At 40.0% G+C, this 66,619-nt stretch overlaps 3 protein-coding genes, 1 long non-coding RNA gene and 1 pseudogene across 4 annotated transcripts; 1 reads left to right on the top strand and 4 right to left on the bottom strand.

The window, feature by feature from the left end:
• Positions 1 to 7,771: 7,771 nt before the first annotated feature.
• Positions 7,772 to 11,183, bottom strand: LOC115675556 (serine carboxypeptidase-like). The gene is made up of 9 exons (XM_030598283.2): positions 10,858 to 11,183; positions 10,355 to 10,523; positions 9,734 to 9,853; positions 9,087 to 9,230; positions 8,849 to 8,999; positions 8,647 to 8,735; positions 8,293 to 8,551; positions 8,063 to 8,196; positions 7,772 to 7,891 (listed from the first exon to the last, which is right to left on the bottom strand). Exons 1-9 carry the CDS (start codon positions 11,181 to 11,183, stop codon positions 7,772 to 7,774), a joined length of 1,512 nt encoding a protein of 503 aa, XP_030454143.1.
• A 4,166-nt stretch (positions 11,184 to 15,349) lies between these two features.
• On the bottom strand, positions 15,350 to 16,349 carry LOC130138623 (uncharacterized). Its single transcript, XR_008816969.1, has 2 exons — positions 16,083 to 16,349; positions 15,350 to 16,007 (listed from the first exon to the last, which is right to left on the bottom strand). It is a non-coding gene; the product is annotated as an uncharacterized LOC130138623 (long non-coding RNA).
• A 13,688-nt stretch (positions 16,350 to 30,037) lies between these two features.
• Positions 30,038 to 50,891, top strand: LOC130138622 (S-adenosylmethionine synthase 1-like; annotated as a pseudogene).
• LOC115675541 (serine carboxypeptidase-like) lies at positions 31,113 to 34,278 on the bottom strand. The gene is made up of 9 exons (XM_030598259.2): positions 33,844 to 34,278; positions 33,339 to 33,507; positions 32,859 to 32,978; positions 32,574 to 32,717; positions 32,336 to 32,486; positions 32,131 to 32,219; positions 31,779 to 32,037; positions 31,545 to 31,678; positions 31,113 to 31,402 (listed from the first exon to the last, which is right to left on the bottom strand). The coding sequence occupies exons 1-9, from the start codon at positions 34,179 to 34,181 to the stop codon at positions 31,280 to 31,282; spliced, it is 1,527 nt and encodes a 508-aa protein (XP_030454119.1). The 5' UTR covers positions 34,182 to 34,278; the 3' UTR covers positions 31,113 to 31,279.
• LOC115675532 (serine carboxypeptidase-like) lies at positions 50,635 to 53,992 on the bottom strand. Its single transcript, XM_030598247.2, has 9 exons — positions 53,569 to 53,992; positions 53,065 to 53,233; positions 52,584 to 52,703; positions 52,299 to 52,442; positions 52,059 to 52,209; positions 51,854 to 51,942; positions 51,515 to 51,773; positions 51,282 to 51,415; positions 50,635 to 51,133 (listed from the first exon to the last, which is right to left on the bottom strand). Exons 1-9 carry the CDS (start codon positions 53,907 to 53,909, stop codon positions 51,011 to 51,013), a joined length of 1,530 nt encoding a protein of 509 aa, XP_030454107.1. The 5' UTR covers positions 53,910 to 53,992; the 3' UTR covers positions 50,635 to 51,010.
• Between the last annotated feature and the right edge of the window lie 12,627 nt (positions 53,993 to 66,619).

Below are 66,619 nucleotides of genomic sequence, written 5' to 3'. Positions count from 1 at the left end.
AGGAGCAGCTCTAAGCCTTTTCTGAACTCAGAATCCAAGAGGAATCCTTCTATAAACAGAAATCCAGGATTAAGTGGCTGCTGGAAGGTGATCGCAATACAAAGTACTTCCATCACTTTGTTAACAAGAGACATCTCAATAATCGTATCCTTTCGGTTTCCGACAACGTCGGTGATATTCTCACCGAACCATGCTTAGTCCAGCATCACATTGTATCCTACTTTGAGAATCTTCTGGCTGCTGACTCTCCTAATACCTAGCCTTCTGGGGCAGATATTCGGGAGGTAGTTGATCAAGTTCTGGATGCCAATTAGACCCTTACTCTGACCAGGGATGTCACTGATATCGAAATACGGAACACTATGTTCTCTCTTGCAAAAGGTAAGGCTCTGGGCCCTGATGGTTTTAATGTTGATTTTTTCAAAGCCTCATGGGAAATAGTAGGTCCTTCTGTTACGATAGCAATTAAAGATTTCTTCAAAACTGGATCGTTGCTTAAGGAGCTCAACACTACCATCCTCACGCTTGTACCGAAGATGCCAAATGCTTCTGCAATGAGTGACTTCCGGCCCATTGCATGCTGCAACACTATTTATAAATGCATCACCAAGATCTTGGCAAATAGGATTGCTTCGGTGTTGCCGACTATTATTAGTCCATCCCAGAATGCTTTTGTTAAGGGGCGCATAATTGGTGACAATATCCTACTCGCCCAGGAACTCTTTGCTGGATTTCATCATGAGCCCTATTTGCCGAAATGTGCCATCAAGATAGATTTTCAGAAGGCCTATGATATGGTTGACTGGGGATTCCTTCATATAGTTTTGCAAACATTTGGATTCCCTCCGATGTTCATTAAACTTATCATGGAATGCGTATCTTCCCCAAAATTCTCGGTTGCCATTAATGGAGAACTTCATGGATTCTTTGCTAGTGGTAGAGGAATTCGTCAAGGTGATCCTTTGTCCCCCTACCTCTTCACCCTAGTTATGGAAATCTTTACCGGCATCCTCAATTCTCGGACATGGCGTCGGGATTTTAAATTCTATTGGCAGTGTAAGGCCACTACCCTAACTCACCTTTTCTTTGCCGATAATGTCCTCCTTTTCTCGGAAGCAAATTTGATATCCACTGATCTTTTGAAGGATGGCCTCCATCTATTCTCCTGTTGGTCTGGCCTTAAATCAAATGTAAACAAAAGTGAGATTTTCTTCTCGGGAGGATCGCCGGAATTAAGAGAGTAGATTTTACAATCCTTTGGCTTCATTGAAGGTACACTCCCTTTTCGGTATCTTGGTGTACCTGTTATTGCCGCTAGACTTAGTAAAGCGGATTGTACCTCGCTAGTGAACGCCATCACGGCAAGAGCACGTTCTTGGTCCCAACGCTTTTTATCATTTGCTGGCCGCTTGCAACTCATTAAGTCCGTCCTTCATGCTATACATGTTTTTTGGGCTAGTGTGTTCAGCCTTCCTATGTCGGTACTATCGAGGATTGAGATGATTCTCAGGCAATTCCTTTGGAAAGGACCGGACTTAGGCGTTGGAGGTGCAAAAGTCCCTTGGAATATGGTATGCCTCCCAAAAGAGGAAGGTGGTCTGGGTATTAGGCGTCTCGGTGACTGCAATCGGGCGGCAATGCTCAAACATATTTGGGCCCTATTCACAGATAAAGAGTCACTCTGGTGTAAGTGGATCCATTCCACATTTCCGAAGAACAAAAACTTATGGGCTGCTTCTAAGCCAACTTGTTGTTCATGGGCATGGAAGAAAATTCTTGATATCCGCCAGGAATTTCAACTGCAATTTTTATGGCGGATTGGTAATGGAGATTCCACTTCCTTTTGGTTTGATTTTTGGCACCCTAGAGGCCCTCTCTATAAGTTTTTCAATGACAGAGATATATACCACTCGGGCATTCCTAGAAGGGCTTCTGTGAGGGAATTTTATTCTTCCAATTGGCAACCGTCCTACGTGCTCCAGACTATAACCTCCTGGATGGATGGTATCCCTACCCTAGTACAGGAGAGATGTGATAGCCTTTTATGGCAGGGACACTATACGGGTGTTTTTTCCATTGCATCGGCATGGGGACTGATCAGAAAAAGGGGACAGATTGTGCACTAGAACTCCTTCATTTGGGACCGCAATATAGAACTGAGACATGGTTTTTTGTTATGGCTTATGTCTCTCAATAGGTTACCAATACAGGTGCTGTTGTTATCGTACCACAGAATTTCTGAAGGAGTTTGTGCATATTGCCGTTGTAGACCGGATTCTATTGGCCATCTTTTTTTTGGTTGTACTGTCACGTCCTCCCTAGCTTCCTTCTGGGAAATGAAATGTAACCTTCACTGGCGGAATGGCTCTTGGCAAGACAATCTCCGTTGGGCCATGCGGTACATTGCTAGAGGAAAATTTCATCAAAGTATTGCACGCTTCTCGTTTGCTACATTGTGTTATATTATCTGGACAGAGCAGAACCATATCATTTTCAGGAATCGACCTCTCTTTCTGCCGGCCATACGCAATCACCTTTTAAAGGTCGTAAGAGACAAAGGCCTATCATTTAAGCCTGTTCAAGACACTCCCTGTAATAGAAGAATCCAAGCTAACTGGGATTTATCGCCTTCCATCTTTGAGTGACCTCTTCAGGTTGTCTTGTATGTAATTTTCGTTCTTCTGCTGGCCATTGTATATGGCCTTCTTCTGATGTGCTCTTAGCACTTTTTTATCGTTACACATTTGCACCTGTTGGGACATCGTCTTGTTTGTTCCCCTAGGTACAAGGTTTTTGTGTTACGACTCCCATCCTTGTAAGTTGCGCTTCGAAAAGTCAATATACTTCTTACCTTACCAAAAAAACAAACCTTAAAATTATCACAGTGCAGTGGAACATTCTTTCCTGCCTAGGTGGTGAATTCATCCAAAAATTATTTTCTCGCAAAGACAACAAATGCTTTCTTTCCATCAAAGGCATTCAACATTCTCACCCCCTCACCAAGCCTTAAATTAGGAAATATGCTTAAATTAGGAAACAACCTTTCATGACTCAGCTGAATGAGCCATTTTTAAGGGTAAGAAAAGGAGGCAAAACCCAAGTGTTACACCATTACTCTCACAATAAAATTTAGTCCAATCTAATCTCCTATCAACAAAGGAAGTAAATCTCTTGGTGGCCTATCTATTGCTACAGTATCATTTACATCACAAGATTGAATTGCCCAATTTGCTAACCAATCTACACTGGATTAAGAGAGGGATTTGATTTCTGAAGAAGGGAAATTGCCGCTTACGAGTCCACCTCCGCAATAAATTTGCGAATGCCCAATGAGATGGCTATTTTGAGACCCAAATAAATGCTACTTTGAGCGAAGAGTACACTCCCACATTTTGCGCGAACCCAATATTCTAAATGCTCGATTTATTATGAAGTAGCCCACTTACTGAAAGCTAGACTTAGGTTGCCTTCAGGGATCCCATCGAAATTGAGTTGACCCTACTAATAGGGGGGACGGTCCAACCCACAAACTAAGGCAAAAGGACACTACAAGTGCCATAACTTGTGTACGGCGATCACTTTGGTGCCATAACTTTTTTTCGGATCACTTTGGTGCCAAATCAGAGGAAAAAAGATCACTTTAGTGCCAATTTGGCCGGAAATCTGACGTGGCATTTTTTATTAATTTTTTGACGCCGACGTGGCTCGCCGGAGGCTGAGTCAGCGTGTACAGTCAGCATTTTTAATTTTAAATATTTTTTTCATTTTTTTTCTTCTTTCCTTTTTCTTTTCTTTTCTTTTTTTTCTTTTATCCCCTCGCCGGCAGGTTGCCGGTGGCCGGCCGGCCACCGGCGAAGCCCGGGAAGGGCAGGGCGAGAGCGACCTTGCCCATGGCAAGCGAGGGGCGGCCGACCCTCGCCGGAGACAGGCGAGGCCGGCCCTCGCCGGCCCAAGAGAGGGCTGCTCTCGCCCGACGCTGGCGAGGGTCGCCCACGCCCGACTCAAGCAAGGGTGACCCTCGCCGGCCCAGGCGAGGGCTTCCCTCGCCCGACGCCGGCGAGGGCGACCCTCGCCGGCGTCCGGCGAGGGTCGCCCACGCCTGACTTAGGCGAGAGCGACCCTCGCCGGCGTCGAGCGAGGGTGGCCCAAGCCCGACTCAAGCGAGGGCGACCCTCGCCGGCCCGGCGAGGGCTTCCTCACCCGACGCCGGCGAGGGCGACCCTCGCCCGCCCGGGCGAGGGCTTCCTTGCCGATCTGGCGAGGGCGACCCTCGCCGGCGTCAGCGACCCTCGCCGGCGTCGGGCGACCTCGCCGGCGTCGGGCGAGGGTCGCCCACGCCCAACTCAGGCGAGGGCGACCCTCGCCGGCGAGGGTCGCCCTCGCCGGATCTGGCGAGGGCGACCCTTGCCGGCGTCGAGCGAGGGCCGGCCTCGCCTGTCGCCAGCGAGGGTCAGCCGCCCCTCATCGGCCATGGGCAAGGCTGCCCTCACCCAGCCCTTCCCGGGCTTCGCCGGTGGCCGGCCATCCACCGGCAACCGGCCGGCAAGGGGAGAAAAGAAAAGAAAAAGGAAATAAGAAAAAAAAAAGAAAAAAAATATTTAAAATTAAAAATGCTGACTGTACACGCTGAAAAAAATTATTTAAAATAAAAAATGCTGACCGTACACGCTGACTCAGCCTCCGGCGAGCCACGTCGGCGTCAAAAAATTAATAAAAAATGCCACGTGGGATTTCCGGCCAAATTGGCACTAAAGTGATCTCTTTTCCTCCGACTTGGCATCAAAGTGATCCGAAAAAAAGTTATGGCACCAAAGTGATCGCCGTACACAAGTTATGGCACTTGTAGTGTCCTTTTGCCCACAAACTGATATCATTTCTCTCTCTACGAAGAAAATATATTTTTAGTCATACAATCCGAAAAAATGTCCTTAACATAACCCAAATAATGCCCATAAGTGCGCTCGGAAAAGAAAAGTTTGTCTAATATAATCACTTGTTCCTTCGATCTCAAAATGCCAACAAGTTGCACCAAAAACTAGTGGCCAGTTACTTTCTTTTACCAAAGTTGTTGAAGCAGATAGGTTTACCAACAACTACTCGTGCAAATCATGGGAAAAGAATTCACCTTTTAAGCTTGCTAGCAAAATCTTTTGTCAAATAATTTGTTCATGCTTACAATCCTTAAGCACGTGCAATATTATTTCGGAGGATTGCAGAAAAGAAACGCAAAAGGAATTTGTACATTTTCGTTGGAACCTTTAGTAATTAGTAATTAGGCGCTTGTGAGAAACTGGTCATAAGAAGCTTGGGATAAGAATGGCACGAGTGTCAACTTTTGTACGGCACTCACTCGAGCGCTATAACTTTTTCTTCGTTCACTTAAGTGCCACATTGGAGTAAAATCAATCATTTATGTCACTTCCAACAAATCGTCCTACGTGGATTTAGGATGGTATCACAACAATTGTCTAGAGGAGGTTAAGCAAGAATCTTACTAATCCCTTTACAAAGGCTTGACCAAGAGACATGGTAAAGATGACCTCAAAAGAAATGTGACCTCAAGAGACATGGTAAGAGACGTGGTTTTTAATACTAACATTAGTACCGGACTTGAGAGGTCGGTATTGTCTCTTACGTTTTGTAGGCTGAATTATATTTTTAATGAAGTATAATACAAATGAGTAATGTGTTTATTAGTAACGGAAACACATGTAGATACTTTACCTATATGAGCTTAGAAGTAGTACGTTTCTTACAATTAGGGTTGCTTACTAGAAAGCTCATGAAATAGGTACCAGCATAAGCCCATAATAGTGTTAAGTAAATTATGAACTTCTCGTTGAAACAAGAGGTTAGTATATGTGTGGTATATCTGATTCTATTATTAAAGTGGCAAGTTTAAAGCATAGATACTTAAAACTTTTATCGAATTTTGAGATACTTGCAATAAATAAAGGTTTAACTCAAAAAAGATCTTTATGTATGTATATTAATCTCATATAAATTTTGGCTGTATTATTTTTAAATTTTTTATATTTTTGTTTAACAAACAAAGTCGTGGATTGTTGGTAGATTGTTTGTAAAACAAACTAAGACATGCCCTGTTCCACATCGGAAAGATGTGAGTGCGCACATGGACTAGATTTGGCACTAATCAACAATTATTTTTGTTTTTTAATTTAAATTCGGATTTATAATTAAAAAAGAACCACAATATCTTATTGAAAGAGTGCAACTGTTCACAAAGGAGTTACATTTATTTATATTTATTTAATCTCGAATTTTATTTCTTCGGCTACCGTTATTTCAGAGATCGAACCTGTTCAGACATAACTTCTTAACCTTTGGAACTGTATCTGTTCAGATATATTTTATTGTCTTTTGCTATTAATTATTTAACGTGTCTGTTCTATAATCATGTTTTTCTTCCATTTTCCCTTTGAAAGTTTTTGAAAAAATACCGGAATTGCTATTTGATACTCTCATTCGAAACTTTATTGTATCATGTAAGATTTTTGTCGGTAACCATTAACAATATTATGGGGCAAATAATTTAGAGTGTTATCACAACTCAAAATATGAATCCACTGTTGTTCCCAATAGATCATATTTTCCCCAGCAGATTCCACCGCAGAATCTTCACGACAAGACGATTTTCCACCTCGACCCGTCAGGGCGTTTGGTGATCGGTGGGCCCCATGGTGATGGAGGGCCTCGCCGGGAGGAAGATAATAATCGACTTTTATGTTGGTTGGTGCCCACGGTGGTGGTGCTTTTTCGGGCAAGGACCCAGCCTAGGTTGACCGGAGTGGCGCCTACATTGTTAGGCAAGCTGCAAAGAGTGTGGTAGCTTCTGCGCTTGCTCGACGCTGCATTTGTGCAGGTTACTTATGCCATCCGTGTTCCCGAACCGTTATCTGTGTTCGTAGACATTTATAAAACTGGGAAGATTCCAGACAAGGACATTCTGGCATTGATCAAGGAGAAATTCGATTTCAGGCCGGGAATGATCCCTATCAATCTTGATCTGAAGAGAGGAGGTAAATTCAAGTTTCAGAAAACAGCGGCATATGGGCATTTTGGACGTGACGACCCGGATTTCACCTGGGAGACAGTGAAGCTTCTCAAACCTCGCAAAGCATAGAGCTTTGCCTTCACCTGGTCACACTGTTATTCCTGAATGATTTCTGCTTTCACTTGGATTTTGTGCTTGTGTTCCATTCTTGGTACTAATGGAAGATAAAAGAGAGGGAATCTTGAATTGAAGTCAGTAGAGGAGTGGAGATTATCCATAAAAACAAGCGTCAGATGACATCATTATTTCATTTGTTTATATCACTGTGTTCTTTTTTATCCCTTGATATATAATAGACTGCAGATCACTTTGGAATTGTATACCAGGTCGAATTTCACATATTAATTTTTGCTTATCTATTTGAGTATGATGTGTGCCCATTTTAGTCTCTCAACTCTTCTTCTGCAGCTAGATAACGCCTGTTATGCACCAGACTCAGGAATCATGCTCCCAAGTTATGCAGGGCTAACTGGTAAGTGTGTTACGCTCCAGGAGAAGTTTGTATCTCGATATAATGAATTTTGAAATGTAACACACAAGTGTATTGTTTATAAATCTGTAATGTTGGATGAACGTAAACAAATGACTTTTATTCTTTGCCTTTCGTTTCCATTTTCCACGGACTCATCCTGTATCTTATATATTTTGGATATGAACAAGATTTAAATGTTCGGTACTGTTGGCACTCTCTTTTCATTAAGTAACAATCTCGCTATTTGCACCAGCCATGGCGACTCTGCCTGCCATCCAGCTCTTTAGCATTTGTAGAGCAGCTTTCGGCTGATCCATTGGAACCAAGTGCCCAGCATTATGAACCTGCATTTCATCACACAGCCAGAATTGAACTTATAATTTCCCTCTCTCATCTTTAAAGTATGTTGTGCGCGCATGCTTGCACATTGCAATCTGTGTGTGCGCTTCTCTGTGTGTGTGTGTGTGTGTGTGAGAGAGAGAGAGAGAGAGAGAGAGAGAGAGAGAGAGAGAGACCTTCAAGAAAGTAAGTGGTCCATGGCTTTTCACCAATCCTGCCTTGGCACCATCAACGACAAATGGAACAGTAGGAGATGTCCCAAACTGCTTTTGACCAGACCACTCCATGGAATGAACCCAGTTGGAGTTTCCTACTCAAATTTACATCAGCAAAGACATGTCATTCACCAGGTAATGTTACGTTTGATTCTGTCTAGTGTCTACCAACTTGAAAGATCGGGGTTTACCAAGCCAATTACAGATGAGATCATATTCACCGGCATAAATGAGCACCTTCAGCCCGTCCTCAAGAAGGGCAGGTATACCCGCTTCGAGATTCTTCATCCAATCCTGGAGCATTGCATTATACACGGTGCTGCTGCACGACACAAACCCTGTATCCCCAACCCCTAAGGCATCTCGCACTGTCTTTTGGTTCAGGAATGTCTCCATGTTTGAGAAATCGTAGCACAGGGAACCCTTGCAGCTCTTTCGTATATCATAGTACTGTAGGCCAATCATCAACATTTCAAATTCACAGTAATCAAACGTTAATTTCGGAAAGCTTCTTTCAAGGGAAAATTAGACTCTTGCTATCGTACATTGGTGTTCCCGATAAACTCCTTGATCATAGTGAAAATAATGTGGCAATCGGTAAATGCAATCTCACACTCGTCTCCGCCCTTGGTTGCTGCACATAATTTGCATAGATTAGTAGTAAAGTTTCTGCTTTCAGAATGAAAAAAGACAGCTTCCCGAATGTTTTCATGAAGCATAAACAGAGATTTAGGCCGAAAAAGATACCACACTGTTGAATCGCCTGTTTGCATTTTGGGAAAAGTGTGTCAATGCTGTCGTGATCGGACTGCGTGATTAACTTCATGTCTAGAGCATAATCTGTGTAAGCTCCATACTGGATCTCAGGATTGGTTAGGCCATTGCCAATTGCAAACCCCTGTTCGAGATTCAGAAGTTAACTATGTCAAAAGAAGGAACAAGTTAATATATCATAGAAAAAAATTACCATACAAACATGAAGTACCTTCAGGTTTATGTGAATTCCTTCCTTTGCCTTGTTCCCTTGCTGAACACGAGCAGCAAAAGCGGGAATGTAGTGCCCAGCATATGATTCTCCGGTTATGTAAAAATCATTCTTAACAAGTTGAGGATGTGCTGCAAAGAAGGCCTGATTATCGCAACGAGAGATTAGTCTATCATATGCTTGAATTTTTAACTTGAAAAGTACCCAATCAAAAATTGGGTTGTCCATAAAGGATTAATACCACCAAAAACTCCAAACCAGTACAATTATGACAAATTTACCCAAACTAATATTTTGACCATCAAAAACCCCACAATAGTTTACTTGTGACAAACAAATTTACCCTCCTTTAACTTGGACTAATATCAAGAAAAATCACAAACTGGTCAAACAGAGGAATAAAATCCTAAACTAATATACCCTTGCCACATGTCATTCAACTCAGCAATTTGACAGTAAAAATTAACAGAAACTAACGGAAGGTAAATTTATCATGAGTGTATTAATTTGGGATTTTTTTGTGGTAAAAAAATTAATTTGGGATAAATTTATTATAAATGTACTAATTTAGAATTTTTTGTAGTATTAAGCCATAATAAAAGTAGTTAATCGGGTGCCCAGATTATGATCAATGAGCTCATGTATACCTGCGAGAAGTCGTACAAGTCATTGCTGACACCCTGCTCATCATGCCGGATGTCGCTCTCATCAGAGGAGTAGCTGAAACCGGTTCCAGTAGGCTGGTCGACGAAGATGATATTCGACACCTGTGGGAAAAAAAAACATTAACAAAAGCATGTAATGTCATATACTTCAAACTGTAAATAGTTTATACATCAATAACATATGTTTTTAAATTGTCTGATTTTCCGTTTTAATTTAATAAGATACGCATTGTTTATTCGTTCAATAATTAATTTTATTGACCATGATCGCGATTATCACGCACAACTATCAGTTTGCCAAAACAATGTTGAAGTTTTGTTTCATGGCAAGCTATCGAAAGCGAAAGCAACAGAAGAAGTTGGCAATTGCTTTTCAAGAAAGAATACTGAAAACGAACTAACCCAACATCATGTGCAATAATGTCACGGAAAAACACAACAGAAAAGAGTAGTAGGACGATGCCGTCAAACAACGCTAACGCTGGATAATTCAAAACAAATATTTAGAACAAAGAGAAAAATCCAAAGAATGATGCAACGTTCTTGGGAGTATTAATTATGATTAATAATGCTATGATTTGTACAAAATTGTCACTCACTCACCTTGTCCCAACCGTAATCATTCCACACAAGAGACAAGTTGTTGGCAATATGGAAAGGGCCATTCTCATAGAACAATGCCAATTCACTGCTACAACCAGGCCCTCCGGTTAACCATATCACCACCGGGTCATTTGCGCTGTTCCGTGATTCGAAGAAGAAGTAGAACAACCTGAAAAATCGGACCAAAAACAGGACAAAGAGTTGTGACCAGAACTTGATGAACTAGAACATGCCGAATCTCGTTTGGCTTGCGCAAATCGAAGAAACATGTATAAGAAAGAAAATTTCTTGGCGGGTTTTACTGACCGACCTCTGTTAACTTCTCATTTATCATGTTTCATCGATAACCCATTAATTTTCCTATCATCTAGGCCTAACAAAATAAGTATAACAGGTGATTCAAAAAATTTCTAGAACATATTGATTGAGTACTAGATATATGAAATCATATTCTACATCAAAAAAAAAAAATCTGGCTATCAAAGTTAATTCCAAGGCCTCACTCTGCAGCATGGGAGTGTGGAAGCCGGTAATACCCAGCATGGTGACCGAGGTCCTGAATGGACGACCCGGAATCGCCGAGAACTGGGAGCTCCAAGCGCCTCTCGGCGATCTTCCCATCAGAAGCCAATGAAGAGAAATCTTTATCTCCAGTTCTAATATTAACAGCTTCTTTGGGGTGCAAGTTGAGCCCTTTAATGAGCTTCTCTGCTTGTGTGATTGGCGATAAGTCCGCGGTTAAAGATGATGTCTTTGATGAGGATGCAGTTGAGAAGAGGAGGAGAAGAGAGAAGAGAAAGCTGTATGGTGAGAGAAAATTTGATGCCATTGTTTAGACTTTTGAGAGAGACTGTGAGGTTTGAGGATGATGATGACAAATCGTGGGGTTTTTGTAGTGTTTGATGTAAGGGATGTTCTTGATGAGGCTCCCCGAAAATGTGGCTTTACATATATATAGAGATAGAGATTTGTCTGCTTCTTGTTACCATGTGGTACGTCTTTTTTGGTGTTTCATTCCCTTTTTGGAATAAAAAAATGATGTCCAATATATGTGAATTTATTGTGTGAGATACTTTCCCAAATTTGTTGCATGTCCTTTTATTGTGTGAATTAGACCTCAATGGCAGATTGGCGTCAAAGAGGCACCGTTATTCACAACACTCTTTAGATTTCCTTCTATATGTTGTTTATTGAATGAATCGGGACAGATTGGTGATTATGGCTTTCACAGATGAATATTATTTGTACGAAAAAAATTGTGTAAAGATTAATTCTAATAGACCATGAAGGCGAGGGTTCGGTTTTCGCAGCTTATAAAGTTGTTGATGTGGGAGCATCAAATTTTATGGAAGATAATCAACTCATAAGTAATACTCGAACCTCATCAATTAACCAAGCCTATGTTTATACAAGCAAAGGGAGATTTCGGTGATGTGATACAATGGATCCAATGAGAAGCAAGAGAGATAGAGTTCCTAGAAATTGAATAAAGGCTCATTCAATTGAGTCAAAGTTGGAGGATTGTTTCCTAATTTGAGCATGTTTTCTAATTTGACCAGATTCCCTAATATAATGTGTCCTAATTGAACATCTACTAGTTTAATATTTTCTAATTTAATATTTCCTAGTTAATATTTTCACAATTAAATGTTTCCTAGTTTAACGTCTTAGTCTATCTATAAATAGGAAGAGCATTCTCAGTCCTAAGAATGCAGATTTTGAGTTGTAATATATAAGAATTTCTCACAACTGAGTCAATCCTTCATTTCTTAATACAATTTGTTGCTGATCAACCTTAAAATTCTTCATCATAGTCTAGAGGAACATTCTTTCATGCGTAAGTGGCGAATTCATTCAAAAATTATTTTCTCACAAACACGACAAATACTTTCTTACCATCAAATGCATTCGGCATTCCGGCCCACTCACCAAGCATTAAATTAGCAAACATTAAACTAAGAAACATTTAACTAGGAAACATTATATTAGGAAATCCAATCAAATTAGGAAACATGCTTAAATTAGAAAACAACCTCCCATGACTCATTTGAATGAGCTTTTTTTGTAAGAAAAGGAGGCAAAGCCCAAGTATTACACCATTACTCTCCTGATAAAATTTGATTCAGTCTTATCTCCTATCAACAAAGGAAAGAAACCAATCGGTGGCCTATCTATTGCTAGAATGTCATTTACGTCATAGGAATGAAATACCCAATTTGCTAACCAAACCAATATACACATGATTTTACTCTTACGGTTTCCAATTTGAGAAAGGAGAATGTCACTAAAATTAAGAGAGGGATTTGATTTCTAAAGAAGGGAAATGGCCACTTGCGAGTCCACCTCCATGATAAGTATGCGAATACCCAACGAGATGCCATTGTGAGATGAAAAAAAATGTTGCTTTGAGCAAAGAGTGCACTCCCACAATTTGCGCTTACCCAACAAGCCAATTGCCTGATTTATTACGAAGTAGCCCACCTACTGAAGGTGGACTCGGGTTGCCTTTAGAGATCCCATCAGAATTGAGTTTGACCCAACTAGAAAGAGGGACTATCCAACCGACAAACCTTATCTTGTTTCTCCCTCTGAGAAGACAATCTATTTTCTGTCATACGAGCTAAAAGAAAGTATTTAACATATCCCAAAATCAGATCCATGAGTGCGCTAGGAAAAGAAAAGTCCATATAAAATAATCTCTTGTTCCTCCAATTCCAAAAATGCCAACAAGCTACACCAAAAACTAGTGGCCAACTTTCTTTTACAAGAGTTGTTGAAGCAAAGAGGTTTGCCAACATTTACTCGTGCAGATCATGGGTAAAGAATTCACCCCTTAAGCTTGCTAGCAAAATCTTTTGTCAAACAATCTTTGTATACTTACAATCCCAAAGCATGCGCAATATTGTTCCAGAGGGTTTCGGACAAGAAGCACAAAAGGAATTCACAATGAGTTTTTGTTGGAACCTTTCCTAATTAGTAATTAGGCACTGGTGAGAAACCAACCACAAGAAGCTTCTAATCCTTTGCGGCCCATCACATTTCCACACTAAACTCTAGAGTATATCAATAGGCAATTGATGTCTTGATGAAATCAATTTGCAAGCTTCTTTGACAGTGAAAGAACCACTTCTATTGTTCCCCTAGACCAGCGAATCATCACCGCCACACCGTGAAGTTAGGAGCATGGACTGAATTTGCATCAAAATTGAATAAGGCTAAACACTAGTTAGACTTATTTGACTCCATTAGTTGTTGCAAACCAAATCAGGAACAAGGCAGTAGAGATCTGAAATTGTAGCACATCGCAAAATTCAATTGACCAAGGGACCAACTTCATCAAGCTAGTTGTCAGTCCATAATTTGACTATTCACTCATTAGCCACTACCCATCTCGTACAGTCTAAGACGTTAGACCATACTATTGAGAAAACATCCTTATGATATTTTGATGATTTCAAAACTATATTTGATACTACTATTTATAATGAGATATGCAGATGGTACAAGTTTGTGAGTATTATCAACGATCCTCTTAGATCAGCAAGGATAAGAAGCCAAGCTGTGACGTTTCGGTAAACAAGTACCAATTGAGTAGTATCTCATGGTAACTTGGAAAGATCAGTCGAGCTAGTATTCTTGGAGGTTCTTGATACTGATGGAGATAGGAAGATCATTGATCCTATCATCACATGTCAAATGGTGATGTCGTCACTGAAGATCGTAAGAAGAGTCACTCATAATCTGCACCAATGATAGTGTGCATTGGATTATGGTAGTGTTTCAGTAACTCTGATGATGGTGAGATATGCCCTTGAAAATGACTGATGATCGTAAAAAAATAGACGTTGCAAGATTGGACTCCGTCATTGGAAAACTGGGAAAGAAAGCAGAAAAGCAGCCGACAGTTTTCTACTTAAAGATAGTGAAATAGACTCAATTTGGGAAACCTGCAATAGTCAGATGAAGCGACTACAAGAGCAAACTTGATTCTATTTGAGGTCTCCAACGACTCTCTAATGGCTAGCTAGCATCCTTAAAGGTCTCCAATGGATAGATTGAAGACTTTAGTCTATAAGAAGCAACAAAGTCAGGGGAAAGAACAGTAGAAATGCCAAAAGTTGTGTACGGCGCTCACTTTAGTGCCAAAAGTTTTTTTCGGATAACTTAAGTGTCACTTAAAAAAAAAAACGATCACTTAAATGTCAACTCCGGTTTGGATCGTCGAAAATCCAACATGGCTATATTTTATTAATTTCTCAGTCCTACGTGGCTTGCCGGCGTACCCAGTAAACATATAATCCCTAAACGACGTCATCTAAAAGTTGTAAATAGTTATCGTTTCAGTGCCAATTTTTTTTAAAAAGACCACTTCAGTGCCGGTCGTTGAAAAAAAGTGATCATTTTAGTGCCGCGCATGCACCAGCACAACACAATTGCTTGTGCAGTTTTGTGCTTGCATCAGCTGCACAAATACGTGTTGGTGCAAGCACAAACCAACAGCATCAACCAGCTGCACCTTCTCGTGCAGCTCAACCAATAAGCGCAACCGAGAACCCTCCTAGACAAGGTAATTTCATTCCTCTCTTTCTTGCCTTGTTTTGGATAAGTGTGAGCCAATGTTCGTCCACGTAGGTTGTTTGTTGAAATGTCTCCGTGAAGTTGTGAAGCATACTTGAGAGAAATGCTTAAATCTGTTGGCTGAAGTGTTCACCTTACCGTCGCCAAGCACCACTGGACCGTCTACACCTTATCGTCACCAAGCACCGCTCCCACGGACCGCAACATCCTAATAGCAAACTTGAATCATCAATGGATACTAAATCATGGCTGGTTTACGCCCCTGCAGTAGCTGAAATTTACAGACTCGGCTTTGTTCATAAGCGGCAAAAACGGAGTACGAAGAATTTGCCTTAATAAGGAGGAATCCTAATTGTTGACACCTGATCGACCAACATTGAGCGCCACATGAATGCACGAAGCACGGAACAAAAGCAAGAGAAAAACATGTGCTCAGATTCGATAATGATGAATTACAACGAGAATCATCTTCAAATTCTCAACAAATTAACTGGAAACAAGTAAACTGTGTCAGCAAATTCTCATATTGGATAATATCCTGTGTTATTTCTCAGACATGCCTTTGAGGTATTTTGTCAAATAGTATATGTGCAACAACAAGATTGACTCAGGCTATGGAATCGAAGCCATGTTTTCATCTGGAATTACTGAAATCAGCGCTAGAATCATAGAGCCATCACAAATCATCCAATTATAGCGTAGATCTCAAGAGAATCGAGCACAAGTGACACTGATCACCATCATCAATCAACTGACAGCAAGAGGTCCAGTAATTCGTTGTCATTGAATATGGACACAAGTGAGGAAGTTTCAACCGAGATTTAACCACTTCAATGCTCTCGGCCACGGAACAGGGTGAAATCGAGAAAGTGAGCGGCGGCCATGAAACTTCTATCAACGAGAGCCACAGCCACCAGAATCGATTCGTCTGAAATTGCGAGTCCGACTCGAAGGGAAATCGCTTCTATCGAGAACTTCTTCGTTTGGTCCAGTGCGTGTATGATGAATCCCTTGCTCTCTAGTGATGGCTTTCGGTGTTAGGAGAGCGATGGAGAAGGCAGATCGATGAGGAAATCTCGAAAAGAGGCTGAGGATCAACGCCATTGATTGAATCAAAAAAATGAAAGTCGGAAAATGAGAGATAACTTACCTTGATTCCGTAGCAACAATCGAAGAGCTCTCGACAGAGATTGAAGTCGCTTCATCGAAGGAAGCGGCTGGGATACTGGATGAGAGCATGTAGGCGTGGCCGAAGCGAGGGTTCTCGAAGGAGATGGATGGGTCGACAGCCGCGCTCGCACCGCAATCGCCGAACTCGTCGAGGTAGTGGAGGAGGTGGCGGTGCTGGGAGTGGTGGGCGGTGGCTCCAGGGGCTGCAGTGGAGAGGATGGTGGAGGAGGAGAAGAAACGAAGAAGATGTAAAACAGAATTTCGAAGAAACGACGTCATTTTACACAATCATTGTCCACGTGGACTGGTTTTTTTTTAAAAAAAATGCCACATTAGATAAAAATTTTAATTATAAAAGTCACATGATTTCTCTAGCCGAATTTCTCGTCGGATGCACTTAAGTGATCGTCTTTTCTCCAATTTAGTACTTAAGTGAGCCGACGAAAACTTTTGCCACTAAAGTGAACGCCATACACAACTTTTGACACTTTTAGTGTCCTTCTCCCAACAAAGTTTTGTAGAAGGTGGAGAACAGGGATATATTAAATACTGCTTGTACGAACTAAGTCAGAAACCGTTTTTATGATTGTTTTATGTTTCTCTTTGTATCGATTTAGCACTGCAATGGGTGATAGTTAAATATACAAGTGTAAATGCAGTGAGTGTGTCTTGATAGTGTGATCTATCAAGTAAAAGAAACATCACTAGCCAGTTGTAACTTGCACTACTAATTACTAGTGCAATCCCGCTGCTGTTTAGGCTATTAGTCTGAGAGTGGATGCAGGCTTGGGTATAAATCCGAACTACTATATATTATTGTGTGATCTTCATACTCTACTCTAATTACTTATTAGCATCACACACGCTATCACATATCTATCACTATCTTGAGTGATTGTTGTTCAATATCCTGCGAAAGTTTTACTGTATTATTACATAACCTATTCAGCCCCCCTCTAGGTTGTATTGTTAGTCCCAACACATACTTCACTGAATGCTTTCCAAAGTAAAGAATGAGTTGTAGGAGTTGGAATGAAATCATACAAGAGTTCAACACAATTATACTTGTCTCGATCAAAAGTCACCCACATGGACTCTCGCTTTGAACCTAAGGACTGAGTAAGTTTCATGAGGAATGCTTTATTACTTTTTCTCAAACTGCGAAGTCCTAACCCTTCACAATTCTTTGGTTGCCAAAGCCTTCCCCATCTCACTAGATACATCTTCCTTTTAACCAGATATCACCCTAGACAAAATTTCAACAACTTTGTTCAACTTATTCAAATATTATAACAGGCAACTTCGTGCTTGCATCACGTATTGTGGCATAACGACATTTTGTACTAAGGCAATTCTTCGCACAAGAGATAAATTTTCAGCTTTGCACTCACTTAATTTACTGTGTACTTTACCAGCAATAGGTTGATAAATTCTTCGAGTAACTCGTTCATGAAGCAAAGGCACTCCTAAGTATTTGCTAAAATTACTTGTAAGAAAGAAGCCTCCCACAGTACTGATATGGAGCATTTTGTTCCAAAGGACATTCTTAGGGCGCAAATGATAATCATTCAGTTCCCAAGCCCAATTTCCGGTTTCTATTTCTATTCCTTGGACGAGTTTTAGAGCAAAAAGTAGCATTTTATAACGATACAAAATTTTTGTTCTTGGACAAAAATTCGTTTGATAGTGTCAATGTAGAATTCGTACATTGGTAAGCGGTTGGGCAGGCGGCAATCGCGGGTGGCAAGGGCGAGCTTTGAGAAGAATTGTTATTTTTGTTTCTGTTCCAAAAATGAGAAGTAGAAACCGTTCCAAACCTATTTCCAGGCTAAAAATTTGTCTTGGAAAATAGAAAAATAAAATTGCGTTGCCAAACGAATATTTGTTCCAAATCTGTTACCAGGAACAAAAAAAATAGAAAAACAGAAAAGTATAATGGTTCTCATTCGCGCCTTAACCTTCTGACCTGAAGCATTGTAGAAGGAGTCAAGGCATTGTTTAATAACTTGCATTTGATCAAAAGAGACTTCAACAAAAAAAACAGGAGATCTTCGCAAACATCAAATGACAGATCATAGGACTTCCTCTATGAGTTCCAAACGGCTTCAGTCACCTTTCTCAACCAAATCCATGATTAAGTGAGAAAGCCGCTCCGTACAAAGGATAGAGATGAAAGGCCAAAGCGAATCACCTTGTCTCACACCCCTCGAAGGGTTGAACACTTATGTTAGTTCCCCATTCGAAAGAATCTACATATTGTTAGTCATATAGTGTCATGAAATCCATTGATGAACCGAAAGTCCAACCATGTGAAGGGTCTCACGAATGAATTCTCAGCTCAACCTATTGTACGCCTTCTCAAAATCTATCTTGACTAACAGGTAACGTTTCTTCCCATTCATTTTGCGCATTGAATGATTTCCTAAGCAATGATGATATTAACTTGGATTTGGCGACCCGGAACATAGCTCGCTTGGTTAGGCAAAGTCAAGTTTGGCATAACTTCCTTCAATCGATTCTCAATAATCTTAGTTATTATTTTGAAGGAAACATTACAAAGTCTAACGGGTCGGAATTGCTCCAACCTTTCAGGAAAGTCAACTTTGAAAATTAAGGTGATAAGAGTTCAATTGATACTTTCCAAATTCCCAGCACCAAGCCAAAGTTTCGCAATTTCAAGACGAACTGAACTGCTCACAGTTTGCATTGATGCTGACAAAATACTACTTGAAAGCCATCTGGTCTTGGCGCTTTAAAAGGTCCCACTCAAAACACTGCTTTATGAATTCCATCCCTACTTAGATGCCTTGACAAACTTCGGAGCTAAATGCGGGATAAGTTTCTAAATCGATTTAGCCATTGAGCTGAGAGATCATTTCGTTATTTTGCTGCATATAAATTCTGGAAATAGGAGTCAGCCATATTTTTCAGTTGTCCCTGGTCAATCAATCCATCTTCCATCATCAGTTTTCAATGATAAAATACGATTGTCTTCTTCGAACAATTGTTGTTGCATGGAAGAATCGAGTGTTTCTATCCCCAAAAGAGATACGTTTATTTCTAACCTTTAGAAACTACAAAATTTTCTCTGGTAGAGAAGTATTCATGTACTCGTGCTTTAACTTCTACTCAAATTCCAGAAGAAAAGGATTGTGCCCTTACTCCAACTTTCTTTAGAATACCTCCAATCTTGGCAAGAAGTTGTCATTTACGACTGAAGATATTTCCAAATGCACTCTGGTTCCACTCTTGTACATGTCTTCTAAATTGTTCAAGCTCAGCTCCAAGTGAAGCATCAACGCTCCAATTATCTTTAACAAATTCGGAGAATTGAGGATGTGTTAATCGAGCAGCTTCAGAACAGAATGGTCGATTAACACATTTATGCATAATCACACCACTAGGACTGATAAGAAGGGGGTTATAATCAGATTTTACTCTCGGCAGAACCTTGACAAAGGCATTAGGAAACATCAGTCGCCATTCTGTATTGCACAAAGCTCTAACCAACCCCTTGAAAACTCGCGCAAGTCCCGACCACCTAGGGTCTATCCAGGTGTACTTATAACTTGTTAAACCTAAGTATAGATAATGACAAGTATCAATTCAGCTTCTAAATTTATCACATTTGGCTAAGCAAACAGGAGCTCCACCCATTTTCTCATGAACATGAGCAACATTAAAATCTCCTGCAACAAGCCAGGGCATAGTTGTAGAGTTATCTAAATTAGCAATAATAAGCCACAACTCTAGCTTTTTGCTTTCTGTAGGATTAGCATAAATAGCGGTGAATACCAGGAGGGCCTGTTCACAGTTAGTTTGAGGTAGAGGAGCTGAGCTTCAGAGCAAAGCAAATCCAATCCCAAAGACTTCTCCTTCCATGAAACCTATACCTCTGAAAAAAATTGTGCATCTACTCTTACGGAATGATGAAATCCCAGTTTTGTGATAACTTTTATAGCTTAATGTACAGATACAAGCCTATTTCGCATACCATCATGTTCCCTCTTACAAAGAACCAAAGGTTTGGGCCTAGCAACAAAAGATTCAGTAGCCTGCGAGGGGTGCTGACTGGAAGTTTATTCTCTCTAGCAAATTGATTAAGTAGCTCATCGTCGCCCAAGTGAGACTTCACCCCAAAAGAAACATATTGATTACTAACGGCTCGAGGAAGCACGGGATCAGCTCAACACTTCTCAACCTCCACGGTTTCTTTTCTAATTGACACATTTTTTGCAGGAGACATTTCTACATGCGTAGCTACCTCAGGCACGGCACAATGTTACTCTCACACTCTTTAGTTCTATGCCCATAACGACCACAATGGAAGCATATGAAATGCAGGCCTTCATACTTAATCCTGCATCTTCGACCTCTAAAAATGATCGTGGTTATAAGGGGTTTAGAGAGATCAACTTGAACACACATTCACACATGTTTCCCCTTTCAGCAACAAATATTGTAGCGTCCGCCTCCAAGGGAAGGCCAATCTAATTGCCTAACATCATTAAAAATATCTCATCAAAATACTCCATCGCTAGATAGGGACTGCGAACCCAAGCAGCCACTCTGTTTATAGTAGCCACATCTGGATCAAAATTAGGAACCCAACATTGAATTGCCAAATAGTGGTCGAAAATCACTTAAGGACCATTTCTCAAAACGAAGTCTGCAGAATCCTCTTCAATTTCCATGGGAATTTCAGGGCGTTGACCCACGACGGTTTCACGATGTTAGATATAATAGATATTTTAGGATTTACTGTTCATAAGGTTTGTTACTGTTCATTTTTCCCTGTATAAAGGGCCCTTGTAATTCTTCTTCAAGTAAATAATATACATAAAATTCTCTCATCTCAACTTGGTATCAGAGCCGTTATTACCTGAGGAGCGCCCATTGGGTCTGCCACACGGTGGCCGCCACGATGCTAGCCGCACCAGCCGCGCCGCCTCGGTTCTCTGACAAGACCGAAGCTTTTCTTCTCTACTCGGCATACTTCCGCTGCTCATTTCGGAAAACCGAGACCACCAGCAAACTCGCCGCCCTCAGACGACCCACGTCCTGAAATTTCATAATCAACGGCCGCCGGACGCCGCCGCACGCACCGCCCCGCGCCACCGCGCCTTGGACCCAGGTAGCCCACCGTCGTTCACCGCTGTTCACCGGTGTTTTGGACATCCTCCGCCGTATTTTTCCAAAAACCAACACCAACCCACGACTCGCCGCCCTCAGTCGTGTCCGCTAGTCAAGTTTTGCCGCCTTCCTCCTCCGGACGCGCCCTCACGCGCCGCTCCAAGCTCTGCGCGTGAGATCCACGCGCTGGCACGCTCCTACACGCGCCGGCATGCGCCTGGCCCACGCTCCCCAGCTGACGTCATTTGCCACGTCACCGCCACGCCGTCTTCCACGTCACCAACATGTCATCCGTTGACCGTCGTTGACCAACCGTTGACCGACCGTTGACCGGAGTTGACCAAACTGGTTTGTCGTTTTTTCGGCCGGTTCAACCATTTCCTGACTGGTTTTCGATATTATTTTTCCCATATTTGCTCTCGGTATACTACATTCTGCTGATTCTATAGTAGTAAAGTGCCTTTCATGGATAGAATGGATAGAATGGAAGTCTCAATGCCAATTAAGACTATTTTGAATGGTTCCAATTATATTTTATGGTCTCAAGAGATATCAAGTTTCTTGAAAGGACGCCGGCTTTGGCGTTATGTCACTGGAGAAATTAGGGTATCTACTAGAATTGATGAAGAAACTGATGATAAATTTGTGGATCGTTTAGATGAATGGGTTGGCAGAAATCATCAGATTCTCACATGGTTTCGAAACACTTCGATCCCATCTATCTGACTACAGTTCGACCTTTTTAATACAGAAAAGGAAGCTTGGGATCTTCTTGATCGTCGTTATTCTAGTTCAGATGTTGCCCATTAGTATCGGTTGTTAGGGACTTTATATCACATGCGTCAGGAGCCAAGTCAGTCCATCAATGATTTTCTATCATCTATGCATGCTATTTGGGATCAGTTGACCTTATGTGAACCGCGCTTGGAAGGGGATAGTAATATTCGCAAAGTTGCTGAATATCGTGATCGTATTCGTGTCATGCAATTTTTTATGGCTCTGAATGATGAGTTTGAACCTATGAGAGCCTCCATTCTACATAGAGATCTCTTTCTTTCTATTGAGACAACAATATCAGATTTACTGAATGAGGAGACTCGGCTGGCTACCTTGAAAACGCAACGTCCTACTATACCCATATCCACACCTATGGATGCAATACTTGCCACTTCGAGTTCTTCCTCCATGCGCCACCCATTTTGCAAAAACTGTCGCCGACATGGTCATCTGGTATCAAATTGTTATCTACTACGACCTATGCAACCCACATGATCGATCCCTCAACCTCATAGCCAAGGTCTCTCTGTCCGTCCATCTGCCAATGCTGCCACTGTCGAAGCTTCTTCCCATGGATCGCTAGTGTCCCTAGAGGATCTTCGCACCATTCTCCGAGAATCTGGTACCTTTACCTCTCCTAGAACTTCTGCTATGTCTACTGCTCCAGGTATTTTTTATTCTTGGTTCTTTGATTCTGCTTGTTGCAATCACATGACATCCAACTCTGCCTTATTTCAATCTAAATCCTCCGCTTCACATGCACCTCATATTCTTACTGCCGATAATTCTCATATGAGAGTTAGTCATACAGGCAACATTTCCACATCTACATTATTTTTAACTAATACCTTCCTAGTTCCTAAACTCTCACTCAACTTGATCTCTGTCGGTCAATTGTGTGAACTTGGTCTTGATATTCACTTCTCTTCTCATGGTTGTCATGTGCAGGATCTTCGGACGGGACAGACACTTGGGACAGGCCGTAAAGTGGGGTGCCTCTTTGAGCTTGTTTCCCTAAATATTCCGACCTCTTTTGCTGCTTGTGCTGCCACAGTGTCATATGAAACTTGGCATTCTCGGTTAGGTCATGTTTCTTCTTATAGGTTAAGCTCTTTAATTTCAAGTGGTCATTTTGGTTCTGTTGACACTAAACATTTTGACTGTCTGCCCTGTAAGTTGGGAAAACATCATGCCTTACCGTTTCAAACTAGCGATTTTATATCTCATGCTCTATTTGATCTCATTCACTCAGATATATGGGGACCATCTCCCACTCCCACCATGGGTGGCTCTCGCTATTTTGTCATTTTTGTGGATGATCATTCTCGATATACCTGGCTTTATCTTATGAAAAATCGTTCTGAAGTTTCTCGCATTTATCGTGATTTCGTTACCATGGTTAAAACCCAATTTTCAACGGATATTAAGATTTTTCGTACTAATAATGCTATGGAATATAGAGATACAGAATTTCTTCGAATTCTTTCTCAAAATGGTACTATCATTCATCGCTCTTGCCCAGGCACCTCTCAACAAAATGGTAGAGCTGAACGTAAGCATAGGCATATCTTAGATGTCGTACGCTCTCTACTCATCTCTGCCTCTTGTCCTGAACAGTTTTGGGGGGAAGCTTGTCACACTGATGTTTACACTATAAATCGTACTCCATCACCTATTATAGGTCACATCTCTCCTTACGAGCGTTTGTATGGTAGTGTACCAAACTATAGTCTTCTACGTGTCTTTGGTAGTGCCTGTTTTGTGCACCTTCATCCACATGAGCGCACGAAATTAGAACCCCGTGCCCATGTATGCTGCTTCCTTGGATATGGCATTGAACACAAAGGATATAGATGTTGGGATCCTCTTTCTAACCGTCTTCGTGTGTCCCGTCATGTCACTTTTTGGGAACACAAGATTTTCTCTTCTATTCGTCCCTTCGACCCCTCTGCTCATGTTCCTTTCTTTACCAATCCTTCCGTCGATTTATTTCCAGAAGATGCCACACTTTCGTCCACATCTGACTCTTCCATTCCAGATATATCTTTCCCTCATCTTGAAGCAGGGCCTTCTGGTGACCCCACTTTGGCCACTTCTGACGTGTCTGCACCTTCCGCGGATTCTTCACCACCAGTCATTCCTTCCTCCACTGACCGTCGCCCCACCAAAGTAAGTCAACCTTCTGTTCGGCTTCGAGATTACCATTGTTATTCTACGATAGCTTCCCTTTATGAACCTCGTACGTATAGAGAAGCTAGTACTAACCCTCTTTGGCAGAAGGCAATGACAGACGAGTTACAAGCTTTAGACAAATCTCATACTTGGGATTTGGTTAATCTGCCTCCTGGTAAGTCCATTGTCGGTTGTAAATGGGTGTACAAGATTAAGACAAAAGCAAATGGTACTGTGGAATGCTATAAAGCCCGCCTCGTTGCAAAAGGGTTCACTCAGGAATATGGCATTGACTATGAAGAGACTTTTGCCCCTATTGCACGTCTTACTTCTGTTAGCAGTCTTCTTGCTGTCGCCGCTGTTAAGCGTTGGTCTATGTTTTAGATGGATGTCAAAAATGCATTCCTAAATGGCGATCTCACCGAGGAAGTTTATATGGTATCCCCTCCTGGCTACACTCATTCTTCCCACCAAGTGTGTCGATTACGTCGTGCATTATATGGATTGAAACAATCTCCGCGTGCATGGTATTCCAAGTTTAGCTCCACAATGGCATCCCTTGGTTTTAAATCTAGTCCCTACGACCATGCTCTTTTTGTTCAACATACTTCTCAAGGGTCTATTCTGCTGCTCCTATATGTGGACGATATGGTTATTACTGGAGATGATCGTACCGGAATTTCAAAACTCCAGCATTTCTTAGTCAACAGTTCGAGATGAAGGATCTTGGGCAACTTAGTTATTTTTTAGGCTTGAAGGTTACCTCAGACACATCCGGTTATTATCTTTTGCAAGCCAACTATGCCACTGATCTTCTTTCTCGAGCAGGACTAATGGACAGCAAGGTCGTTACGACCCCTCTTGAGACCAATGCCAAATTTGATACCGGTTGTAACATCCTCAATTTCAGCCCCTGGGAAATGGCTATGGTTTAAGCTTGGTAGTTTTCCAATTGGAACCAAGTTTTACTCTTGTTTTGGAAAATCCAGTTTCGGATCCTTTGTACCCCTTCATTTTGTTATTTTTGGGGAGATTTTTGTGATCCGAATTTCCAAACACTTCCATCTTGAACGTTTCTCCAAACATCCTGAAGTTTTACATATTTTAATTTCAGAATTTTTGGACTTGATATGAGTGGTACGATGGCCTGATTTTCGGACCGTGTAAAACTTCCCAGAATGGGTATTTCGGTGATGTTCACCCTTCCTTTATTTTTTACAAGCTTTTCTGGGCCGATTTTGGAAAAGTTTCCTTCACAAAAGTTGTTTAGAAATTCCTTTTCTATAACGTATATAAATTTGGGAATTTTTTGAGATGATTTGGATTCTGGACAGAGCTTAATTTGAGAAACAAGAATGCTGTTCCAGCGAACTGTTTTTAGTCTATCTTTGAGCTACTAAAATTGGTGTTTACAGAGAGATTCAGATTTCGTGTTCTTCATGAAAAATGTTTGTTAAGGCCTTTTTTATGACATATTCAAATTTGAGAATTTTCGGAGTCCATTTACTATGTTTTCAAGTCCGATTTCGTGAACAGTGCAAAACTGCCCGGTTTTGTCAGATTTCAAAGATTCAGCATTTTCTACATGAGAATGTTGGAATTTCGACTTGATGTCTTCTGATGACTTAAAGCATACGTTCTGAGCTTTCAAATGAGATATTTTATGCTTTGATTGGAGGTCGTCCCAGGGGGAAAACGAGAGTGAACCGAGAGAGAGAGCCGAGAGAGGGAAAGGAAGAGAGAAATCATTAGTGGCTTGGATTCATTTTGATATCTTCATCGTGATCCTTTGGCTATAGTTCATTAATGAACTTTAATGCTATCCATCATGACCTTAGACTTTGGAGGCCTCTTCATCATGACAAGCATTAATAGTCTTGAGTGAGGAGCAAGTTTGGGGTTTTATAAATTGAAAGAAGGCCATTCGGCCAAGGAGAGAGAGAGAGGGAGAGAGAGAGAGAGAAGAGAGAGAGAGAGAGAGAGAGAGAGCCAATGAGGTGAAGATAATGTTAGCCTCTTCATCATTTTAGTCCATTAATAGCTTTTAATGGCATTAAATACAAGCCATCATGACACTTGACTAAGAAGCCTTCTCCTATTGGTTCAAGTCTAGTTTCTAGGAAGTTCCAAGAGGCTTATAAAATAGCAAGACAATCCCCCCCTCTCCCTCATCTCACGCCAACATCTTCTTCTTCTTCCTTTGTTCTTGTTTTTCTCACTTTTGACCGAGAAGCTCACGCCCAAAACAATCCCGAACCGGCCCGTGTCTCTTCTCGTTCCTACCCAAGAGCCCACGGTTTGACCTTCGTAGGCCTAGGTTTGCTCGGCTAAGCAAGAAGGAAGCAAGGAGAAAGCCCGAAATTTCCCGAGCTCACCCGTCTCGAACCCCGTTCTCTAATTTTGTTTGTCGTTGAGTAAGTGAATTCCCTAATATCGGGAAAGGAAGTTACGATACGTTGTAACATGGGTTGGTTGGCCCGTTTCTTGGTTTCATGGTTGTTCGTTCTTTCTCATCTAATGATGTTCACGTGTGATACTCACGTTTGATGTTTGTTTTGTTGGTTTCGTAGCATGACTTTGCTATTTGAAATGTCATTGATGCTGGTACGGTAAGAATTGACTTGTGTGAACGACGATTGTCTCGTCCTCGCTTGATATTAGTGTTTTCACTTGCTGAGTCTCCCCGACTCATCCCCCGTTGTTTCCCTTTTTCAGGTCCGTAGGATGGCATCTCCCCCAGCCCTCGTTGGCAATCCCGTGGAGCAGAGAGTCGAAATGCTCACCGTGATAGATGTCAGAGAAGACCGCGCCTACCGCCGAATCACGACGCTTGTGATGTTCGATGAGGGCCTAATGGACTTGGTGCCTCATCCGTACGTGGCGTGGTAGCGCTATGCGAACGGAGAATGGGTTGGATCCCTATGTGGGTTCAACGGTGCTTTGGCGGTACGGGCGGGTCGGCTCTGGGATAAAGCCACGGGTGGGATGTGAGATGGCCAGGCGGACGGGACCGGGGTGGAGGTGAAGAAGCGAGGAGCGAGAAGCCGTAGTGGGTATAAGATAACCCAAGTCAAGTTTTGCTATTCATAGTTGGCTATGAAAATCTGTGTTGTTTGCCATGGCCCGAAGGGCCTGTATTTAATATGTTTGCATGCACTGTAAATATAAGGTTTGCTCATGATGCTTCTTGTCTTATTCCGCTGTGTATATTGATTGTGATTATCCCGAGAAATGCTTCCGCTTGTATGTAAAGAAAGATAATAACAAACGAGACGTCACGTTTATGACCCCGAGATGGGGGCGTCACACCGATGATGGGACTCCTCTCCAAAACCCTACCCTCTATCGACAGCTAGTTAGCAGTCTTATATATCTCACGGTTACTCGCCTCGACATTGCTTATGCTGTTCATATTGTCAGTCAGTACATGACAGCGCCTCGTACGACTCACTTTGCTACAGTTCTTTGTATTCTTCGCTATGTCAAGGGTACGTTATTTCATGGACTTCACTTTTCTACTCGTTCTACATTGGAGTTGATAGCTTATTTAGATGCTGACTAGGGTGGTGACCCTCAAGATCGTCGCTCCACTATGGGTTACTGTTTTTTCTTGGGCACTTCACTTATCTCCTGGCGTAGCAAGAAACAATCCACTATTGCTCGTTCTAGTACAGAAGCTGAATATCGAGCTCTTGCTGATACCACATCGGAGTTATTATGGTTGCGATGGCTATTGGAAGATATGAGAGTCTGTCATCATAGCGAGACAGTCCTTCATTGCGACAATCGCAGTGCTATCCAAATTGTACATAATGATGTTTTTCATGAACGCACCAAACACATTGAGATAGATTGTCACTTCATCCGCTACCATGTTCTTCGTGGCACTCTACGACTTGTTTTTACTTCATCAGTCGATCAAATTGCCGATATCTTCACCAAGACACATCCACCTAGGCGCTTCCTGGATTTTCTCTCCAAACTCCAGTTGACTTATTTCAACTCACCTTGAGTTTGCGGGTGGATGTTAGATATAATAGATATTTTAGGATTTACTGTTCATAAGGTTTGTTACTATTCATAGGGTTTGTTACTGTTCATTTTGCCCTATATAAAGGGCCCTTGTAATTCTTCTTCAAGTAAGTAATATACACAAAATTCTCTCATCTCAACTCACGATATGAGGGACAATCTGTTGCTCCCAGAGCACCAACGGCAAGCTCCGAGCCTATCTTTGCCTTTATCTTTCTCCAATCAAGTTGATCTTTCTCTTGCTGTGAAAGCTCAGGGGAACAGTGAGAGGGCGAGGGAAAATTGGCCATGGCAGGAGACTAAGCATTGAGTTTTTATGCCCCAGTAGAGCTCTCCAGCGTACCCCTTCGCGAAGATGTCCTATTCTCCTCATTAAAGTCGTCTTGTTGCTGAATGAGCCTTTATTCTTCAACTTCTAGAAAATCTATCTTGGACGGTGGCTTCTCATTGGACCCATTGGATCATATTCTGGCAGAAATCTCCCTTGCATGTATAAATATCAAATAAGCTTGATTGGTTGATGAATATTGAGTTGAGTTTATGAGTTGATTGTCTCCGATGGAACTCGATGCTCCCGCATCAGACGTGAGATGATATCATTATGATCCCAGCACGTCATGAAATTAAGAAGGCAATTTTCGCTAGGCTTTGCTCGGGTTTTTATCGTGGATTGTTTCTCTTTGAAAGGAAAGTATCCCATTTACCAAAAAATAAAAAGAAAGAACCATGTCTATCAAATTCTAGATGTATTGATCAATCAAATAGAGACATGTTGATTTCTCCTTTGTGACATATAATCCGTAATAATTAGTTTTATTAGGCCATCTTTAGATTTGATATTTAAAGATACTTTCTGAATTCAAAGAAAAAAAAGCCCTCTAGTTGCAACCAAAAAGAGGAAAATATGAGTCATTTGAAGCCATCTATGTACAGCACGCTTCAATGAATTTTATATCTGATGCAATATTTAAGGTTATATGTACATGCTCGGAGGATGAATACTTGAGTTGCCATGTTATTTATTAGGATGATTCTAGGATGATAAAGTTTAGTGCATGCATGTAGTTCGAAAAAGTTCAATCGTTCGGAATCTCACTGAACAAATAATAATATCCATGGAAATGGAATTAAGGGAAGTTGAAGCAAGTTATTCTTGCATGTGATATTGATTACCTAAAAATAAAAAAAGGGTCCACATAGAATACGGTATCCATTCAACAAAACGAGAAAAAAATGAAAAGTAATATAGGGACAATTGATTTCGGTAACATTGATTAAAATTTTACAAAAAAAACTCTACTTTTCATCTTTGTACTTTCGCATTTTCTTAATCAAATCTCTAAACTTTTAATTTATCCAATAATTTTCTAATCAAATTCTTTCGACACCATATTCAGCTGACGTGGTCATTGGACAATGTCGTAATGTGACGTGAATAAAACTTTTCCAACATGGATGTCCATCTGAGCGTTCTCATTGGCAAAATTTTATCCACATTATACTTCAAAATTCTCTATATTGGATGAATTTTTCCTCACACGTCCACATGAGCAACCCTATATTTTATTAGCGTGGTATTTGGCATCATCCGGCGACCACATTAACTGAATTTGGTCGAACTTGTTAGTGAAAGATGATAAAAGTACGAAATTTAATTACACAAATTCAAATATAGGTACTTGATTATTAAAACGTTGTGAAAACATATGAACGAAAAGTAGGGATTTCCTAAGAATTTAGGTTATGTTTCTGGAGTCTGGGACAAGTCAAGTCAAGCAGTTCCACAGATCTATTAAAAGAGCACAAAAAGGGAGGAAAAAAAGGAAAAGGCCAGAAAAAAAAAAAAAAAGGAAAATTTCCTCCCGACCAACTCAGAACTAGGTAACATGCCTTGAACGGTTGGCGTAATTGGTGCTCGATTACTTCTGTGTTTTCCCGGCTTTAAATGCAGGATCTGCAAATTCTGTTTTATTAACAGATGCGTACTTTGGACACTCTGCGCAAGATTCCAAAGAACGGTTGTTGGAACCTCACATGTTTCTGACCAAAAAATCTGAGGAGATTGGTGCTGGAGCCAAGCTGACTGAAGTGAGGAAGAACAAGACATGCCCGTGGCTGAGACCTGACTGGAAGACCCAAGTGACGGTGTAACACCTTAACGACGGGGGTGCCATGGTCCCTCTGATGGTCCATACAGTCCTAATCTCGACTTGGCGTGATGTGACCATTACCAATGAGCAGATTGCGAAGGATTTGAAAGACCATCTGATCAAGGCCGTGATTCCACCTCAGTATCTTGATGACAACACGACTTTCCACCGCAAGTTGTGGAGGCATCTTGGGATCGATTGGCCCCATGGAGATGAGGGCCTCACCGGTAGGGAGATAATTATGTACTCTTGCCATGTTTGGGGTGCTCATGGTGGTGGTGCTCCTTCAGGCAAGGACCCGACAAAGTTGACCATAGCAGCGCCTACATTGTTAAGCAAGCTGCATTTGCAGGTTTCTTATTCCATTGGTGTTCGCTAGCCATCATCTATGTTTTTAGACACTTAATAAGACTAGGAAGACTCCAGACAAGGATACTCTGGCGTTGATCAAGGAAATTTTTTATTTCAGGCCAGGAGTGATCTCTATCGATCTTGATCTGATGAGAGGAGGCAACTTCAGGTATCAGAAAACAGTGGCATGTGGGCATTTCGGACATGATATGTTCTATTTGATTATGATGTTTGTGCCCCATTCAATCAACTCTTCTTCCGAAGCTAGATAAGGCATGTCGTGCGCCACACTGAGAATCATGCATTCAAGTAATGCAGGGCTAACTGATCGGTATGTTAGGAACTAGGAGAAATTTCTGTCGATTTGATGAATTTTGAAATGTAACACACGAGTATACTGTCTGTAAATCTGTAGTATTGAATTAACTTAAAAATTAGCTCTCTTTTATGTTTGCCTATCGTTTCTTTCTTCCTCGAACTTTTCTTGTATCTTGTTCTTTGGGGATGTACATGGTTCATGTCCAACGTATATGAACAAGATATGAAAGTCGGATCTCTCCATTCAAGAAGGAGACATCTCGCTATCTGCACCAGCCATGGCAACTTTGCCTGTCATCCAGCTCTTTAGCATCTGTAGTGCAGCTTTTGGCTGATCCATCGGAACCATGTGCCCCGCATTATGAACCTGCATTTCATCACACGGCCAGAATTGAAATTATTATTTGTCTCTCTCGTCTTTAAAGTATGTTGTGTGTGAGTGCGCTTGCACATTGCAAGTTTGCGTGTTCTTCTGTCAGAGAGAATGAGAGAGAGAGAGAGAGAGAGACCTTCAAAAAAGTAAGTGGTCCATGGCTTTTCATCAATCCTGCCTTGGCACCATCGACGACAAATGGAACAGTAGCAGATGTTCCAAACTGTTTTTGACCAGACCATTCCATGGCATGAACCCACTTGGAGTTCCCTGCTCAAATTAACATCAGGAAACACACGTCATTCACCAGGTAATGTCTGTTTGATTCTGTCTAGTGTCCACCAACTTGAAAGATCAGGGTTGTTCTTACCGAGCCAATTACAGATGAGATCGTATTCACCGGCATAAATGAGCACCTTCAGCCCGTCCTCAAGAAGCTCAGGGATACCCACTTCGAGATTCTTCATCCAATCCGTGAGCATGGCATAATACACAGTGCTGCTGCATGACACGAACTCTATATTTCCAACCCCTAAAGCATCTCTCACTGTCTTTTGGTTCAGGAATGTCTCCAGGTTTGAGAAGTCGTAGCACAGGTCACCCTCACAGCTCTTTCGAATATCATAGTACTGCAGGCCAATCATCAACATGTCAAATTCACGATAATCAACGTTATATTCGGAAAGCTTTTGTGAAGAAAAAATAGTCTGTCACCGTCGCACATTGATGTCCCCGGTAATGTCCATGATCTTATCGAAAATACTTGTGCAATCATCATATGAAGTCAAACAAGCATTTCCGCCCTCAGTAGCTGCACATAATATGCAAGTATAAATAGTAAAATCTCGGCCTTTAGAGAGAGAAAAGAGAGAGCTTCTCCGATGTTTATATGAAGCATAAACAGAGATTTAGGACCAGAAAAGATACCACACTGTTTAATCGCCTGCTTGCATTCTGGGAGCATTGCGTTTATGCTGTCATGATCAGACTGTGTGATTAACCTCATGTTTAGAGCATAATCTGTGTATGCTTCATACTGGATCTCAGGATTGGTTAGGCCATTGCCAATTGCAAACCCCTGTTCGAGATTCAGAAGTTAACAATGTCAAATGAAAGAATAGTGAATATTGTCATAGCAAAAAATTACCATACAAATATGAAGTACCTTCAGATTTATGTGAATTCCTTCCTCGGCCTTGTTCCCTTGGTGAACACGAGCAGCAAAAGCGGGAATGTAGTGCCCAGCGTACGATTCTCCAGTTATGTAAAAATCGTTCTTGGCAAGTTGAGGATGCTCTGCAAAGAACGCCTGACGGTCGTAGTGAAAGATTAGTCTATCATACGCTTGAACTCTTATCTTGAAAATTACCGAACTGAAAATCAGCTACACAAAAGTGGTCAATTTCATGTAATCAGGCACTCAGGTTATCATCAACGAGTGTGTGTATACCTGCAAGAAGTCGTACAAGTCATTGCTGACACCCTGCTCATCATGCCGAATGTCGCACTCATCAGAGGAGTAACTAAAACCAGTTCCAGTAGGCTGGTCGACGAAGATAAGATTCGACGCCTGGGGGACAAAACATTACAAATGCATCAAATGTAATGCTCACGATCATCACGTGCAACTATTAGTTTGTCAAGACAAGCTTGAAAATTTGTTTCCTAGCTGGCTATCGAAGGCAATAGCCAACAGAAGAAATCGGCAATTGCTTTTCAAGAAAGAATACTTAAACCAACTCGACCAAAATGATATTTAATTATGTCAAGGAAGAAAACAACAGAAAAGAGTCGGAGGACGACGGGCGGACACGCTAATGTCAAACTATTAAAAAAGATAACAGAACAAGGAGAAAAATCCAAAGGATGATGCAACGTTCTTTGGAGCATTTATTATGATTAATAACGCTATGATCTGTCACTCACTCACCTTGTCCCAACCGTAATCATTCCACACAAGAGATAAGTTGTTGGCAATTTGGAAAGGGCCATTCTCAAAGAAAAGTGCCAATTCACTGCTACAACCAGGCCCTCCAGTTAACCATATTACCACCGGGTCATTTGTGCTGCCCCGTGATTCGAAGAAGAAGTAGAACATCCTGAAAAATCGGATAAAAAACAGGACAAAGAATTATGACCAGAACTTGATGAATTATAAGGTGCCGAATCTCATTTGGCTCGCACGAATTGAAGAAACAGATTAAGAAAGAAAATTTCTTGGTGGGTTTTCCTAACTGAATTCTACTAACTTCTCATTTTATGGGGCTAATTGATAACCCCATTAATTTTCTCATCATCTAGGCCTACCAAAGTAAGTATAACAGGTGAATCTAAATTCTCCTAGAACATCATAATTAAGTACTAGACATAGGAAAATCGTACTCTATATCAAGAACATTAATAACCGGCTATCCTAGTTAATTCCAAGGCCTCACCTTGCTGCATGGGAGTGCGAAAGCTGGTAATACCCGGCATGGTGACCTAGGTCCTTAATGGACGACCCGGACTTTCCAAGAAGTGGGAGCTCAAAGCGCCTCTCGACGATCTTCCCACCGGAAGCCAAAGAAGAATTGACATCACCAGTTTCAATATTGACAGATTCTTTGGGGAACAAGTTGAGCCCTCTAATAAGCTTCTCTGCTTGTGTCCTCGCTGATAAGTTGGCGGTTAAAGAGGATGCTTTTGATGGTGATGCAGTTGAGAAGGATGAAGTTGAGAAGAAAAGGAGGAGAGAGAATAGAAAGCTGTGCTTTGAGAGAAAAGTTGATGCCATTGTTGAGACTTTTTCTGAGAGAAGACTATAAAGTTTAAGGAGGAGGATGATGGTTGGTGATGACCAATCGTGGGGCTTTTATAGTGTCTGATGTCAAGGACGTGCTTGATAAGGCTCCCGGAAAATGTGGCTTACACAGAGAGAGAGAGAGAGAGAGAGAGAGAGAGAGAGAGAGGTATAATTGTCTGCTTCTTATTATCATTTGGTATGTCTTTTTTTGTGTCTTTGTTCCTTGTTTTGTTGCTTTTTTGCAACAGATTGAACTGAGACAGAGGTGGTGGTTGTCTTTTTCGAAATGAATTGTATTTGCACGAAAAAGAATTTGCGTAAAGATCAGCGGGAATAGACGATGAATGACGACGGTTCCCATATTGCAGCTCCACAAAGTTTGTGGTATGATATCAACATGATCCCAGCTCATCATGAAATTGAAAAGGCAACTTTGTTTTTGCCCGGTCTATCAAATTCAAAATGTGTTGTTATTTGCTTTGTAACATATAACATGGGGAAATGGTCCAATTAGTCCTAAATTTATTGTACAGATGTCAATTCAGTCCTAAACTTTTCAAATTTTTCAATTGAGTCATAAACCTTTGTGCGAAATTCCAGTGTAATCCTTCCGACCAATTTTTGCTAGAAATCGTTAACGTGGTGATGTGCTACGTAGGACGACAGGTGATGATTGGACCGCCACGTCAACGACTTTTTGTGAGAATTGACTAGAATGACGGAATTGAATTTCGTGTAAAATTTTAAGACTAATTAGCAAAATTGGAAAATTTAGGACTAAATTGGCATCGGTATAATAGGTTGAGGACTGATTGGGTAATTTTCTCTATATAATCCCTATTAATCAATTTCATTAGGTCATTTATACATTCACTATTAAGATACTTTCTCATTTTTAACTAAGTCCATTTTTTATTGAGCCATATAGGTAAAGCACGGTTCAACGAATTTTCATGTCAGATGCAATATTTAGGGTTATAGGAACATGCTCGGAATATAAATGCTTGAGTTGCCATGTTATTAATTAGCATGATTATAGGATCATAAACTTAATGTATGCATGTATCTGAAAAAAGTTCAATCATTCGTAATCTCACTAAATAAATATTAATATCCAATGAAATGGAATTAAGGGAGGTTGAAGCAGGTTATTCATGAATGTGGTATTGCATTCACTCACCAAAAAGAGAAAAAATAAAAAGGAATCTTGGGGACAATTGAATTTTAGTATCAAAGATTAAAATTATGGTAAAAAAAAGCTCTAATTTTTCCTAATCGAGTCTCTTAATTTTTCGTTGATCTAATTAAGGCATATTTTTTTGAAATTATCTAATCAAATCCCTCCTACACGAGATCCAGCTTTCATGATCGTCAAACGACGCTATAGTGTGACGTGGACTAAATTTTTTCAAACGTGGACATCCATGTAGGCATCTACAATAGCTAAGTTTAACTTACACGACCATGTAGGGATCCCTATCCGAATAATACTTTAGCGCCGCCCATCAATCACGTTAGTTGAATTTGATCGAACTCTGTATTGAATGGACTTAATCAAAAAGTTCCTAAAAATAAAATGACTTGATTAGATAATTTAAAAGTATAGAAGCTTGATTTGAAAAGTGTAAAAAGTATAAGGACGGCAAAAAAATTTCCTAAAACTATTATGTTTTTGGAGTCTGGGACAAGTCAAGTCAAGCAATATCCTCCCGACCAACTCAGGAATAGAAAACGTAGTGGATGAACATGCCTTGAACGATTGGCATAGTGGATCCACCACGATTGCTTCTATTTTTTCGCATCTTTAAAGCAAGGATCTTCATTTTTTTTATTTAATAAATGCATACTGATACACTCTACGCAAAACTTTTTTTTCAAAAAATTTAATACTATACTATATCCATATTTTACGAGATTAATTAGTTACAAAGATACACCGTTCGGTGATAGACGGAATTGTAAATAGAAAATGGTGAAGAGAGAGTAAGCCGGTGATTTTCACATACGTGCTAAGTGTATGTGTAATTTTCCGTCATGATTGTTCACGTTTTAAAGTTATTTGTTTATATAACTCAAATATACTGGAGACAATTTCTCTCTGTGTATACGTTCGACATTGTTTCTCATTTTTTTTCCTGTGCTCTTATTTGAGGAAATATATGGATCCTGACTTTTAAAAAAGTCATTATTTTTACTCGTTATGTTGCCGTTGACAAGTAATCGCCACGGAAGTCAATGTACTTTTGATACTTCCTGGGTCGATGTGGAATGCTAAACATTCTAGGACTTGCTTAAAAAATGCAAAAGAAAAAGGAAAGAAAATGATAACAAAAAAATTATAATTTTCAATTTGTAGGCGGATTGGTAGGTCGATCCTGAAAGTTAATTATTGCTCTTGATTCACCAATAAGATGTGGTTTTTATAAGAAGACATCTTTGCATGCAGTTGATAAGAAAGCGTACAAGGAAAAACCCTCACAGTGGAGATATGTAGTTTTAATAAATTGCGAAGAGGGCATTAGGGATATAAATTCATTAAGTAAAATCGTATAAAATATTATAGTAGTTTTTCTCTTTTTTTATGACGAAGAAGTCTGCGTAAATTTAGATAGGCATAATCTTTTTAGTGGACTTAATTGTCACGGCTATAGGTTATTTCACGTTGAGCAGTGAAAATCTATATATTTAAGGCGAAAGTATGTTTTTTATTCTCATTTAACATTTACAAACTTGTTTTTGTAAACGTAAAACAAAGAGGAAAAAATGTAAAATTGATGAAAAAAATGAGGAAAAGATAAAATAAAGAAATTAACTAGCCACTTTCTTATTAAGAAAGCGCGCTTCATAAAATTACTTAATTTTCCTTGTAGTGCAATAATCCTTCTCATCCTTGCACTCTATGTGAGAAATTTAGAACGCTTCTCTCATTTGGTTTTGAATTTCGAATTCTAAGTAAATGTTTGTTTACATTCATTGAACAAAGAGCAAAATGTCCATTCAATTATTTATTTCTAGATTAGGTTACAAAATAAAATTAATGTCAAGTTTTCTATTTCTCCTTGAAATTAAATTTATATTTTTTGTTAATAGCTTATAATGTTGCACAACGAATGAAAATTAATTACGCATATTTTTTTCACCCCTCGCCTCTAGTTGGCGGTTATCATTAAAGACATTATATCCGGATACAAACTTAATTAGATATGGATGTGGATGACCTCCGTTATAACCCACCAATCAGTTATTGCAAGAAATTTTCTTCAATTATAAATGAAGAAAAATATAGTCCTATTTTATATTTATAGCATCAATTTTGAGTACATATACCACAAGAAAACTATAAAATTATCTATCAATCGTTATCCATGAAAGATTTTAATCGGTAGGGTTTGTTTGCCCTTACGTTTTTTGAGGAAATAATAGCTTTTCCTTTTCCTATAAATTTTAAAGACGGAAAATAATGTTCTAATATTTAACAGACTGAAAAATTCTAGATGACTTTAATGTCAATGTTTCTACCTTTCAAAATATCTCACATACTAAAGATCAAAGGAAAGTCAATTCCAAATCAGGCAAGAAAAAAAGAAAAGAAATAAAAAATAACTCCAAATAATATAATCATGGAAAATGCCTTCAGTTTAGTGGTAGCTAAACTAATGAAGAATTTGAGGATGCAAAGAATGATTTTTCTTGCAAGACATTCAAATGCTTAATGACTTAAAGTCTATATGGATAAAAATATGTGGCTCTCCTTGTCAATAGAGTAACAAAAAAAAAACAGTTTCTTTATAGATATAAAAGGAAAAAGATGCGATTCGAATCGACTAAAATGACATGAAAAGGTTTGATTTTACTCTACGCGTCAAAGTGGTGGGACTTGAAAGACTCAGGAGACCTTCCAAATCTACTATGTGTCCCACTAAACTAGGAGTTCAGAATCTCTTTAGGATCAGAGGTCAAAAGGTCGGTTGTGACCAACTTTAGTGACAGATGATGTACCATGCTAGATGTACCTATTGTTTCCAAATCTAGAAATCTACCAAACTAAAAGTAAGGTTGGTCCTTGCAATCCCCGGGTTTTAGTGACTACTACTTATATGGTCATTACGTCTGGTGATGACCTAGTGGCATCGGCTGGTATCGAAAAATGTGGGATCGTGATTTTGCATCCACTTGTGGTAATAGTGCTTGTATCTTTGCTTTGATGGCATGTGTCCCGAACCCCTACTATCTCGATTGAGTGATGGTCAGTTGGGGTCATGGAAAAATCGAAAAACAAAGCGAACTAAATCGATGAGTTCGTTTTATCAGTTGAATAGTTCTTTGTTTCTCTTGGTAAAAGGAAGTTGAAAATCGATTGTTATTTTCCTAGAATTGGGTAAATAAAAACACCAAAGAGTAAAGTGGTGAAGAGAGGTGAAAACAGAAATTGTTGATCTTTAGATATATCTTTAATTTTACATCACTTAGATATGAACTATTACCTCAATTGATAAATCTCACGCAACATCAAATTAGCGCAACAGCTTCTGAAGCCATCCAGGCACAGATGAACAGTGAGTAGAGGAAATAATATCATATCGATGATCGGACAGGGATGTCTATAGGAAGGAAAGGCATTCTTTAGACAATTTATAATTCTAAGGAACTATGCGCACATGCCCGTACAAAGGTGCTGACAATCAATGTCAAACAAACGTAAGAACCAAAACCAAAACCTAAAGCGAAATCGATTGATTCTTTCTCTTAAAGACACCTCTCTCTCTCTCTCTCTCTCTCTCTCTCTCTCTCTCTCTCTTATATACATGTTTCTGTTTCGGTTCCTTCTTTTGTATCTTTCCCATAAAGATAATGATGATTCCCACCTAACACATGCATTATTTGGAGCCTAACTAGATTTCTTTCTTGCGTGGTGGAGATGGCAGGACGCGGTTTTAATTATTTGAGTTTCTAACAAATGTAGTTTGGATGTTCTTATGAAGAGCCCCAAATTCAAGAACACTTTATCGGTGCAAACATAGTTACGTGGTCTGACTGATGTAAGGGAAAAGATCCAATCGATACGTTGAACGTCGCAAGAGGTTATGCAATGAAAATCTACTCAATTAAGTCGCGGCTATTCCACAATCGCATTTGATATGACTAAGTTATGTGTTTGGAAAATGTGTTTCAAAGCGACAAACTTTCAAATAGGTGGGCAATTTCTTGAAGTACTACACAATCCAGTATGTAACTATGAGTTGCGGTAATCATGAGGTGTTTGCGAAATACTACTAATACAGAGTGGCCCAAGTCGGACCAGCTCGGCTCACGTCCTTTCATGCCGGCACTTAAAAATGTCGTTCTAAACTCGAAGCACCCACTAAAATTGACCGAATGGGCTTAATTGGCAAAAGTTGAAAATTTTATGATTCAATTGACAAAATAGAAAGATTTATGACTGAATTGGCAAAAGTGCAATAGGTTTATGACTTTTTGGACAATTTTTTCACTCATAATGTCATAGAGGAGGTTAGCATGTAATCTTCAGGCATTTTTGCTCGGATCCGGACGTCATGTCGGCTCAAAATGTCAGCCTTGACACATCTTTGCTCAGAAGATTTATGAAAGCTATGTCTTCTGTAAATGCAATGAGAAGAGTGCAAGCATGGACTAACTTTGTCTTTTTCTTTAATATCCAAAAATCGTTTCGACCCCTTTTATGGTAATCAATCAATTGACGGCATCATCAGAGGATTATTACCGTCCAATGTCGTATGGGGCAGATTTTGTAAAAAAAATAATAATTTACACTAACGGTTACATACAACTTATATTTATATGATTTATAATAATGTGCTCTAATCAAGCACTCATGCACGTGCAAGATTTCCACAATTATGCCATTTTATGGACACCTAGTGAGATCATGTGGGTCTTCTTCATTCCCTCAAATTAACTAATTAGACTGCTAATTTGGTTTAATCCGGCCTAAGAAATGTCTCAACTAGTCTCTTGGGAAACCCTTCTATGTTAAGTAGACCGGTTCCACAATTAACTGTAAAAGACGCAGCAATACAAGTAAAGGGGGGGCTTCACAGAACACAGAAAGAGAAAATTCGTGAGGGGCCATACAAATACAATGAAGACACGGCCATTATACAGAGAGAGAGGGGCTCGGCAGCAGAGATAGAGTGATAGAGAGAAAGAGAGAGAGAGGAGATAGACGTGAAGAGCATGCATGCAAGGAAGACTTCGGGCACATCAACAAAATCCTGCGTTGATCACCCGTATATCAGTTTAGGGAGAATTATACTTTTTGTCCATGTTTTTTTTGGAAAATTCACTTTGTTCCATATAGTTTTTATTTGTCATAACTCCAGTCCTTAAAAACTATTTTCTGTCAATGATTTTTGGCATCATCAAATTTTCGTTCACTAGTTTCAACATAATTGTCGAGTCAGCATTGGCTACTCGTACGTGCTACTATTTATACAAGTCTTTACTAGAAATTAGACTTTTGATCCCCAACTTTTGGGTATGTTCAATTTTAGTCCTTTTTCTTTTGGTTTAGTGACAAAAGACGTGATGGTATACAGCTCATCAAGCGCTTTCAATACAAATAAAAATCAAATAATCATGGTAATTCTTGAAATATTAATATACTGATTTTTCCCATATATAATTATTCAAACTATCTGAATGCTAGTTAAAAACATAGAAATGCTAAACAGTGAATTTTTATTATTGGAATATTACCAATATTTGCAAATGAATTTAAAGAAAGAAACAGAAAAAATAATTTAACTCTCGCAACAACCCCGCCGCAAGGCTTGTATATTTTAGATAGCATATATATGCTTTCGTAGAGTACTTTTTTCTCTCTCCAAAACTTTATTTTCCCATGAAAACAAAAATGTTTCGTGAAATTCTGAAAAATTATGGGAAAAATGCGATTGACGCTAAACTCAACTATTTGTGCAAAAAATAAGAAGCAATTTTCAAATTATGTAAAAACATATATGAATTTAATTATGGAATGCACTGGTTACTTTGAAATCTCTTGTTAGTTTTTACAGTTAATTTTTACAATTTGGAGCAACACAAGGTATATATGAACTCTTGACGTCCTAACTCCTAAGCCTCGTATGGTCGGGGAAAAAGAAGATAAAGATGAAGGGGATGAGGATTTGAAGGGACTAGCTCCGTTGATTTTGCAAAAAATGAATAATTTGAAAAACATAATTTAACACTGATTATTTGTATCGCTTACAAAAATAAATGAATGAAAAATACTTTCATCATCCACGAAAATATTTAGACATAAATTGCTATCGATAATAAAAACATTTTCCATTGACTAATTATTTCGAGCAAAACAAGCGATCATCTTTAGGAAAATGTGTTCCAAATAATTTATTTTTAGCAAAACAAACGGTAAGTCTATATTTTTTGTACAACATGTATGAGGTATTATGTTTTTATTGTTATGCCAAAATCATGGGGATAATGTATCGGTATATTCAATGTGATGGGATATACGCCTTCGTGTGCTTTATCATTAAATATATTATATATTTTGTGACATCCCAAAAATTTGTCCGTTTGGGATTTATAAAATACTGAGTTTAATAAATGTACTCGCAGTTAATTCTCGCCCGGAATTGATCATTCCTGGGATACTAACCATTGGGGGAAGGCTAAATTAGGGAACTAAATTCGTACGACTAATAGAAAATTCGATCGTGATTTATTTTCGACCATAAAATCGCCGATGTGATATTTTGAGCCACTGTTGGCCGATCCAAGGATAGTCAGGGGTCAATTCGCCACTGTCATAGTAGTGGGTCGCGGGTGATTCCGCCGGGCCACAAAACGAATTGACAAATGATCATGAACCTATACCGAACGATCGTACCCCTCGGATCTAGCGATTGATCCTCGCGATTTTAATGACAACCGAAATCGTCACGAGCCGAACGGACTTGCACGTGACTCGATATATTATCAGTCACCAGTCGAATATGCGAATTTCCCAAACAAGCCGCCTGTTAGTTTGAGAAACGCTCGAGTTGCATTTAATAAAATTTAATTATTTAATTTAGCCCAAATCGGACACCGGAAAATTTGAAAGTCACAACGGGATGTTAGGAAGACGTTGCGGATGTAACGTGCAATTTTGGATGCGCCCGAATCCTTCAGAAAAATTCATTTTCGATGAGAAATGAAGAAACTGACCATTTTACCCCTAAGGATTAACAAAGGGCATGTTTTATGGGCAAAGGGCATTTTGGTAATTTTGCCCTAACTTTTGATTGGACAATTTTGCCCTTGAACTTTTTGAGAAATTACAAGTATACCCTTGGATTTTTTGGTAAGATTCAATATGGGCCGTTGATTTCAAGATTGGATCGAATCTGGACCGTTGGATTGAAAAGATTAGACGAAGGCGTTTTGGTAAATTACCAATTTGGTCAAAAAGTTGGAAGAAAAAAGAAAGAGGGGGTTGGTATCATAATATGCATTGGATGACAGAGTGAGGGAGAGAAGCCCTTTTCAACCATTAGATAGGACGCAGTCTTCCCTTATTAAATTCAAAAATCTATTCCAGACAGGGGCAACCCTTCAAGCCTTCGCTCTTAAACATTCTTCCATAACACTTATTTGCGCCTATTCTATCTCGAACAGAGTACGAGGAAGGCCCTTCGGGGAGTGATCTTCCTCCTCTTATAGTGGCTTCCTATTAGTCTAAGTACTATTCTTTGAGATCTAGACTAGGCAAAGCCCTTTCCATTCTTGCAGCTGGGCGCAGTTCTAATTGATTGTTTCATCTTGTTTGATTGAAAAACTTTATTAATTGCTGATCCCAAGCGAATGGCTTATTGTCTTCCTCGGCTGCCGAAGCCTCCTATAATGTCAAATGAAAGAAATGTTTTTCCCAAATTTTCTATTGATAGGACTGATGGTACTTTCAAGTACAATAAAGATAGCTATTTATTTCTCCTAGTGACTACTCTGAGTAAGGCTATTGACCTTTAATCGATCGCGGGATTTTATACATTACTAAATATATTATGAAGAAAGGCATCCTCTTCCCCTTATTCTTTAAAACAGTCTAACTTTTCCAATTTATAGAGTTGGGCAGGCGAATCAAGATTAACGACTAGGGGATTCCCTATCGGAGTTCCCTCCCTTGGGGTGTCATCTATGTTGGCAAATCAGTAAATGCTGAAGCAGAACCATCTGCTAGTGTTAGTGGAAAGCAAGGGATCACTAATTCCCTCGGCAGGGTCAAGTTAATTGAATAAAATCTTAAAGACAAAGGGGTACTTAGTACGGTGCCCTTATAGGAGTCTGAACATATATTTCTGAGCTTTAAAGATACTATTTCGGATTAGATCTTAAAGTCTTCACTGGATTCACCAGAGTGGATGTTATCGGTCTTTTTTCCAAAAACCAATGTCATTATTGGCTAAGCAACCCTTATTTAAATGTTTGATTAACCCCGCTAAACCTCAGATATTCTAATTAAAGCAAAACTCCTATGTTAAGCCCAGCGGCAAAGAGTAGGCGAGGAAGGAAACCAAGAAGTAGTGTAGATGGTGGTGAAAGGGATTTCTCTTTCCTTTTCCCCGCTCAAAGGAAAGAGAGAGCAACTTAGGCTGCGCATGGCAACCATTCTGTGCCCGGGAACAGATTCTGCTCAGAAATAATTATTTTCGATTCCGTGCCTGGGAACAATTTATAAGCATTTGAACGCGTTTGGTAACTGTCCAAAATTTCTATTCTTAGAATAAAAAAAGAATAGAAATGCGTTTGGTAACTACACAAAATTTCTTTTTATTAATAATATTTTAATAATATATTTGAATTTTTTAATATTTCTTTCTTTTTTTTTCCTTTTTTTTTTCTTTTTTTCTTTGGCCATGGCCGGTCGCCGGCAACAGGCCATGGCCGGCGAGGGCGTCACGGCCCTCGCCGATCGCGATAGAGAGGCCGACCTCGCCATGGCCGGGCGAGGCTTGACCTCGCCTAGATCTGGCGAGGCCGACCTCGCCGTCGCCGAGGGTGGCGACGGCGAGGTCGGCCTCGCGCATCACGACGAGGTCGAGCCTCGCCCGGCCAAGGTGAGGCCGACCTTGCTGTCGCCACCCCCGGCGACGGCGAGGTCGAGCCTTGCCTGGCCAAGGCGAGGCCAACCTCGCCGTCGCCACCCCCGCGACGGCAAGGTCGGCCTCGCCATGGCCGGGCGAGGCTCGGCCCGGCCGTCGCCACCCCGCGACGGCGAGGTCGGCCTCGCCATGGCCGGGCGAGGCTCGACCTTGCCCGCGAGGCCGACCTCGCCCAAATATGGCGAGGCCGACCTCACCGTCGCCACCCCCGCGATGGCGAGGTCGGCCTCGCCTTGGCCGGGCGAGGTCGAGTCTCGCCCAGATCTGGCGAGGTCGGCCTCGCCAGATCTGGGCAAGATCGACCTCGCCGGCCCTAGCCGATCGCCGGTGGCCGATCGACGGTGGCCAGTCGTCGGCGGTGGGCCGGGAAGAAGATGAAGAACAAATAAAAAAGAAAGAAGAAAATCAAGAAGAATCAGAAATGAAAAATTTGTTCCAGAATCAATAAGCTACTTTTTTTTTGCTCTTGATTCTGTTCCAAAATTGATTCTGGGAATAATTTTTTGCAAATTTGTGCCCGGGTACAAAAATTTTAACAAACGGATTTCTGCTCCCAAACTTATTCTGAGAACAAAAGAACATAAATTTTTACTATTTGGCAAGTTGCCAAACGCCCCCTTAACCCACCCAGTCCTGCCTTTAGAAACGAATGCAGGATAGGAAAGCATTTGGGACAAGCCGAACTTTAGGAAGACAGCCTGACTTCGGAGCTCGGCTTAGCCCAGAACTTTGGAATAGAGCGCAGGAAAAAACGCGTTGGGTCTCTCGATCCAAAACTACTAGGAGGCGGGTGGCTCCTTTCCATTTACCTATCTAGGGCTTCCTATCTTTCTTTAGTGGAAAACCTAAGAGAGCTCACATAACAACTGACTCACTTAGGCCAGTTGCTTGGTGCTATCCCCATTCCCTTGTTGAGTGATCAGCTACTGGAAAGTATAAGAAACGGCTCCTTCGGGCAAACCAAGCCCTTGGGTACGTCTAAAATGGTAGATTTGTTTCCGGCTCCTCGTGAGAGACAGGATCTCTTGGTTTGTCGACGTCTGAACAACGGGGTCGAAAGCCTCAATGAATAATTCCCTCGTCTCTGTAGTTCTTTTTTCGGCGAATGCTTCATCTGACGCCTCATTTGGTCTAGAAAGTCCCCTCAAGAGAGGGGTAGTTCCTCTTTCTCTTTGGCTCGCAGACCTATCTATGCTCAGCACTAAGTTGACTTTATGATCAGAAAATTTATTTTTCAACTTCTTGAATCTCTGTCTTGGACGCTGGCTCCTCGTTGGACGCATTAAATCATATTGTGGCCGAATTCTCCCTTTGCATGCATAAATATCACATTGGCTTGGTTGATTGATGAATCTTGAGTTGAGTTTATAAGTTGATTGTCTCTAATGCAATTTGTTGCTCCCGCATCAGATGTGATATGATATCATTTGATCCCAGCACGTCATGAAATTTATTTATTTTTTTGGTCAGAACACGTCATGAAATTGAAAAGGTAATTTTCCCTAGTTTTTCCTCGGGTTTTTTTATCGTGGGTTGTTTCTCTTTGAAAGGAAAGTATCCCATTTACCAAAAAGAAAAAAGAAAGAACCATGTCAAATTGTAGATTTATTAATCAATCAAATAGTGACACGTTGATTTCTCTCTTGTGACATATAATCCCCAATAATTAGTTTCATTAGGCCATCTATACATTTGATATTTAAATATACTTTCTTAATTTCTACTAAAAAAAATAGTAATAATAATTTCTACTGTCACACCCTGAAACCTACCAAGATGGGGGATGACACGACCGTCCTTTCACCCGAAGGACGCAGTCTCGAACCACTCAAAAGTCCCCATGACATCGCTCTCGCTCTATTGCTGCTAAACAAAGAACCTGAAAGATTGGGGAAAGAGAGAGGTGAGCAACCACAGCTCAGTAAGCAGTGCGTATCTCTTCTAAGCAGATCAAGCAACTACTATGCATATATAAAGTAATACTGAAAAACTCATAATTTAAACCTATAATATCATATACATATCATATCAAATATGAGTTATTGCATTTCATCAAAGCTTTATACAAATTCAGAAAATACTCATTTAAATCATCATAAACATCAACGGTCAAGTCCATTGATCAATCTCTATTAAAAACCACGTCAATGGTCAATTCCATTGACTAATCTCAAATCACACATCAATGATCTATTCCATTAATGAATCTCATCAAAAGCACATGCCAATGGTCCATTCCATTGGCCAATCTCATTGAAAAAAACACACGCCAATGGTCAACTCCATTGGCCAATCTCATATCACATCACACGTCGATGGTCCATTCCATCGACCAATCTATTGCTCAATATCTAACCATGGTCACGACACAAAGCCTTGTGACAAGGCTACCAAGATTCCCCCCTTGGCAAGGTCTCCACCTACAAAGCCGGTGGCTCGGCTCAGAAGGATATCCTAACCCAGTATGCATACCCCCAAACCCCTCAATGGGCTCACAGCGATATTGAGCACAAAACACACATCCTCTAATAATCCACAATACCAAATCCATAATAAATCTCATAATCCACAATCAATATCACCAATTGATTTCAGAAAACAAAACATAATCTTTCTCAACTTCGTTCGTCAAACCGAACGCATTTTACAAGACATTTCTCACATCATTTCACAATTCTTCGTAAATCGATATGTATAACCTTTAACAAAAGAATTCTTTTCATAAAGAATTTCCTCAATTCATTTCACGATAATCGATATATAAGCCATTTCCAGAAATACTTTACCATACCATTTCAAATAATCAACAGGGTAGTAAATGCCCGATCCGAGCTTTTATGCAATAACAATGCTATTTAACTCATAACATATCTGATTCATATCGCTTTCAAAATATGAGTTTACAAATTCAAAGAAGAGATAGCACCACTCACCTGAGAATGCCCCATAACCAAACAACATGGCTAAACTCGCCGACGATCTCGTAATCCTATCAATTAAACGAGAATTGACGTCAACACCAAGTAAAACACCATTTTCACTAACGACTCGACTAAACCAAGCTTAGACGCTAACCAAAACGACTCAAATGTGCTCACAAATCGCTCCTCCAAAGCGATTATCCAAATCGTCCGCAACGCAAAACTTGAACACGAAACTTGATCGCGCCATAACTTTCCCCATCGAACTCTGATCTTAGCAAACTTATAATCAAAAGAAAGCCCGTTGTGAGTACTACAAAAGCCCCAGCTTGGCCGCCCCAATATCGAGCCAAAAACTGACGAAATATGGCCTAAATACTGCCGGATGTGTACTGTTCACTTCACGCGTATAACTTCAAAAATTCATTTCGGGCAAATGGTAAGTCCAAATCAAGATCCGTAAAATCCCACGCCTCCATGACACCTTAAACTATCAATTCTATATATATACGCAGCTCAACGACTCAAAAATTGGATTTCGCGGCTCGAATTTCCCAAAACTCCGAATTTAAACCCTAAATCGGAAAACTTCTCCGATCGGATGAACGAGGGGCGTGAGTGCTTACCGGGCATTGCGATACGAAGTCGAATCGGCTAGGCGAGGTTCGCGTGGCACCAAACCCTCTTCTTCTTCTTCTTCTTCTTCTTTTCCTTTCTCACTTTTCTGTTTCTGCCGAGGGAGCTCTCGGTTAAAAGAGAGAACCGAGCGTCCACTGTAGCCACTTTTTCTGCTTTTTGACTTGTTGACTTTTTTTTTTTTGAATACCCAAATATTACATCTACTAAATTAAAATTTATCAAAACTAAACCCCTATAATTGCAACCAAAAAGAGGAATATATGTGTTTCGCCGAGAGTGACCTCAAACGAAAGATCTTTCACCGAAGGGGAAGATCTTCAATTTTTTTTGAGTAACCGGGTCCTATGTCATTTCAGAAAGGAAGCGACGAATTATACGCTAATGGCGAACAAAAGTAAAAGGGCAAAAAGATAAATCATGCAATAAGAGATAAATTAACGATAGCAATTGAACAAAACGAGATTACAAAAGGTGTGCTTTTTTGCAGTCAATTTCGGCAAAAGGGTCTCCTCTTCATGATCTCTTGGAAGTTATTTATAACTAACGCTAAAGAATAACCGTTGTCGAACAGTTACTGTCTCAATTCCGGATTATTCAGTCTTCTTCGCGATAACCGTTCCTTTTATTCCGCGATATTATCAGCACCAGATGGGGTAACCGCTTTTATCTTTATCCCGATGTCCTGAATGGTTATCGATACCGAGTTCTCGGTATCCCACATATTGGGCCTTATGCAACTTCATTATCCAGTTTTTTTGGCCTGTTGTACTCCTTCTTTCTTCTAGCCCAATCAATCAAATTTGAGCGCCAACAATATGAATCATACAAAGCCATCTATGTACACCACGATTCAATTTATTTTCATGCTTGATGCAATATTTAGGGTTATATGAACTTGCTCGGAGAATGAATACTTGAGCTGCCATGTTATTTATTAGGATGATAAAGTTAGTGCATACCTGTAGTTCGAAAAAGTTCAATCATTTGGAATCTCGCCGAATAAATTTTAATATCCATGGAAATGGAATTAAGGGAAGTTGAAGCAAGTTATTCATGCATGTGATATTGATCACCTGGAAATAAAATAAAGGGTCTACATAGAATACGGCATCCATCCATCCACCAAAAACGATAAAAAAAAATGGAAAAGTAATCTTGGGAAAATTTATTTCAGTAACATTAATTAAAATTCTGCCAAAAAATTGATTTCAGTAACATTAATTAAAATTCTGCCAAAAAACTCTACTCTTCGACTTTGTACTTTCGGATTTTTTTAATCAAATCTCTAAACTTATAATTATCTAGCAAACTTTCTAATCAAATTCCTCCGACACCACATCCAGCCAAGGTGGTCGTCGGGGGATGTCCTAATGTGATGTGGATAAAACTTTCCCAACACAGACGTGCATGTAGGCGTCCTCATTGACGGGATTTTCTTGACATTATACTTCGATATTGTCGGTATTGGTTGGATTTGGTGTTGGAAGATGATAAAAGTGTAAAATTTGATTAGACAAATTAAAAAAATACTGACTTGATTACAAAAAGTTAGGGAAGAATATGGATGAAAAGTAGGAATTTTCTCGGATTTTATATTATGTTTTTGGAGTCTGGGACAAGTCAAGTCAAGCACTAGAGGAAAAGGCCAAAAGAAAAAATGAAAAATTTCCTCCCGACCAACTAAGCACTAGATGAACGTGCCTTGAACGACTGGCGTAATTGGTGCTCGATTACTGCTAGGTTTTCCCATCTTTAAAGGCAGGATTTGCAAATTCTGTTTTATAGCAGATGCGTACTTTGGACGCTCTATGCAACATTCCAAAGAACGGTTGTTGGAACCTCACATGTTTCTGACCAAGAAACCTGAGGAGATTGGTGCTGGAGCCAAGCTGACTGAAGTGAGGAAGAACGGGACATGCCCGCCAGCGGCTAAGACCTGATGGGAGGACCCAAGTGACGGTGTAATACCGTAACGACGGGGTGCCATGGTCCCTCTGAGGGTCCATACGGTCCTAATCTAAACTCAGCGTGATGAGACCGTTGCCACTGAGCAGATTGCGAAGGATTTGAAAGATCATGTGATCAGGCCCGTGATTCCACCTCATTATCTTTATCTTGACAACAAGACGACTTTCCACCGCGACAGGCGTTTGTGATCGGTTGGCCCCATGGTGATGAGGACCTCTCCGGGAGGGAGATAATTATCGACATTTATGGTGGTTGGGGTGGTCATGGTGGTGGTGTTTTTTCAGGAAAGGACCCGACCAAAGTTGACCATAGCTGCGCCTACATTGTTGGGAAAGCTGCGAAGGGCGCTGTAGCTTCTGGGCTCACTTGATTTTGCAGGTTTCTTATGCCATAGGCGCTCCCGAGCCGTTATCTCTGTTTGTAGACACTTGATTAAACTAGAAAGATTCCAGACAAGGATACTCTGGCTTTGACGAAGGAAAATTTTCATTTCAGGCCAGGAGTGATCTCTATCAATTTTGATTTGATGTGAGGATCAGAAAACAGTGGCAGATGGGCATTTCGGACGCGATGACCCAGATTTCACCTGGGAGACAGTGAAGCTTCTCAAACCTAGGAAAGCATAGAGCTTTGCCTTCCTCTGGTCACACCTTAATCCTGCATGATTTCTGATTTTGTGTTTATGTTCTATTCGTGGTACTTGGTAGCAGATTCTCAAATAGTTTTTCGCCTCTTCGGTGAGATTAATTCAAGACAAAAAAGAGGGAATCCTGAATTGTGTTTATGTTCTATTTGATTATGGTGTTTTCCCCATACAATCAACTATTCTTTTGAAGCTAGACGAGGCATGTCGTTCGCCACACTGAGAATCATGCATTCGAGTTATGCAGGGCTAACTTATCGGCATCTTAGGAACCAGAAGTTTCTGTCGATTTGATGAATTTTGAAATGTAACATACAAGTGTACCGTCCGTAAAGCTGTAGTATTGAACTATCTTAAAAATTAACTCTCTTCTATTGTTGCCTATCGTTTCTTTTTTCCTCAAACTTTTCTTGTATCCTGTACTTTGGGGATGTACATGGTTCATGTCCAACGTATATGAACAAGATATAAATGGCGGGTACTGTTGGCACTCTCCATTCATGAAGGAGCAATCTCGCTATCTGCACCAGCCATGGCAACTTTGCCTGCCATCCAGCTCTTTAGCATCTGTAGTGCAGCTTTCGGCTGATCCATCGGAACCATGTGCCCCGCATTATGAACCTGCATTTCATCACACGACCAGAATTGAAATTATAATTTGCCTGTCTCATCTTTGAAGTATGTTGGGTGTGAGTGCGCTCGCACATTGCAAGTTTGCGTGTGTGCTTCTGTTAGAGAGAGAGAGAGAGAGAGAGAGAGAGAGAGAGACCTTCAAGAAAGTAAGTGGTCCATGGCTTTTCATCAATCCTGACTCGGCACCATCGACGACAAATGGAACAGTAGTAGATGCTCCAAACTGCTTTTGACCAGACCACTCCATGGCATGAACCCAGTTGGAGTTCCCTGATCAATTTAACATCAGGAAACACGTCATACACCAGGTAATGTTCTGTTTGATTCTGTCTAGTGTTTACCAACTTGAAAGATCGGGGTTGTTCTTACCAAGCCAATTACAGATGAGATCGTATTCACCGGCATAAATGAGCACCTTCAGCCCGTCCTCAAGAAGCGCAGGGATACCCGCTTCAAGATTCTTCATCCAATCCGTGAGCATGGCATCATACACAGTACTGCTGCACGACACGAACTCTATATTTCCGACCCCTAAAGCATCTCTCACAGTCTTTTGGTTCAGGAATGTCTCCAAGTTTGAGAAGTCGTAGCACAGGTCTCCCTCACAGCTCTTTCGAATATCATAGTACTGCAGGCCAATTGTCAACATGTCAAATTTAAGGTAATCGAACGTTATATTTGGAAAAAAATAGTCTGTCATCGTCCTACATTGATGTACCCGGCAATGTCCATGATCTTATTGAAAATACTGGTGCAATCTACATATGAAGTCACACAAGCATTTCCACCGTCGGTAACTGCACTTTATATGCAAGTTTTAATAGTTAAATCTCTGCTTTTAGAGAGAGAAAAGAGAGAGCTTCTCCGATGTTTATATGAAGCATAAACAGAGATTTAGGACCCAAAAAGATACCACACTGCTTAATCGCCCGTTTGCATTCTGGGAGCATTGTGTTTATGCTGTCGTGATCGGCCTGTGTGATTAACCTCATGTTTAGAGCATAATCTGTGTATGCTTCATACTGGATCTCAGGATCGGTTAGGCCATTGCCAATTGCAAACCCCTGTTCGAGATTCAGAAGTTTAACAATGCCAAAGGAAAGAATAAGTGAATATTGTCATAGCAAAGAATTACCATACAAACATGAATTACCTTCAGGTTTATGAGAATTCCTTCCTTTGCCTTGTTCCCTTGGTGAACACGAGCAGCAAAAGCTGGAATGTAGTGCCCAGCATACGATTCTCCAGTTATGTAAAAATCATTCTTGACAAGTTGAGGATGCGCTGCAAAGAATGCCTGACCATCGTTGTGAAAGATTAGTCTATCATACGCTTGATTTCTTATCTTGAAAAGTACCGAACTGAAAATTGGCTTTACAAAAGTAAACAATTTTGTGTAACCAGGCACTCAGGTTATGATCGATGAGTACGTGTATACCTGCAAGAAGTCGTACAAGTCATTGCTGACACCCTGCTCGTCATGCCGAACATCGTGCTCATCAGAAGAGTAACTAAAACCGGTCCCAGTAGGCTGGTCGACGAAGATGAGATTCGACGCCTGTGGGGGAAAAAACATTACAAATGCATCAAATGTAACTCTTGCAATTATCACACGCAACAATTAGTTTGACAAAACAAGCTTGGAAATTTGTTTGCTATCTGGCTATCCAAGGCGATAGCGGCAGAAGGAATTGGCAATTGCTTTCAAGAAAGAAGACTTGAACCAACTCGACCAACATCATATGTAACTATGTCAAGAAACAAAACAACAGAAGAGAGTTGGAGGACGACTCGGCGAACACACTAACGTCAAACTATTAAAAAAGATAACAGAACAAAGAGGAAAATCTAAACAATGATGCAACGTTCTTTGGAGTATCAATTATGATTAATAACGCTATGATCTGTGACTCACTCACCTTGTCCCAACCGTAATCATTCCACACAAGAGACAAGTTGTTGGCAATATGGAAAGGGCCATTCTCATAGAACAGTGCCAATTCACCGCTACAACCAGGCCCTCCGGTTAACCATATCACCACCGGATCATTTGCGCTGCTCCGCGATTCGAAGAAGAAGTAGAACATCCTGAAAAATCAGACAAAAAACAGGACGAAGAATTATAACCAGAACTTGATGAATTGTAAGGTGCCGCATCTCGTTTGGCTCACGTGAATCGAAGAAACAGAATAAGAAATAAATTTTCTTGGTGGTTTTCCTGACCGAATTCTGTTAACTTCTCATTTTTTGAGGTTTAATGGATAACCCCATTAATTTCCTATCATCTAGGCCTATCAAAATAAGTATAACATGTGAATCTAAATGCTCCTAGAACATCATAATTAAGTACTAGATATAGGAAAATGGTACTCTGCATCAAGAACATCAATAATTGGCTATCCTAGTTAATCCCAAGGCCTCACCTTGCTGCATGGGAGTGCGGAAGCCGGTAATACCCGGCATGGTGACCCAGGTCCTGAATGGATGACCCGGACTCGCCGAGAAGCGGGAGCTCAAAGCGCCTCTCGACTATCTTCCCACCGGAATTCAAAGAAGAAGAATCGACATCACCAGCTTCAATATTAACAGTTTCTTTGGGGAACAAGTTGAACCCTCTAATGAGCTTCTCCGCTTGTGTCCTCGGTGATATGTTGGCAGTCAAAGAAGATGCTTTTGATGGTGATGCAGTTGAGAAGGATGGATGGGAGAAGAAAAGGAGGAGAGAGAAGAGAAAGCTGTGCTTTGAGAGAAAAGTCGATGCCATTGTTGAGATTTTTTCTGAGAGAAGACTTTGAAGTTTGAGGAGGAGGATGATGGTTGGCGATGAGGATGATTGGTGATGACCAATCGTGGGGCTTTTATAGTGTCTGATGTCAAGGACGTGCTTGATAAGGCTCCCGGAAAATGTGGCTTACAGAGACAGAGAGGGACAGAGAGAGAGGTATATTTGTCTGCTTCTTATTGTCAGTTGGTATGTCTTTTTTTGCGTCTTTGTTCCTTGTTTTGTTGCTTTATTGCAACAGATTGAACTGAGACAGAGGTGGTGGTTATGTCTTTTTTGAAATGAATTGTGTTTGCACGAAAAGGAATTGCGTAAAGATCAGTGGGAATAGACGATGAATGACGACGGTTCACATCTTGCTGCTGCATAAAGTAAGTGGTATGATATCAATATGATCCCTGCTCATCATGAAATTGAAAAAGGCAATTTTCCTTTCGTTTTTGCTCGGTTCTTTTGTATGGATTGTCTCTCTATAAGAGGAAAGCATCCAATTTACCAACCCCCAAAAAAAAAATAGTTCCATGTTTATTAAATACAAAGAGACATGTTGTTTTCTCTTTTGTAACATATAATACGGAGAAATTGTCCGATCAAACCATTCAATGCACATTTCATCGGGTCATTTATACATACGCTTTTGAGATACTTTCTCATTTTTAACCAAAATTATTTTTTATGGGGCCGTCTAGGTAAAGCACGATTCAATGAATTTTCATGTTAGATGCAATCTTTAGGGTCACATGAACATGCTCGGAATATGAATACTTGAGTGGCCATGTTATTAATTAGCGTGATTCTAGGATCATAAACTTAGTGCATGCATGTAGTTGGAAAAAGTTCAATCATTCGGAATCTCGCTAAATAAGTATTAATATCCATTGAAATGGAATTAAGAGCAGTTGAATCAGGTTATTCATGCACGTGGTCTTGCTTACGTGGAAGTGAGAAAGGGTCTCTGTAGAACACAGCATTCACTCACCAAAAACGAGGAGAAAGAAAAAGGAATCTTGGGGACAATTGATTTTTAGTATCATAAATTAAAATTATGACGAAAAGAACTCTAATTTATGTTTTTACACTATCACGTTTTTCCTAATCGATTCTTTGAACTTTTAGTTTAGCTAATCAAGTCATTTTTTTTAAAATTATCTAATCAAATCCCTCCTACATCAAATCCAACTTACGTGATTGTCGAATGAAGCCATAGGATAACGCGGACAAATTCTTTTCAAACTTGAACATCCATGTGGACGTCCATAGCAGCTAAATTTAACCTCCACGTCCATGTGGGGATCCCTATCCGCATGACATTTTAGCGTTGCCTGACGATCGCGTCAGTTGAATTTGATCAAACTTTATATTAAATGGACTTAATCAGAAAGTTCGTGATAATAGAATGATTCGATTAAACAAATTAAAAATATAGAAGCTTGATTAGAAAAAGTGTAAAAGTATAAGGACTAAAAAAAAATTTCCCCAAATTATTATGTTTTTTGAGTATGGACAAGTCAAGCACTTCCGTAGGACTACCAAAAGAGTAAAAATAGGGAGGAACAAAAGGAAAAAGGAAAAAAAAACGAAAGAAAGAAAGAAGAAATTTCCTCCCGACCAACTCACAACTAGAAAACGTAGTGGATGAACATTTCTTGAACGATGGGCATCATCGGTGCTCGATTGCTTCTAATTTTTCCCATCTTTAAAGCCAGGATCTTCGACTTTTTAACAAATGCATACTTGTACACACTACGCAAAACCTTCTTTTTTCGGGAGAATTTAATACTATACTATATCCATATTTTACGAGATTAATTAATTATAACGAGATATCGTTCGGTGATAGATGAAATGTAGCTAGAAAATGGTGAAGAGAGAGTAAGCCCCGTGATTTTTCATACATTATAAACGTTCGCGTAATTCTCCGTCATGATTGCACAAGTTTTAAATTTATTTGTTTACATAATTCGTATATATTGGAGACAATTTTTGTTCTCTTACTTGAGGAAATATATGGATCCCGATTTTTAAAATAATTATTTTTATACGTTATGTTGCTGTTGTAAATGGGCTGAGTAATCGCCAAGGAAGTCAGTGTACTTTTGGCACTTCGTGGATCGATGTGGAATGCTAAACATTCTAAGACTTGCTTTAAAAAAAAAAAAGCAAAAAGGATAAAAAAGAAAAGGGTAAAAAAAATTATAATTTTCAATTTAAAGTACAGAACGAAGGTCCCGAATTTGTAGGCGCATTATTAGGTTGATCCTTGAAAGTTAATTATTGCTCTTGATCCATCCATAAGAAGTGCTTTTTATAAGAAAACATCGTCACATGCAGATGATAAGAAAGCGTCCAAAGAAGAACCCTCACAAGGGAGATACGCAGTTTTAATTAATTGCAAAGAGTGTGACCAAATAAAATTTTTAATTGCGAAGAGGGCATTAAAGATATAAATTCATTAAGTAAGTTCATATAAAAAAAGGAAAAATGATACAAATGGTACTTGAATTTTGACTTAATGTGTAATGTGGTCCCTGAACTTTTAATTTGTTCAATATGATCACAAACTATAGCCTAATATACAATGTAATTGCTAAATTTTTAATTTGTTCAATGTGGTCCATAAACTTTTGATACATTTCAACTTAGTCCCTAAACAATATGTTTCATATAATACAGGGACTAAGTTGAACATGCATCAAAAATTTAGTGACCACATTAAAATAAATTAAAAGTTCATGGACCACATTGCACATTGGGTCAAAGTTCAGGAACCATTTTTATCATTATCCAAAAAAAAAAAACATATTATAATAGCTTTTTTTATGACAAAGAAGTCTACCTAATTTAGATAGGAAAAAAATGTTTAGTGGATTTATTTGTCAATACTACTAGTTATTATATGTCGCGCATTAGTAGTCTATATGTTTAAATTGAAAGTATCTTTTGGCTCACTTTTATTTCGCATTTAACCTTTGCAAACTCGTTTTTGTAAACGTAAAGCAAAGAGGAAAAAAATGTAAAGTTGATGATAAAGAATAACAAAAAGTTAAAATAAAGATATTAACCACCCACTTTTTTTGTAAAGAAAGTGCACTTCATAAAGTTACTTAATTGTCCTCATAATGCAATAATCAATCTCATCCATGCACTCTATGTGAAAAATTTAGAATGCTTCTCTCAATTTGTTTTAAATTTTGTTTGTTTACATTTATTGAACAAATAGGAAAATGTCCATTCAACGATTTATTTCTAGATTAGGATTACAAAAAAAATTAATGTCAAGTGTTTTATTTCTCCTGAAATTAAATTTATAATATTTTAATAGCTTATAATGTTGCACAATGAATGAAAATTAATTACGCATATTTTTTCATCCCTCGCCTTTAGTGGGCGGTTATCATTAAAGACATTATATTCGCATACAAACTTAATTAGATATGGATGTGAGTGATGTTCGTTATAACCCACCAATCAGTTATTGCAAGAAATTTCTTCAATTATAAATGAAGAAAAATATAGTCCTATAATATTTTTATAGCATCAATTTTGAGTACATTACCACATAAAAAATATAATATCATATATCTATCATTATCCATGAAAGATTTTAATCGGTAGGGTTTGTTCGTCCTTACATATTTTAGGAAAAAATAGCTTTTCCTTTCCTCTAAATTTTGAACACAGGAAATAATCTTCTAAAATTCAAAAGACTGAAAAATTCTAGATGACTTTACATGTCAATATATCTACCTTTCAAAATATTGCACATACTAAAGATCAAAGGAAAGTCAAGTTCCAAATCAGGCAAGAAAAAGAGAAAAGAAATATAAAAAAAATGACTCCAAATGGTATAATCATGGAAAATTCATCCAGTTTAGTGGTAGCTAAACTAACGAAGAATTTGTGGATGCAAAGAATGATTTTGCTTGCAAGACACTCAAATGCTTAATGACTAAAGTCTAAACGGATAAAATATGTGGTTGTCTTTGTCACTAGAGTAGCAAAAAACAGTTCTTTATAGATGTAAAAGGAAAAAGATGCGATTCGAATCGACTAAATGACTCGAAAAGGTTTGATTTTACTCTACGCGTCAAAGTGGTGGGACTTGAAAGTCTTAGGAGACCTTCCAAATTAACTCTTCATCCCACTAAACTAAAGCCATGTAGTTCAGAATCTCCTAGGATCAGATGTCAAAAGGTCAGTTGTGACCAAATTTAGGGTCCATGAAAAATATTTTCCAAAAAGTTATTTTTTAGGAAAATGGTAATATTTTTCAGCGTTTGGTTGAAAACTAAAAAATAATCAAAAAATATTTTCCGTCGTTCAGCAAGGAAAATCTGATTTGATTTTTTTTAAATACACATACATTATTCGGGCACTAAAAACTTGCGCACGAGTAACCGGGGAACTAGACACGAGCACCAGGATCCCAGGTCCAGTCTCGATGGACCCCATCCCAAGCATTGGGGACCCGGACACTGGCACTTGGGTCTCAAGCAAGAGCACAAGCACCGATCCCATGTCCACAGAGGCCGTGCCCGAGGCCCCGGTGCCTATGCTTGGATCCATGGTACCCAAGCCCTAATCTACAAAAGCCAAGCGCAGGACCCCGATGCCTAGGCCTGAGCTCGAGTGCACAAAGGCCGAGCTGGGGACCTAGCAGTCGAACTCAAGTCCCCGACACTCAAGCCCTGGTCCATCAAGGCTAGTTCCCATGCCTAGGTCATCGGTGCTTGTGCTCGGGGCCCTGATGCCCAACCTTAAGACCCTAGTATGTGTGCCTGAATCCTCGGTGCTCAGGCATGAGCACCGGGGTCCCGAGTCGCGACCTCGATAAACCGAGACTCAGGCGCAATGAATCGAGGCATGGGCATGGGGGTCTCGAGCCCAACCTTGGTGGATCCTGCCCTAGGAGTCAGGGACCCGGGCATGGGCACCAAGGTCCCGAACCCCTGCCTCAATGGACCTAGGCTCGGGCGCACGGGATTTGAGCCCGGCCTCAGTGGATCTGGCTTGGGCGTCAAGGACCCAAGCATGAGCACCAGGGTCTCGAGCCTCAACCTCGATGGACCTGGTCTCATGCACAGGAGGATCCGGGCACGGGCACCGGGGTCCCAAGCTTGGCCTCGATGAACCCGAGCCTGAACTCTATAGACCAAGGCATGAACACTAGGGACTTGAGCCTGGCCTCGATGGACCCAGGCGTAGGTGCTGAGGTCCCGGGCATTGGCCTCGATGGATCAGGGCTCAAGTGTGGGCATCGGAGATCTGAGTGTTGGGGACGAGCATAGCCTTTGTAGACCCGGGCCTAGGTGTTGGAGACCCTAGCCCAAGCGCCAGGGACTTGGGCATGGCCTTTGTGGACCTGGAGCCAGGTGTCGAGGATCTGCGCATAGGTACTGGGGTCCCGCACTCAGCCTTTGTGGACTTGGGCCCTAGCATCGATGGACTTGGGTACTGCCACCGGAGCCCCGGGCACTGGTGTCAGGGTCTCGGCCTGGGGCGCCGGAGACTTGATCCTGGACGTCGAGGATCCAGGAACGAGTGTTAGGGCTTTCATGCCCAAGCACAAAATTTATGGACCAAGCGCCGAAATCTAGTTATATTTTGGAAAATAATTTTCAATTTTTTAAAGAGAAAATCATATTCCTAAATTTAAGCATAGGTTTTCCGCTAACTAAGAAAACATTTTTTGTCAACTCATTTTCCTAAGCAATCCATACGCCGGAAAACAAGAAAAAAAAATTTCGCGAAATAAACGAAACCTTAGTGACAAATGATGTACCATATGCTAGCTATACCTATTGTTTCTAAATCTACAAATCTATGAAGCTAAAAGTAAGATTGTTTCTTGCTCCCCGGGTTTTAGTGACTACTACTTATATGATCATCACGGCTGGTGGTGACCTAGTGGTATCGGCCGTTATCAAGGAATGTGGGTTAGGATTTTGCATCCACTTGTGGTAATAGTGCTTGTATCTTGCTTTGATGGCACGTGTCCCAAACCTCTAGTATCTCGGTTAAGTGATGGTTAGTTGTCGTCATGAAAAATCGAAAACTGAAAACCAGAGCCGAACTAAATCAATAAGTTCGTTTTATCTTTATCGGTTCATTGGTATTATTATTTCTCTCGGTAAAAGAAAGTTGAAAATTGATTGTGGTATTTTCCTAGAGTAGGGAAAAAAACAAACAAAGAGTAAAGTGGTGAGGACAGGTGAAATGTATCTCTAATCTCACTCCGTTTAGACATGAACTATTGCCCTGATTGGTAAGACCCGTGAAACTTTAAAATTAGCGCAACGGTTTCTAAAGCCTTCACGGATGAATAGTATCCCGGCATGCCTTGGACAAAATGCTTTATTTAAGCGGGCCATGATCCTTGGAACTATGTGCACATGCCGTTAAAAAAGGTGCTGACGATCAATGTCAAACAAACGTAAGAACCAAAACCAAAACCTAAAGCGAAATCCACTGATTTTTTTCTCTTTGAAGGCACCTCTCTCTCTCTCTCTCTCTCTCTCTCTCTCTCTCTCTCTCTCTCTCTCTCTTTATTATATACATGTTTCTGTTTCGATGCCTTCTTTTGTATCTTTCCCATAAGATAATGATGATTCACACCTAACATATGCATTATTTGGAGCCTAGTTAGATTCCTCTCTTGCGTGGTGGAGATGGCACGACGCGGTTTTAATTATTTGAGCTTCCAACGAATGTAGTTTGGATGTTCTTATGAAGGGCCTCGAATTCAAGAAGGCCTTGTCGGTGTGAACATATTTACGTGATTTGACTGATGTAGGGGAAGAGATCCAACCCTATCCGTTGAACGTCGCAAGAGATTACGCGATGAAATCTGCTTGATCAAGTTGCAGCTGTTCCACAATCGTATTTGATACGACTAGGTTATGTGTTTGGAAAATATGTTTCAAAGCTGCAAACTTTCAATTAGATGGGCAACTTCCTAAAGGTGCTGCGGAATACTGTAAGTATGGAGTTGTGGAATCATAAGGTGATTGCAACATACTAGTGATATCGAGTGACCCGAGCCGGACCAGCTCTCCTCATGGCCTTTTCATGCCAGCACTTAAAAGTGTCGTTCTAAACCCGGATCACCCATTATCCCGGTAGGCCGTGCTTTGTCGTGCTGTGCCGACTCGTGCCTCAAGCCCTGAAAATCAATGAATAACGTGAAATTCACTGCAAACCAAGATTTTTCCAAGTAATTATCTCGACGGGATCGAAGGGTTGTCACTAAATTCTGCGTGGTATACAGTTTTTGGGCCAATTAGACTGATGTGAACTTTTATGCCCACAAAATCGCTGTGAATTAAGATTGTCTCAACTCTCAAAGATCATGGCCCATGTAGGAAATACCCTCGCAAATAGAGACCAAGCCCACTACGAAATGATGGGACAACAAAAGATTGATGTCGCGACAATGTCCGATTTGTAATTTTCAAGTAATCATTCAATTCCAAAAATTAATTTCTGATCAGAAATAAATTTTTTTATTTCTATTCACCAAACGATTTTCTGAGCAACGATACGCGTTTGATAACGACACAAAATTTATATTCCCGAAATAGAAATTCATTTGATAACATCACAAAATTTCTCCCTTCCGGCTGCCAACAGAGGACGGCGGGTGGCAAGCGGCCAGCGGCCAACGATCGACGACGGACGACGGCCGACAAGCAACTGCGGGAGGTGGACGATGGCTAGCGAGCAGTTGCGGGAGGCGGACAATAGCGGACAGCGACAGGAGGCGATCAGCAAAGGGCGGCAGGTAGGCGGCTGGCTAGTAGCAAAGGCGAGCGATGAGAAGGGTTTTTATTTATCATTTCTGTTGTAGAAATAGAATAGTCTCATTTCTGTTTCAAACATATTTTTAAAATCAAATTTTGTTCCAGAAATAGAAAATGAAATTGCCTTACCAAATGAATTTCTGTTCCGAACCTGTTTTCGAGAACAAATAAATAAAAAAACAGAGAAACAAAATAGTTACCATGCGTGTCCTGAAAGCTCATCTCTAGATCGGTTGGGTAGAAAACTTGCTATAACCACGACATTTAATTACATAAATTGTAAGCCGAACCACCTCCCAAATGAGAATAAGAGATCTATTAGTACACTTGGACGTGGAGGAAGCCACCATACCCGTCGCGTGTATTTTTGTGAAGTTGTGGTCCCAAAAAACTCAATGTTTTCAATAATAAAAGTCCAAATCGAAATTAATCGATGGCCAATTAAAGTATTAAATCCGACTTGAAAATCAAAAGATAATGGATTCTAATATAGCTTAAAACCTTAGAAACTTTGTAAAATTCGAATTACTGGAACAGTTCGTAGGCAAATAATTGAAAAAGGATAAAGAAATTGCAAATGACTTTTATTGAATCCGATTGGGCAGCTTACTATTTTTGGATGCCATGCTTGCTCTATGACTGAATTATAATACAAACTTTTTGATCGAAATTAATATTGTACGAAGGGCTGGTAAAACGCTTAAAAGCTTTTATAATTGAATATAAATACTGGAATTAGGAAATCTAATCTTATTCAAATTCGAAAATCAAAACTCTAAACAAAATCTAATCCGAATGATCTTCTTCAACACTTGACTGGACTCCTTGATTGATGTTGTACGATATTTTCATTGAAGTATAGTGTCTGTGTTGAATATCTTAAGAGATATGTGAGTAGATGGATGTAATAGTTGTCTTTTATTCATCGTGCATCTTTGATGGACTACTCGGTTACACATCCCGACCTCCTTCCATAAGAACCTCTCATTACCTTTTGACTAGCACACTTCTCCAAGAAACCACTCTCGATCCTCCGGCTATAGTTATACCTCGGTTGACGGATCCTTCTTGACTTAAATTTTAACATCCTTTTATGATTCCAATCAATCAATCGTGTCACGCGTCATGATTTCTACCTAGATTCTATCTATTGGAGACTCATGATCGATAAGCTCCTCATAAATTCTATCAGCTGGTTTGTGGGCCAAGTGCATTGTTATGACCTTTATGATCCACAAGTTTGTCTAGGAATTCTATCGAATGAGTCTTATGGATTAAGTGCATTATAATGGCTTGATTTAGACTATTAGCTTCTTCACATTTAGGCCCAAATCTCAAAGCATATACATATGCATCAAGATTTTGCCATGCTTATTACTGGATATGGGACTAGGGCCTTATGCAACATATTTAGACCTCTTCATGAGAACACCCACCTTCAGGAATTTTCAATTTCTATAACTTGCTATCATCATTCACATGTCTATATCAAAGATCTAACACTTAACTATCAAATCTTGTATAATCTGCTCTGGTTGTTTTCATAGATACATATTTAAGAATTTAAATATAGTTAATTTCCGGCGGAGATTCGCATATCTATGAGTCATGTCCCACAACGTGAACATGCATCCTCTCCCTAACGAAGTTCATTAGCTCCAATCATCTTCATTTTGTTTTTATGATGATTCTTCTACACTATGACCATGAATATGTAGAACACAAGGTGAATCGAGTTAGAGTTAAGGCTCCATTTGTTCCCGAAAAATAAATGATATTACTTAAAAAATGATCGCTTCTATCGCTTAAAAAAATGAATAAACGAAAAAAAATTTCATCGTTAACAAAAATGTTTAAACATAAATTGTTCCCAACAACAAAAATTTTTCTTATTGGCTAATTATTTCACTCAACATGAGCGATCATTTTTAGGAAAATATTTTCTAAATCATTCATTTTTCGTGAAATAAATGGAGCCTAAGAGTAAATTCAATCTCCTGCTTTTTGGGATAGTACTATTTTTCATATTTTTTACGCTAAAATCGCTTTGAAATTTCCTCAATAACTCTTTGCTAATAATTGAGATACATAGCCCATGAGCAGTACAATGAAATCATAAGAAATATGTGCAAGGGCCCTAAGGAAAAGGATGCTATATGTGATCCGAAAAAAATCCCTTCTACATTTGGCTTTCTTCGGAATTTTTGTCATTGTTTATTAAGGAAAGCTCAACAAATCACGTCTTTAGCATAAACTACAAAAGCCGTGACAAGGTCCAGACTAACAGCTTAATAATAAACAAATATTTTTTTGGTAAGGAATAATAATAAACAAATATTAGTGGATACTAATGCTAATAATTAAGATGGAAAAGATAGGGACCTCATCCTTTAAAGGAAAAATTATAGCATCATAGTGTCGGTAGGTTACATAAGCACATATACCGTTGTCATATTGCCTCTAACCGAGGATCTGCCACCATTCCCCAGGGACGAGCCCGCACGGGTAATCGGAGCGCCTATACCTCGGGAGAGACTAGCCCAGCAACCCACCGCCAGGGCCCCCCACTTAAATTACGGAACCGAGCGGGGATTCGAACCCAGAACCTCTGAGAAGGGAAGAAAAGCGCCCATCAACTCGGCCATGCGCAGGTGAATTCTTCATGCCCATTGTTCATATACACCAATTTCAAGAATAGGATTGTACATTGATGATCCTCTTCTATTAAGATTAGCGACAAGTATGATGATTCATAATGTCGTAGCGGAGTTTAGCACGTAATTGTTTGGGCATTTCCGCTCAGATTCGGACGTCATGTCAGCTTGAAATGGTAGCCTTGATGGATCTTGCTTAAAAGACGTATCAAAGCTATGTCTTTAATAAATGCAATAAGAAGCGTGCAAGCATGGATTAACTCCTGTCTTTTTCTTTAACATCCAAATATCTTTTCGAACCCTTTATCAATTGATGGATTACGAGGGGAGACACAAGAAAAGAAAGAAGAATTAGAGCATGCGCCGCCGGTATAAAGAATATTTTGCACGAACCGCATCATCCGCCCTTGATTTGAGAATTATGTAGACAACTTAAATCTATATGATTCGTAATAAATATCCTCTAATCAAGCACTCATGCACGTGCAAGGTCAATACGACCGCGTGTGCGACCGGCAACATCGCCAGTATTCAAGGACGGCTTGTGCAAACCTTGCTTTGCAATTACCACCACGTCCTTGTCATTGCATCAAATGCTCTTTATGTTCAACTTTCTCGAAGTAGAATTTTTTTGTTTTTCAGTTACGTGCAGGCAATAATTCGTAATGTCTAAATATTCCCAAGTTTAAGGTTAAAGTTATTAGGTGATCAAGCGAGGCCAATGAGATGTTTCCAATAGGTACGTGTGTTGGGAGCAAGTAGAAGGGGTGGTTGATCAAATTGCAACTTTATACATGCAATTATCCATGGCCAAAAGCAAATCTTATAACATGCATAAGTCACCGCGTGTTTTTATTTTTTTTTATAATCCAAGGGCCCGAGGTATGGATACTCAGTTACCTAAAGATCTATAAATACCTAGAGTGTCTCATGAACAGGTTAAGTCCAGACCTTTGAACTGTGTAGGTGACTTTGATCCAGAACATTTTACACACGGATAATGGAACAGGTGACCTCCAGTTCTTGAGCTTGAAATCCTTCCATACCCCAATCAATTGCGACAACCCTAGGGTTTTAGCTAGTCCTTCGAGCTAATTGCGGTTACACTTCCACATATTTTAGTTTGGACAAGAGCTATGATTGCTTATTCCTTCGACAGATTGGGGCAGAAATGACAACTTCTTGAACCACCGATTGACACAAAGTTGTTCCGAGCACGTTTACTTTTAATAATTGAAGGACTCGTATTATTGATGAACAGAGTTAATTCTCAGATGAGAATTTTCTCTTTTTTCTTTAACATTTCTCGTAACAAAATTCATATTACAACTTGGATTATTTGGAAAATAGGAACTCTAACAAAGATCACTATCCTGATGTTACATGTTTCTCAATTTCACGACAACACTCAAGATTTCGTGAACTGTTGACATGCATTGTTCAAATTCAATCAATTCTAAGTCAAGTTTTCGGGTCTTGTCAAATACTATCGTTTCTAAAATTTTACATCTTCTTCAATTTAAGTCATGTCGAATTCAGCTCGAGTTGGATTCCAGTGTGCATTTGTCGGGGTCCAGCTCTTCATATTATCCGACGATTCGGATCTCATAATTGCCATCAGAATCATCAATTGCATCTACAACTGCTATCAAAGTATATATATTCCCGTGTCTGCAATCCTGTATTTAGAATATCACATTAACCTTGCTAATAATGAGACAAACAAATCCACCGGCAGGATTATCAGGAAACAAATCCAAGGTATGAAGACAGCAAGCGGTATAACAAAAGGCGAGGGTTTATGTGGAGAAAAAGACATCAAAATCTCGCATGTCGGCACAATATTTTGTACGACGCCCCCTTCTTGTTCTTCCTTAAGTGAAGGGATTGTCCATGTTTTCTATAAAAGTGATTAATAATTGAACCGTTTTACCAGAAATTAAGGATGATGCCAAAGAAGATGATGCAAGGTTATCCATTCAAAGATTGCTTGCGCTATATTATATTTGTTGAGCACGTATTCTTGTTGTAGGAGAGATAGGGTCGAGTATATTACCAGGCTCCGACGTTAGCATGACGATTTAGAGACAAATTAACGTGCAATAACACTCTCGAACATATGAAAGATATCTTCTCTTCAGAATATCCTCATCTACAGCAACATCGATGTGCATTTTAACGATGGCTAAACGAAAGTTTTGAAGGGTTATTTCTTTTAGCATCGGAACTTGATTGCTCA

This window comes from Syzygium oleosum, unplaced genomic scaffold (assembly GCF_021117445.2).
Source record: "Syzygium oleosum isolate NSW1041296 unplaced genomic scaffold, Sole_v2.1 Sole_v2.07, whole genome shotgun sequence".
Classification (NCBI taxonomy): Eukaryota; Viridiplantae; Streptophyta; class Magnoliopsida; order Myrtales; family Myrtaceae; genus Syzygium; species Syzygium oleosum.
The sequence above is the reverse complement of the archived record's forward strand: the minus strand, read 5'-3'. Positions and strand labels throughout refer to the sequence as shown.

Bases quoted from the DNA above. Each gene is read 5' to 3' on its own strand.
- LOC115675541 (XM_030598259.2), bottom strand. From the start codon at position 34,181: ATGGCATCAACTTTTCTCTCAAAGCACAGCTTTCTATTCTCTCTCCTC. The intron at 33,508-33,843 runs GTGAGGCCTTGG...CCGATTTTTCAG, and splicing joins TCGCACTCCCATGCAGCAAG to GATGTTCTACTTCTTCTTCG. The intron at 31,679-31,778 runs GTAAGAACAACC...TAATTTGAGCAG, and splicing joins TCTCATCTGTAATTGGCTCG to GGAACTCCAAGTGGGTTCAT.
- LOC115675556 (XM_030598283.2), bottom strand. From the start codon at position 11,183: ATGGCATCAAATTTTCTCTCACCATACAGCTTTCTCTTCTCTCTTCTC. The intron at 9,000-9,086 runs GTACTTCATGTT...AATCTCGAACAG, and splicing joins GAATTCACATAAACCTGAAG to GGGTTTGCAATTGGCAATGG. The intron at 8,736-8,848 runs GTATCTTTTTCG...AATTATGTGCAG, and splicing joins ACAGGCGATTCAACAGTGTG to CAACCAAGGGCGGAGACGAG.
- LOC115675532 (XM_030598247.2), bottom strand. From the start codon at position 53,909: ATGGCATCGACTTTTCTCTCAAAGCACAGCTTTCTCTTCTCTCTCCTC. The intron at 53,234-53,568 runs GTGAGGCCTTGG...CTGATTTTTCAG, and splicing joins CCGCACTCCCATGCAGCAAG to GATGTTCTACTTCTTCTTCG. The intron at 52,443-52,583 runs GTATACACGTAC...AACGATGGTCAG, and splicing joins ACTTGTACGACTTCTTGCAG to GCATTCTTTGCAGCGCATCC.